This window comes from Hakea prostrata, chromosome 1 (genome assembly GCF_041222555.1).
Source record: "Hakea prostrata isolate BN-2017 chromosome 1, UWA_Hpros_2, whole genome shotgun sequence".
Taxonomy (NCBI): Eukaryota; Viridiplantae; Streptophyta; class Magnoliopsida; order Proteales; family Proteaceae; genus Hakea; species Hakea prostrata.
Window position 1 is genome coordinate 49,240,571 of NC_142600.1, and position 62,647 is coordinate 49,303,217.

Sequence of the window (62,647 nt, forward strand, 5' to 3'; positions counted from 1 at the left end):
GGCAGATTATCTGTGAAGAGATGAGTCCACTACAAGGTGTCGAACCTCTGCTGTATCCTAAAGACTCGGAGCTGGCAAAGGTGTAATAGACGTCCTAGCTCGATCTGGCAGTAGCTAAAGTAGGCCTCATACAGGAACTCAGCCTGTGGAGTGTCGAAGCGCTCTGGCCTTCGGACATACTGTCTAGGCTCTGAAGGAACCTGACCTCTACCTCTGAGTGCCCCTACTATGCGACCTCTACCTTGTCCACGTACTCCTCTCGGCATAGTGAATATATGTGGAAGAGACAATGACATTGTTGGTTAAGTACTATTTCAAGATTTAAGCCAAAAGGGTATTTTCGTAATTTTTCGGAAATTTTCAAATTTGGGGGAAATTTGATTTGAAGATACTAGCATGTGCATAATACTTGGAATTGCATGTCTATGAAATTCATTTGATGAAATTCGATCGAAAACTTGATCTAAAGCGAAAAATTCAGCAAGAAGGAATTTGGGGATTTTGCATTCTAGGTCAAAATTGGTTTTTGAAAAGTTGAAATTGGTTAAATCAAACTATATGGACATATCTAAAGTATCATTTTGAGCATGTAGCAATTGATTTCATGCGAAAACTCCAAGCGATTTGTGAGAAATCAAAATTTTTCTAAAGTTAACGATTTCGGTACGAAAACCTTGCGAGAAGTGCAAGAAGGTGTTAGACCTTGTTGTCTATGCATGGCATTGTGTTTAAAACCTAGGGAATATGTTTCTAAATATTCCTAAACATGATTTCTAACAATGGATACAAGTAAAACATGGATTTGATTGAAATGCAAGCATGAGAAGATGAAAGTAAAAGAGAAAATGTTAGTTTTACCTTGTGTTTGATGAATGTGAGTTGTGGTGTTATTGTTGAAGCACTTGAATCACCCAAGGATGCTTGGAAGAACCTTAGAAGAGGTTTCCCCAGAGCTCACTCACTTGTGGAAGATGTTAAAATGAAGTTTGAATGTGAAAATGAAGCTTATAATGCGAATTTTCGTATTCTGTGCGCATTGGTCGACTCATTGGTCGATTGGGTCAATCGACCAATCAACCGACCAATGGACCCAGTAACTCCATTTTTGGTTGAAATGTTGGAAAATGTGATTTTTGTCCTATGAATTGTTGTTGGATGACTAAATGGATGTATTTGAGCATGATTTAAAACTTTCAAATCATTTGGACATGTTGATTGTATTGAAACTTCGAAATTTGGTATTTTGACGTTTCCGGTTCTTGCAGAATGGTTACTCTGAGAAGTGGGCGTGGCGAATCCAGTGGTCATGGAAGCGGTCGTGGTGAGATACCTGAAGGTGGTCATGATCAGCAGACTGGTGACCAAGGTACCCATGACATACCAGGTGCCCCGAATGTCAAATGCTTTCGTGATATTGCCAACATCATGGGCATTTGATGCAACAGCAAGCAGCCCAGTTTAATCAAATGTTGACGAGTTTCATGACACTGCATAATGAGACTCGTGCTGGTGTTAATGTGAATCCTCATGCCGCAGTTCTGAATGCGGGTGGCCTTGCTGGAACTCTTCATACTCGCCTGATGGAGAGTTTTCTGAAGATGCAAGTGCCCAGCTTTACTGGTTTTACCAAGGATCTCTTGTTCCCTAACAAGTGGATTCGTGAGTTGGAAAAGGCTTTTCGTCATCTACAATGCTCCGAAGCTCAAAAGATTTTGTTTGCTGAATCGAAATTGTGGCATGAAGCCGATGCTTGGTGGACTTCCACTCGGCCTATTTTGGAAGGTTTGCATGCAGGTGTTGTAACTTGGGATTTGTTCAAAGAGGCTTTTTGCATGAATTATTTCCCTGAGGCGGTGAAGGATGCGAAGGAAGCTGAGTTCATGGTTTTCGCACAAGGATTCTTGTCTGTGTTAGAGTACCAACAGAAGTTTGAGGAACTTCATTTCTTTGCTCTTGATTCTCTGAAGCCTGATATTGCTAAGGTGAAGAAGTTCTTTAAGGGATTGCGCCCTACCATTAAAGGCTATCTCACTGTCCAGCCTATAGTGAGCTACGCCCAAGTGGTGCAGAACTCGAAGAAGTTGGAAGAAAATGAAAAGGAGAATGCTCGCGTGCAAAGGCCTTGGCAGTCTAGAAACCCTGGTTTGGTGGATCGTAATGATCGGCGCTTTGTGAGACCTACACCCTATCCCACTCCTGCTTTTCAGCCTAGGAGTATAGGTCAAAGCCCTGGTTTTCGACAGCCTGATAAATTTCAGTATGGTGGGAATCAACCACCAGTGAATGCAAGTGCTAGGCCAGTGAATTCGAATCCTAAGCCTTTTGTTCATAAGCCTCCTGTTGCAGCTGCTCCGGTAGGACCGAGCAATTCTGTTTGCTTCTTCTGTAAGCAGTCCGGTCATTTTGCTCGCGATTGTCCAAAGAGGCTTGTCCAACAGCCTATCCCAGTGGTGAAGAGTGCTCCTGCTCCTCCCTCTAGTAGAGTGTTCAGTATCTCTAGGACTGAGTAAGATGGAAGCCATGATGTGATCACAGGTACATTGTCAGTCGCTTCTTTTCCGGCATTTGTTTTATTGATACAGGTGCATCTCATTCGTTCATATCATCTGCATTCATTAAAAAGACTGACCTAATCCCTGAGAAATTGTCTAGTTGTTTATTGATTAGTACAGCTATTGGTCCTATTGTGAAACTAGATAAAGGATTAGTTAAATGTCCTGTGTTGGTTGGTAAGATGAACTTGGAAGCTAATTTTGTACTTCTTGATATGAAAGACTTCGATGTTATTTTGGGAATTGACTGGTTAACAGCCCACAAAGCTGTATTTCTTTGCTCCTCGAGAAAGATTCAGTTCCATACTTGCGTAGGTTCAGTTTTTGAATTTTAAGGTGAGAAAAGAAGGGTTTGTAAAAAGATATTGTCCGCACTGATGCAAATCTATACCATAGTAGATGATGCTTCTTCTGAAGGCAAGAGAAAAGTGGAGAAAAGAGTTGACGAAGTAGGGATGTTGAGTTTTCTATTGATCTCGTCCCTGGTGCTGCTCCAATATCTAAGGCTCCGTATAGGATGGCTCCTACTGAGTTAAAAGAGTTGCAAAACCAATTAAATGAGCTCATTGAAAGAGGTTTCATACAACCTAGTGTGTCACCTTGCGGAGCTCCGGTCTTGTTCGTCAAGAAGAAGGATGGTAGTATGCGTCTGTGCATTGATTACCGTGAGTTGAATAAGCTGAATATCAAGAATAGATACCCGCTGCCCCGGATTGACGATCTCTTTGATCAATTGAAGGGTGCAGCTGTGTTCTCAAAGATCGACTTAAGGTCTGGATATCACCAGTTGAAAGTGAAGTCAAGTGATATCTTCAAGACAGCTTTCCGAACAAGGTACGACCATTATGAATTCCGAGTCATGCCTTTTGGATTGACTAATGCTCCTGCTGTGTTCATGGACCTCATGGACCTCATGAACCGAGTCTTTCATGATGTGCTCGATAAGTTTGTGATTGTCTTCATTGATGATATTATGATTTATTCGAAAAGTGTTGAAGAGCATGAAAGGCATCTAGATTTCACTTTGCAAAGACTACGTGAAAAGAAACTTTATGCTAAGTTCAGCAAGTGTGATTTCTGGCTCAAGAGTGTAGTATTCCTCGGCCATGTGGTTTCTGCTGAAGGTATTCGTGTTGATCCTGAGAAAGTCCAAGCGATTCTTGATCGGGAAAGATCGAAGACTGTAACGGAAATAAGAAGTTTCCTTGGTCTGGCAGGTTACTACAGAAGGTTTATTGAGAATTATTCTCGGTTAGCTACTCCTATGACTAAGTTAACCCGTAAAGAAGAGAAGTTTGTTTGGTCTGACGCTTGTGAGAAGAATTTCCAAGAATTGAAGGATAGACTGACAAGTGCCCCAGTTTTGACTATACCTGATAGTTCTGGCAGTATGACAGTCTATACTGATGCATCGAAGATTGGTTTGGGTTGTGTACTGATGCAGCACAGTAAGGTTGTAGCCTATGCCTCTCGGCAATTGAAGGATTATGAGCGGAATTACCCCACTCATGATTTAGAGCTTGCCGCTGTTGTTTTTGCTTTGAAGATTTGGAGACATTACCTCTATGGTGAGAAAATTGCCATATTCATGGATCATAACAGTTTGAAATACTTCTTTACCCAGAAAGAGTTAAACATGAGGCAAAGAAGATGGTTGGAACTAGTCTCTGATTATGATTGTGATATTCAGTATCATCCTGATAAGGCAAACGTTGTTGCTGATGCTCTTAGTAGGAAGATTCAGAAGAAGGCTTTGGATTTGAATGCTTTGAGTCTACCCTTGTTGTCTTATATTGAGAGTTTTGATTTGGAAGTTGTTCCTGAGAATTCTGCTATTGTTCTTTCTGCTATGACGGCAAGGTCTGGTCTTAGAGATAAGATTGTTGCTTTGCAGAGTTCTGATCCAGAACTTAAGTACAAAGTTGAGAAGATTTCTTCGAATCCTGAGTCGGATCCCGACTTTGGTATATCTTTGGATGGTGCTTTATTGTTTAGAGGTAGATTGTGTGTGCCAGCAAATGAAGATCTTAAGAAGGAAATATTGAAGGAAGCACACCAATCAATCTTTACAGTACACCCTGGAAGCACCAAGATGTACAAGGACTTGAAGGAACATTTTTGGTGGATTGGTTTGAAGGCCGATGTTGATGACTTTGTTGCCAAGTGTGAGACTTGCCAGCGTGTGAAAGCCGTTCATCAACCTCCATCTAGATTGCTTCAGCCCCTTCCTGTTCCTAGTTGGAAGTGGGAAGATATCTCTATGGACTTCGTGACTAGCTTGCCTCGGACAAGTAAAGGCAATGACACTGTGTGGGTGATTGTTGATAGGTTGACCAAATCAGCCCATTTCATTCCTATGAAGATCACTCATACCTTGGATAAGCTAGCTAGACTTTATGTGGATAATGTGGTTCGTCTACATGGTGTACCAATGAGTATTGTGTCCGATCGTGATCCTAGGTTCACCTCAAGGTTTTGGAACAGTTTACAGAAGGCCTTGGAACCCAATTGAACTTGAGTACAGCTCATCATCCACAGTCAGATGGACAATCTGAGCGGACAATTCAGACTTTGGAAGACATGCTCAGATCTTGTGTGGTGGATATGGGTGGAAATTGGGATGAACACTTAGCTTTGGTTGAGTTTGCCTATAATAACAGTTATCAAGCAATGATAGGCATGGCTCCATTTAAGGCTTTGTATGATTGCACTTGTAGAACACCATTGTATTGGACTGAGACGGGTGAAAGAAAAGTCTTACGTCCTGAGATGATTGAAGCTACAAGCACAATGGTGGATATGATAAGAGAAAGGATTAAGTCTGCTCAGTCAAGACAGAAATCCTATGCTGACAAGAGAAGGACTGATCTGGAATTTCAAGTTGGAGAGAAAGTTTTCTTAAAGGTTTCACCAATGAAGGGTGTGATGAGATTTAATGTTAAAGGAAAGCTTAGCCCTCGTTTCATTGGACCTTTTGAGATTTTGGAAAAGGTTGGACCCGTTGCTTATCGATTGGCATTACCTCCGGCTATTGCTGCTGTGCATAATGTGTTCCACGTTTCGATGCTCCGAAAATATATTGAAAATCCGGAACATGTCTTACAACAAGCACCTGAAGGACTTAGTGTTGATCTTACCTATGACGAAGAGCCAACTGAAATTTTGGTTAAGAAAGACAAGCAATTGCGGAATCGCACCATCCCTTCGGTAAAGATTCGTTGGAAGGACCATACCTCGGAAGAAGCTTCTTGGGAGAAGGAAGAAGATATGAAGGAGAAGTTTACTCACCTTTTCGGAAGTTCAGGTATACTTTTAATTTCGAGGACGAAATTTCTTTTAAGGAGGGGGGAATGTGAAACCCGGCCCTAACCTTAACCCGGATACTCTTTGATTGTAGGTCCGAAGACCCGAAGTAGAAGTGAAAGTCAACTATGGGCCATATTGGTAGATGATATAGTGTTCGACTCCGAACCTATGGAGATTGAAGATGATGCCCCATACTTGAAGTCAGTGTTGGATATAGAGAAGAGACTGCACCTTGATGAAGAGAAGATTAGTTGATGACCTTAGAGCTTGGTGGGATATGATTTAAAGCCATTTTTCCATGCTAGGTATGTTATAGAATATGTGTTTAAAGTTTCGTTTGATTCTGAGTAGTGGAAGACCCTCAAATCCCTATTTTTGGCTTTGCTATCAGCCTGGGTCAAGTGCTTGGGTCGACTGCCCAATGCTACCCAGCCAATCGACCTAGAGTTGCTGAACTCGAACAGAATTTTCTATTTTGAGAATCTTGCTATATATACCCCATGACTTCGTGATTTTAGTATCCCTAGCCTCCATAACACTTAGAGAACGAAGGGAAACCATCTCCAAGCCTCCAAGAGTGAAGAAGAAGACCTAATCTTGCAATCTTGCAAACTCTCTCTCTTGTTCTTCAATTAAAGGTTAGTAATCTATCTTTTATGTTAATGATTTATTCTGTCCATGATCACTCTCATCTCTGAACTGAGCTTATGATAAAGATGCTGCAACCTTGTAGTCATATCCTTACAATCTCTTTTCATTCTCTTGTACTATGATCATCTCATTCATTCTTAACATGATTCTTATGATTTCTTCTTAAACCATGATAATATTTCCTATTTTGATTCATTCTAGCATTATAGATGCTTCTCTATGATTATTCATACCTTTGATCTACTGTGTTCTTGTACTAGAATGAGATCTAATCATCTCTAGTTCATCTCTTTCATTCATAGCATTTTTTTACCAAAATAGAAACTATGGTTCTAAATTAGGAAGTAATGTTTTAATGGTGGTTTGATGTCTAAATTATGCTTTCTAGGCTTAGACTACTGTGTTAGACAATCCCTCCAAGTTTCGTCGCATTCCGGTTTGTGTAGCATAGGTTTCGGATCAAGATTCTAGTTTTTACTTTCGGATTTGCTCTTGGGCAGACTGCTTGGGTCAACTGGCCAATGCTACCCAGCCAATCAACCCGCAACAGCAGAATCTGTTTTCTTCGTTCGATTTGATTCGATTCATGCTTATTCTTTTAGGACTACTTCCTAATGATTGTGTGATGCTATTCTAGGGATTATTTGCTAACTTTGGATTCATCCTCTTGTCCGTCCGGAATATTCTCGAATCTATTTAAGGTAAGGAAAGTTGTTACCATATTAACATAGATTTGCATAGATTTAGTTTCTAATTTGGGAACTACTTAGATTTGCTATTGTTATGTTAGTTTCTATTATGATATGAATGCTGCAAGTACATTAGGATCTTATTTCCTTATTTACTTTATGTACTTGATTATGTATGGATACTTACTCATGTATGTTTCCTTATTTATTTAATCTTGTCTTATTATACTCTTTCATATGATGTGATATTTGTCGTGGATGATATGACTGAATTATGATTGTGATTGCTTAGGTATGATTTGGGATTGGGGAATGTCCTTTTGACATTTCTGTCCTTCAACCTCATTGGGAGTAGTATGGGATATTTCCAATGTTGCCCTTTGACGCTTTCTCGATTATTGGTTGTCATACCTAGGACTTGTCTAGCAGTGTTTGGCTATGTTATACCCCTGTTATATCAGACCCGAATCGGAAGGGTATTGAGACCGAACGACCCGTGGTAGCAATGGGGATTTATGGGCGCTCAAGACCGGTAACCAACCCGTGAGGGGACATAAATCACATTGTGGGGGCCATTTATGGGTAGAGTTGCATATGGATAGACTTGGGCTCATGGGCGCTTAAGACCAGTAACCAACCCGTGAGAGGACATGAGATCTTCCCGTTTACTATATGTGGATGACCTATAGGGTTGATGAGTCCGTAGTCTGGGACTATGCTGACTCTAGTGTGAAGGATACCGGAAAGGATCGCTGGGGGCGAGGAATGGACGTATCTGGATCTGAGTTGATATGACCAAGTAGAAGACTTGCATTGAGCTAGGCTTTTACCCTGACATGCGCCACTACTTAGACCAAACGGTGATGTGAGAGAGAGATGACTTAACCCCTAACCAAGGAATGTCTAGGAAGGATGCAAGACCCAACTACCACCGGCAGACCCAAGATGCCAAGATGGATGAGGGGGAGTGATTGACCTACCCAAAGAAGTATGGTGCTATGACTTAAAGCATGTCTGCCTATAGAGACCAGCATACATAGAGTTAGACTCATACATACATTGTTGCCTCATATCATATCATCTTATGCTTTGTTTGTGATACTATGTTATTTATGCTATTAGGGAATAACTTGCCTTGCTGAGTTTCTTTGAAACTCACTCCTTTTTGTACAATATCTTTTGTTAGACTATTCTACAGGTTTTGATGGCTATGAAGCGCAATATGAGGAAGCGCAAGATGAAGAAGCGTACCATACGCAAAGTGCTGGCGACTACGAAGATTACTTTGAGGATCCCTCGAGTGGTCTCTCTTGTTACCAGGATTAGCCCTACTGTGGAGTGGGAGCGTGTGAGCATCATCGATGAAGTCTATGTCTGTGAGGACATCCTTTACAAAGTAGAAAAGACTCTAGTTTAGTTAGATTATATCTTTCTTTCTTGTCTTTAGAAATGGTTGTAATCCCATTTGATTATCGAACTACATTCCGCTGTACTCGTGGAGTGAGATTCCGCCTCACTCTACTTTTGATTTATATATCTATTGGTATATTTTCCGCAATCTGATGAATATCTCGTTACTTTACCTTGATTCATTTGAATAATATTGTTAACATTGATTTAATCTTGTTCTTGATTATATTGTTGTGAATGTGGGAGGTTGATTTCTCTAACTACTGGATCTTGTGGACTGTGGATCACACACTCGGGTATGCCAGATAGGGTACCGGCTGGGTGGATGTGACACTTTTGGCTTAGGGAGTATTAGATTCGAGACTTAGGTCAAGATTACTCGAAATTCGGATTGAAAACGAATAATCAAAGGCCTGAGTTTCAGATTGAAACTCACTATTTTTGGGGTGGTCACTAGTGGCGGTTGCTCAACCTAAGTGACCGGCCCAAGCGACCGGCTGGTAAACAGAGACCAAATGGTTTTTGGTTCTGATTCAAATTGATTCATTTAACTTCTATGTTACTGTAACCCTTTGTATAGGTAATGTAAAACCCAGCCCTAACCTTGACCTGGAAACCTTGTTATTTGTAGGTCCAGTGACCCGAAGTAAAGTAAGAAGTCAGCTTTGGGCCATCCCAGTGGAGGACTTGTTGTCTGGCTTTGAATCCATGAGAGTTGATGATGAAGTTCTATTTATGGAAACTGAATCTTGATGAAGATCGGATTAGTTGATGGACTTGGAGTGCTCTCTATCATGGTTTGAAGGCATTTCTACCTATTAGGTAAGTCACTTGATATGTGTGCAAAACCCCTTTAGGAATGGATTTGATCTGGGTCTTCAATTCCCTATTTTGGAATTGTTGTCTGCATTGGTCGACTGATTGGTCGACTGGACCAGTCGACCAATCCACTCGACCAATGGGTGCTATCTTTGGCAATTAGGTCTTGCTTGCTCTATTTAAGTCCAATCTCGAGTCTACTTCGTATTTGCTGCCTCCAAACTCTTTGGAACGAACCAAAGACCTCTGCAAGTCATCTCCCTTGCATCCTTGGTGATTTTCTTGACGGATCTTCGTCAAAACTCTTCCTTTTGCATCAAAGGTATGTCTACACTCTCTTCTTCTCCTCCATCTCTGTTTTTATTTCCTTTTTGAGTTGAGACAGTAGAGGAGATTCTGCATTCTCTGTTGCAAACATCTCTGGACTCGTCTCTCATGATCTTCCTAAGGATTAATGGCTAAAGCAATGATCTTAACCATGATCATTGCAAGCTTTTGAATGAATCATGATCAAATCATGATCTAGTCTTTGTTTATCTTTTGATTTGAATTCTGATCTCCTTGGATCTACTATATTGATCATGTTAGTAGTCAATTGCTGTGTTTTCTTTTCATGATCCATGATCTATCAATCTCTAGTTGTTTCTCTTCTACCATACCATGTTTTCTTCATGAATCATGATAGTTACATATATGGTAGGTTTTGTTTCCTTATATAGATTTATGCTCTTAGGTCTATTTTCTTGAAGATCTAAGTATGCTTTTCATGATACCTTTACCTGAAGCAATGATCCATTCTCCTATTGTTCTTGTCTTTGATTTCTATCTTGAATTCTTCAAGAACCATGATTGATCTAATTATGGTAACTTTTTGTTTCCTAATTTGGATCTTGATGACTTGATTTGATTAGTGTTTTGAGATCCCCTATATGTTAGGATACTACTAATGTAGTTTACCCCTTGATTAGTACCCTTTTGAACCACCAAATTCGGATTTTATATCTCAAAACTCTGATTTTATAGGCTACTATCTGCATTGGTCGACTGATTGGTCGACTGGACCAGTCGACCAATCCACTCGACCAATGAGTACAGCAACTCCAGATTTGGTCTGTTTTGGATGTTTTGATATCTTTTCTGTTAGGGATCTTTCCTAATATGTTGTATACACTTGTTTAGGACGTTCTTCTCAAGTTTGTCAAGATCTTACTTGATTTCTTAGGATTCTTTTGCAAGTTATATAAGGTAAGGATGGTTACTTCTTTAACAACATAAATTGCATATCTTAGTTTCTATATTTGAATCTTGTTAATTTATTTCTTTAATTAGATTCTTATAATGTTATACTACTGTGGTACTGTCTTGATATCAATAGCATTACTTATTTATATTGAATTGATTCAGGTATGATTTACTTACCAGTTATATACAAGTTAATTGTAATTATTGATTTCTTTCCATATATGAAGTTACCATATATGTGATATTATGAATTGATGCTTGCGTATGCTTAAGTATGGTTTGGAAAGGAGAGGTGTCCTTTTGACACTTCTGTCCTTGGACTACTACGGGAATATTATGGGATGTTTCCGGAGATGCCCTCTGGACACCTTCCTAAACTGTTGGATGACATATTTAGGACTGTCTAGTAGTGTTTGGCTAGGATGTCCCGTTATGTCAGACCCTAATCGGAGGGGTATTGAGACCAAACGACCCGTGGTAGCAATGGGGATTCATGGGCGCTCAAGACCGGTAACCAACCCGTGAGAGGACAGGAATCACATTGTGGGGGCCATTTATTGGAGGGTTGCATATGGATAGACTTGGGCTCACGGGCGCTTAAGACCGGTAACCAACCCGTGAGAGGACGTGAGAGCTTCCCGTTTACCATATGTGGATGACCAGTAGGGTTGATGAGTCCGTAGTCAGGGACTATGAGGACTCTAGTGTGAAGGATACCGGAAAGGATCGTCAGGGACGAGGAATGGACGTATCTGGATCTGACTTGATGTAACTAAGTAGAAGACTTGCATTTGGCTAGGCTTTACCCTGACATGCGCCGGTACTTAGACCAATGGTGATGTGAGAGAGTGGTGACCTATACCCCCAACCATGGAATGTCCCGAGGGATGCCGGACCCATTACCAACTGATGATGAGTGATTGAGACCTTCCTAAAGAAGTACGGTGCTATGACTTAAAGCATGTCTGCCAATAGAGACCAGCATACATAGAGTTAGATTCATTCATTCATTGTTTGTCTCATACCATATTGCATTTATGTTTGTTCTGAAATCCTGCCATTTATGTTATTATGGATTTAATCGCCTTATGGAGTTTCTTTGAAACTCATTCCTTTATTGTACAATGTTTGTTAGACTATTCTACAGGTACTGAATATTATGACGGCCCCTATGAAGAAGCGCAAGGAGAAGAGGCATATCTCCAGGAAGGTGATTGCGGTTACAACAATTACACTGAAGATCCCGCGAGTGGTTATGCTCCGTACGATGCTTTGTCCGACCATTGAGTGGAAGCGCCCTTGTGCTGTTTATGAGATTTATACTTATAGGGATGTTGTCTATAAAGTTGAGAACAATTTAGTTACCCATTGTACCTGCTACTGGGATTAGATTCTGTCTTGCTTGTTCTCATTTAGAACTACTTTTCCGCTGGTTGTAGAGTGGGATTTTGCCTCACTTTACTTATCTGTTTTAGACACTCTGACTATATCTAGTACTCTGATTTATACATATGATTCATTTTTTCCTTATTTGGATCTATGGTTTATCTTCCGCACTTTTATTATTATTGTTCATGATTATGTTATTGTTTATGTGGGAGGTTGATTACTCGATACCTGATCTTCGGGCTGTGGATCACACTCTCGGGTATGCCAGATAGGGTACCGGCTGGGAGGATGTGACAGGTAATCACTATTTGAAAGAAAAGTCATATAATAATTATCGGATTTCATTTTACGGACAATCTTACTTATATGCAGGTAAGGACAATTCATCCTATCTCTTGAATAGACTTATAATATGTTAATCTAGTGTATATTTGAAATCATATTTCTTTATATATGCTGCTGTGTATATGTCTTATATAGAAATCATATTACTTTACTGCTGTTTGTCTTACTTATATACATATTGTGTTGATTATGAATGTTATGTATTGAAGGTAGTTGGTATATGGTTCTGATGGATGAGGTATCTATTTTGGGATATCTTAGCTAGGGATATCAGAAAGCTATGGAATGGGACACATGCCTCTGTGATGTCTTCAGCACTGTCTTTACTATTTGATGGCATTATTTAGGTAGAGTCTAGATTTGCATGGTTAGGTACTGTTGCTTGTATCTCAAGATATTACGCAAGTATACGTATCGCAATCAAGTAATAAATGATAAGTAAGTATCGATCCCACGGAGAATTATATCCTTTACTTTTAATGTAAAAGTAAAATTGATTTAAATGAAATTAACAAGGTTGATTGGTGATTAACTAATTAAATAACCAAATGACAGGTAAAGAAAACTAAGGACTAAAATATAGATTAAGCAATGGAAGAAACTTAATGAGCGACAAGTGTGTTAGGAATCAAGTTTCCCTTCCCCTGAATTTTATAACACAAATACTAAGCAATACTACAACCCCAAGATAAATCAAGAACTTGAAATGAATGGCAATATGGTATTTTCCAATACACATAAGCTAGCATCCTAAATCAACATCTGCATATTCCTATGAAGACTTGAATTAATGATGCAATTTAAACCCAATCCAATCAATGGTAATGTGAGGTAATTGGGAATTCCTACCCAACCTACTAATTAACACAACCTAATTAAAGATTATGCTAACTCACACAATTCAACAAACACCTAGACTCCATTAATTTTCCAATTAATGAAATCATAACATTCATTCAAGAAAGATCATTCAAGAACTGAATTTAGTCAATATAACATGCTGAATTCATTAGCAATAAAGTGGATTCCAATAAAACTAAAGAACACATGATTAGTTACATATCAAAATTTAGGTTTAGGTACTACTATCATCCCAACACAGCTAAGATTTAGCCCATAACATAATCAAATGCATAAAACCAAGTATAGTTGACATGAGACTAGAAAGTAAGAAGATAGAGTTATAAAAACAAGAAGAAACTAAGGCTTCAATGCTTCCACATGAGCTCTAGCTTTCTTCTCCAACAAATCAGCAACTCCAGCAGCTCCTTGCTTCCACAAGAGCTCCAGCTTTGGTTCTATCTTCCCTCCTCGCAGCCGAGTCTCTATTCCCCACCTTAGCCGAATGTGGTTCATTCCTCCTTTTGCCTCTCTTCTCTTTCTTCCATAAATGTCTTCAATCATTAGGTTAGATTCTAGCCATAAGATTAGAACTTTTCCTCCTGAGATCAAGGGCTGAGAACCATCATGTATTTACAAGAATTTTGTCCACTTAAGTTAACCCTTTCTGGTCAATTTCATTTGAATTGGATCTGAGAATATTCTGCTCTGTTGTTGTAGCAATGCAACAACAACTCTACAACAAAGTTAGAGGACAGGTTCTTCTATTATGAATCTTCACCTACATTTTCAAGAGAAAGAGAAACATTCAAATTCATTCATAAAAAGAAGGGAAATTCATGTAATGGTGACAATAATGAACTAAACAAAATGCAACATGTAAAGACTAAATAAGACAACACCTAATGAATACTATCACTAAAACAAAGACGAAATACTCCTAAATCAAGCCATCTCAAGTATAAAAGTTATCAATCTTAACTCTATTTCATAGAGTTATCACACCCCCAAACTTAAGACATTGCTTGACCTCGAGCAATAAAGACAATTGAAAACAACAACTAACTACTAATGAAAGCATTAAGAAATCAAAAGAAAAGAAAAGCAAATAACCTGGCTTAATCATGCAATAGGATGAGTGTTAGACAAAAGTTGCCTCTCAATCTTTTTCTAAATTTTTAGATCCAACACGTCTGGCCAATAACACTTAGATGTCATACTTTACTCATCAGGATGCTCTCAAGTGTGTGTGTGTGAAAGTTAAGGATCTTGCCCCAGATCACCCTAGTCTAGCTGAATCATGGTCATCAACATTGATCTAATATGTTGACCAAATGATTACCTCTCCACTAATTAGGAATCCATATCTTTTTACAACCCCAAGAACTTGTTTCATACTCTTTTGAGCATTTGACCCCCAAACTTATTCTTTATGAACCATTTCTCTTTTTTTTTTTTTTGTCATCTTGTCTTTTTACGCGAATATCGCTCATTTGTGATGAAGATACCCGGTTACTCAACAAGATCACAAACAAAGTGCATTGCATGCTCATATTCCGGGCCACTGTTGACGTAAAAAATACACATGGGTTACATGCATATTCCTGGTTACTAGGTTGCCCAAAACAGCGGAACATTATTCTCTTTTTCTTTCATTCTCTGTCTCTTTTTTTTTATTATTTTTTTTTTTATTTTTCATGCTCATATTTCAGGCCACTGTTGACGTCAAAAATACACATGGGTTACATGCATATTCCTGGTTACTAGGCAACCCAAATTAGCGGAGCATTATTCTTTTGTGGAAGGGAAGGGGTCAAACCTCAATCAGTATTCACAATGCACAAAGTTCTTGGAAACAGCCAAATGGAGATCCCTAGTGTGTAAGTCTTGAAGTTCTCATTTAACCAATTCTAAAATCCTAAAACTCTCACATTGATCCAGCTTTCCCCAGGTTCTGTAGAGCTTGAAACATCACTTGGTGCATCAATAATATGGCATCACAGGAATGAGTAAATGTAGACATCAGATCATTATAGCAAACTTGTGCTAAGATTTCCAACAAAATCAGATTAAGAAGCACTGGCATTCACATTCATTAACAACCATCCAAATTTCATGAAAAGCCAGATTAACTACACAAAACATTTACCCAAAACATCTACTCTAAAACTAGAAAGCAACTTTAAAATCTAAAACTATACAGCCACAAAAGAAAGCTGAAGAAAATTAAGTAACTGGTGACATCCATAACATGAAGATAACATATGCAATTATTGGAACATTGCAAAACTTACCCCCAAACTAAAGATGAGCAGTGTCCTCACAGCGAAAGAAAGAAAAAAAAAATAGGGAAACAAAGAAAAAGAGAGTAAAGGAAGAGAACAGAACAGAACTTCCCTGAACAACTTAGGCTGCAGCATCATCAGCATCCTCATCTTCATGCAAAATTGTTCCCAATGATGCCCAGCTATGATGGATGGGATGAATGGAAATGCTTGTGCCTCAGTGGGTGTTAATTTAAACCCCTTCTCCTGAAGAAAATTCTTGTTGAAGATGGATGTGAAGCAAGCCTCAGCCATGGGAGAATAAAAATAAGGGGTGACCATTGAAGCACTAGAACTAGGGTCTGTTCGCTCTTCTTCTTGAGGGGCCATTTCGAAGGGAATGCACAAGGTTGGCCCCTAACAACCAAAATTGACTTCAATCAAAAACACTATCAAACTAAACATTCAAAAAAAATAGAAACAGTAGAAGATAAAAAACAACGAATCAAACAAACACTAAAACATACCATATCTAACAAAAACAGAAACACCATAAAAGTAGAAAACAAAAAACAAACAATTAACTGCATAAAACAGAACAAATAGCAAGAACCAGAAGTTCTGTGTTGGTGTGTGCAAGTGATTGTAGCTCCAAAATAGCACCTAAAACAAATAATAAAAGTTGCATATACCCTAACGAAAACAAACACTAAGACAGTATAAGAACAAACACTTAAACCACAAACCACAAATTGAACATTCAACAAAAACACAGCGAAATCGAAATTTCAAAAATATAGAAGGAAAGAAAAGAAATGGGAAGAACACTTAGCTGATGTGGTGTAGGGAAGATGGAAGGTCGAAACACCATAAAAACATGCCCGAAACCCAGTACAGCATCGGTATTCCTTTGAGAAGTGATTCGATTGTAGAATGGGGGAGAAGTTAGGTTTTTTTTTTTTTTTTTTTGAGAGATGGATTATCGGTGAAGAAGAATGTTGCGTTGATGGGTGAATGTAGGCAAATGAAGGTGTGAAAGTCTTTGAAAAGCAAAAAATGGAAGAAGAAAGGAGGATGAATCGCAGTGGAGAAGATGATGGTGCTGGTTAGGTGCGAAGAAGTGAGCTTCGAGTGTTTTGGGATTTCAGTTTGAAATGAGAAGTTTAATGGGTTGGGGTGGGTATTGGTTCAGAATGGTTTAAAAAAAATAAATGGGTTAGATTCAGTATGGGTTCAGGATGGTTTAATAGAAGTTTTCAAGTGTATTTTTGATGGGTTGGTTGGGTTTAAGGTTAAACCGGGCCAGGTGAGTGGTTTTATCGTTGTTGTGGTGTTGCTGTGGCATTGCTACCGCAACGAACACAGAATGTAATTTTCAACAGAGAATGTAATGTGTCAATATAACATGTAAGACCCGTAGCTGAGGATCAAAACTTTGTAGTAGCATTGTGGCCACATCGCTACAACAAAGATAGTGAAATTTGCTGGATAATGAAACATGCTCTGTTCAGCAGTTTGACTTAATGATAAGTTTGGCAAAACACCCAATCACTCTCTTTTTGTTCCCCACACTCCCTGCACATCAAAGATATATGTTAGCAAATTATCTGTCAGTTTTTACATCACAAATTGTGAACTACCCATGACTTTATTAAACACCTAATGAACTAATAACAATTAAACTAAAAATAATGAAATTTGAGTGACCTCCCTTCTTGAAGGATGATTGAAGGATGACCTCCCTTCTTTTTAAGCATCTTGAAGGATGATTGAAAATAATGATCCACTGAATGCTCTAGTTCCCAAGGCCATTTAATGATTTCTTCTTGTGCACCTTCCATAATTGGACTCAAACTCCTTTGCTGCTTCACATACCTATTGCAACATTTCTCCAACCAAATTTTAAGCTTGTACACCGAAGGATTGATCCCGTTGATCTCTACTATACTCCATCCTATTGATCTTCTGCACTTCTTCAGCACTTCAAGTAGCATATCTTCCTGCTCCTTTGTTAGTAGTGCTGAAACAAAAACATGGAGTGTTTTGGCTGCATCCAAATGGGCATATTGAGAGTGTTTTGAAAGAGGTGTGAACTCTAACATAGGTGTCTCTTCAATTGATGGTTTAGGGGCTTTAGTTTCAAGCTTAGATAATACAAGAGACTCAAATCTACTCCCACTCAATGCCTTAGCTGGTCTTGCCTCTAACCAATCCATATATCTACTTGCTTCATCATCCACTTGTTTAATTTCTATTGCCAATGAAAGCTCTAGTGGGTTTTTAATACACTCTTTTTCCAACTCTTCTGAAACCAGCTCTTCAATGACATCCACAACAAAGCACTCTTCTATTACTGAATTAGTTTGTTCCTTCTGTACAGTAGCAAGATCTTCCTTCTCCCCTTCTTCTTGGATAGAAATAGGTCCCTTCTGTTGGCTAGGCTTTGAATGAGGTGGCTCTAGAAGTTTTCCACTCCTTAATGCAATAACATTACTGTAATACCCCCCATATTTCTAACCTGAGATCCGTATTCCAAGTCCGAGAACCCGAAGGTCTAGTCGGATTAAATTGTGGAGTATCCGGATTGAAGCCCATGATCCATACCCAGGACCCATGGATCTGGATCCTTTATCTGAAGAGCTTGTCTTGGCTGGAGCTGGGAATTCTGGAAGTCAGGTGTTGTTCAGAGATGTCCGGGATGAAGGTAAGATCTCCCCCATTTCTTATTTAGGGCTAGGTTGGCCTTGGCTATCAAGCCCCTAGTAAAAGCACCCTTGTATGGCAAACTACATGGGGGCGGTTACTAGTGGCGATCGCTTAACCTAAGCGACCGGCCCAAGCGACCGCCCCGGTCTTTTTCGGGGATTTTGCCCTATTTTGCCCCCTGACTTCTATAAAAGGCAACCTCCGTCTAATTAACGAATACTTTATTCGTGGTTGCTTATTTGGGAGGTTAGACGGCTGTGGGAAAGATCCGAAAGAGTCTCTGGAGTATTGACAGTGACTTGGAAGATCAGTTCTTTTCTTCTCTGGCTCTCTGGCATGAGGTATTGAATTAACCCTTCGTTCTTTACTTTCTTTTCTCCGTTAGATTGGTTTTACCCTTTTTCCCTCGTCTTTGTGATTACCCCCTTGGATATTTTTACTCTCTTTTTTAATCTACTTGAGATGGAATAACCTTAAACGGAACCCTGCTTCCGTGAGATGGTTAATCCAATCAAGGAGAGGGTTATGGGTAATCTATTGATGGTAATGGTTCATTTTCTCTCACCCTTTTGGCTTAGGGAGTGTTTAATTCGAGACTTAGGTCAAGATTACTCGAAATCCGGATTGAAATTGAGTAATCAGAAGCCTGAGTTCCGGATTGAAACTCACTGTTTTTCGGGCGGTCACTAGTGGCGGTCGCTTAACCTAAGCAACCGGCACAAGCGACCGGCTGGTAAACAGTGACCAATTGGATTTCGGATCTGATTCAAATTGATTCATGTGACTTATATATTCTAATAACCCTGTGTTTAGGTGATTACTGTTTAAAAGAAAAGTCTACTAATAGTTACTGGATTCCATTTTACGGACGTTTCAGTTATATGCAAGTAAGGACGGTCTATCTTATCTATCTACATATACTTGAACATGTTAATCTGATAGTTGTTAGTCTTAATTTCTATAGTTATATGCTGCTGTAGTTGTATTTAATTCTAATATACTATTGTTGTTTGCCTTGATTTCATAATTGTAATATCCAGCCCTATTCTAACCTTGACCCTGACCCGGATCCACTGTTGTATTCAGGTCCGAAGACCCGAAGCGGTGGAAGAAGAGATTTATGCACCATTCTGATTGATGATCATGATTCGGAGACCGAGCCCATGGACATTGACAATGATACCCCTTGCTTAAATGCATTGTCAGTGTTTAAGGAAAGTCTGCGCATCAGAGAAGATTAATATGGTTGATGTACCAAATGACCTCCTGTGCACAATCCAAAGGTATTCCCCAAAACTAGACTTCTTGATTGAATTGTGAAAGAAAACCTCACTCAATTTGACCTTGTATAGCCTTTCAAATCCCTACTTGAAGTTGCTGTTCTAAACCTGAGTTTTCTGCTGAAAATATTTTGGTCGATCCTTTTGGTCGATACCATCGACCAAAATATCCCAGTCTGCCAAGTTAATGATTCCATGAAATATTCCTTTTCTATTTAATGTGACCTCGAGCCTTGAGCCTTTTGCAATCATTTTTCTCACCTGGGAACGTGGGGAGAGCTTCCCAAAGCAGCTCCTTGGTTAGTGTGAAGGGTATCTCATCAAAGACACTTAGATTATCATTGATTCTTGTCTTCATCTTCCACACTAAGGTATGACTCCTCATTCCACTCTCTACCCTACCATTTTCTACTCTTTTCTATTGTCATCTTGCTGATGAGACATTTGGAATGGTGCTGCAACCTTGCAACCACCACTCCAAGTGCCTACTCATGCTCAATCCATGATTCCCTTAGCCATTCATTGATGCTATGCTTATATCTCATGCCTAGCATATGTATTCCATGATTTACCTATTAACATCATACCATTTGATATCAAACTGAGCTATAGAGTGTATTATGTTCATGTTTAACATTGCCATATGATTCCAATCGAATTTCTATTAGTTCCTCTAACTATTGCATGCTATTCCTCATCAATGCAATCAATTCCAACTCATGCCATGATGTTTATCACTTGAACTTGATAGCTCAAATTGGGGCTTTTTAATTAGACCATTGGATTGGGTTAATTCCTTGATTTATAGTGTCCTACTACTGTTGTTAAGTATGCCTCCAAGTTTCAGATTGATCCGAACACCGGAAGACTCATTTCGGACCAAAATCCCCAAAATCCATTATTCTGCCCCGAGGACAATTTTGGTCGATCCTTTTGGTCGATACCATCGACCAAGACCATCGACCAAAGTTGTTGCTGACAGCAACCTTGGTCAGTTTTGACTCAAATGACATCCGATCTTCCCAACTTCTTTTCTAACTTATTATTGATGTTTGTTTAGGGCCTTAACAATTCTATTGGACTATTCATGGTATTCTCAATTCATCATCAACTCATCCAAGGTAAGGATGGTTATATCCATAAACATATAAGTCATTAAATATTGAACTGTGCTTTATTTAAAGAATGAAATCCCTAAACTTCCTTTCAATCATTATGAGACTGTTACATATGTGTTAGAACAGTAGCATTTAAATCTTTATACTTTTGTTGTGTTACTTTATCATTTTGACTTGCTTATGATTATAATGATTCGTTTCAATATCATGATTTGATTACTATTGTGATTATGCATTGGATGCATGAGAAATGATGAGATTTGATGTGTGATTGCTTATGTATGACTTGGGAATTGGGGGTGTCCTACTGACACTTCTGTCCTTGGGCATCGGAGGGAATAGTATGGGATGTTCTCCGATGGTGCCTATCGACACTCTCCCGAGTTATTGGATGACATACATAGGATTGTCTAGTTGTGTGGCTAGGTTCATCCTTGTTGTGTCAGACCCGAATCGGAAGGGCATTGAGATCGAACAACCTGTGGTAGTGTATGGTTGGATGGGCGCTCTAGGCCGGTAGCCAATCCGGTAGGGGACATAAACCATGCTACGGATACCTGAAAGGGGCCATTTATTGGTAGAGTTGCATATGGATAGACTTGGGCTCACGGGCGCTTAAGACTGGTAACCAATCCGTGAGAGGACGTGAGAGCTTCCCGTTTACTATATGTGGATGACCAATAGGGTTGATGAGTCCGAAATCCGGGATTTCGCTGACTCTAGTGTGAAGGATACCGGAAAGGATCGCCGGGGGTGAAGAATGGACACATCTGAATCTGACTTGACCGATTGAGTAGATGACTTGCATTGGGCTAGGCTTTACTGTGACATGCGCCAGTACTTGACCAAATGGTGATGTGAGAGAGCGGTGACTGATCCCTTTACCATGGCTTTTTGATGACTTTACCGATCTTCCCTGGGCAGTCCCAAGATATGGAAATGGGAGAGTGACTGATGACCCAGAGAAGTACGGTGCTATGACTTAAAGCATGTCTACCCTAGAGACTAGCATTCAAAGAGTTAGACTCATATCTGCATCATATGTTCCATATCACATTGCATTATTATACATTCTGAATGTGTATGATTTCTAATTATGGAATAACTTCCTTGCTGAGTTCTTCGAACTCATTCCTTTTTGTGCAAATGTTTTAGATTACATTCCAGGTACCGAAGATTACGATGGCACCTCCTATGAGGCAGACTATGATTCCACATACTACCCTCCGGGTAGTGGAGTCAGTGAGGATCCGTATATTGGAGCCGAGGAGGATTACTATCCACACCAGGGTTAGCCCCACAGTTGTGCGGGAGCGGCAACGTTGGGTTTACTTCATCCGTACTGTTGAGGAGACTACCATTAGTATAGAAGAAACCCTAGCATAGTGCCCCATTCCCCTGGTGTATTTGTGGAACCTTGGATATTGTAATTAACTTGTCTTTGAATTATTCTGGTGACATTCGGATATGTAACTAACTTGATTTACTTCTTTTCCGCTGCTCTGAGAGGGTGGCTACCACACCTTTTCACCCTTTATGATTTTGATCACACTTTATTATTATCTATATTCCGCACTCTGATTTAGTTAATCTTATCTTATTCATGATACTTAGTATTAGCTGTTTTTACCATTGATTATTACTGTTCATGATTGTGTTACCGTGTATGTGGGAGGCATGGACCTCAGATCATTGATCCTTGGACTGTGGATCACATCCCGGGTATTCCAAATGGGGTACCGGGTGGGTGGATGTGACAGATTGGTATCAGAGCCAGGTTCCTATCCCCAGGAAACTCGTTCCGATCAATCATGACATTTTGCATGATGTATGCTAAATCGATTTGTACTCCAGTATACATACTATAAATGATCAGTGCCTCCATCGCCGACACTTTGCTATGATGCCCTGCCTTCGGAAGGGTGTTTCACCCAACGATGCGAGCGATAACTCTAGCTGAAGGACGCATTGCGGTACCACACCGAGGCATATAACAGTCAATGTCATCCCATAGAGTCATGCACACCTCGTATACTTCATAAGGAAGAAGCACCTCTGTGATATCTGTACCAGCGGGAATCCACCAACGGGAATCTCGTACGATCGGTACATCTAAGATGCGAGCCAGTGTCCTCGTAGTGAAACTGATCTCTCTACCTCCGACCATGGAATCTATGACAATCCTAGAACCATCCCTCGGATCATCCTCTATACGGTAAGTCAGATTACTATAGAAGTATCTGATAAGATCTGAGTAGACTGGTTGTGCCGTAGTGTATAAGTGAAGCCAATCCATAGCCTCTAATCTCTCTCGGATGCGAAATACCTCTAAATCATCCACATCCACCAATCGTCCGTGCTCGATCGGTATATCATGGAAATAATGCTCATATAGAAACTCCGCCATAGGAGTAGTGAAATGCTCCTCGTCTATGACCTCAGCCCGGGGAACAAGTCCTGTACCCTTGTCCACTCGTCTCCCTCCTCTAGGCATGGTGTATCTGTTGAAACAAGGAAAGAAACTCATTTGGATTAGTCTCAGTGTGTGATTGTAGATGAAGGGCATTTTCGTAAATTTTCAGAAAATTCAATTTTGGTGAAATTTTGATTTGATCATTCTAACATATGCATAAAACCTATACAAGCATGCTGGAATACTTTATTTGGTGAAAATCCATCTTTTTGGCTTATTCAAAGTGAAAATTCAGCAAGTAAGAGAGAAAAATCCCTCTTTTGGCTTGCATTTGTGATTTTTGAAAAATTGGAATTTGACCGAATGGAGAGTGGGAACACTTTTCCCCTAGTAGGTCAGTGTTGTAGAAATTGTTTCATGTCAAAATTCCTTTTGGCTTGGAAATGAGACAAGTGCTTGTAAAGTTGAGTTTTTGTGAAATGAATAGTGTTTTGGTAACCAAAATAGATGCAATCTTGTGTTTGGAACTTAATCTTACTTGAAAAGTTATGAAAACATGTTTCCAATCATTTATATGTATGATTCTAAACATTAGCTACAAGTATTACTCAGTTTTATTGAAGAACACAACAATGGTGAATGAAGTTTACAAGAAAAGAGAAAAAGAAAGAGAACTTACTTATTTAGATGATCAAGTGAGATTATCAAGAATGATTGAAGCCTTGAATCAAGTCCTAGCACTTTTGAAAACCCTAGAAAATCGCTTCCTCCAGAGCTAAACTCGAAATGGTTGAGTGAGAAATGAAAATGATATGAGAAGTGGGCCCCTTTAAATCTGATTTTCGCGCAGAATTTATTTTGGTCGATCCTTTTGGTCAATACCATCGACCAAGAAGCATCGACCAAAATCCTTCATTTTTTTGCATTGGGTTATTTTGAGAATTTTTAATTCTTTGACTCATTTCCTTTGGATTTTGATCAATGCTGATTTATTTTACTGTTATAATGATAATTCTAACCATGATTTGGTTATCCTATTCGTTGGCCAAGTTGTCTTTGTCAAATTTGAAATTTTGGTATCCTTATCTTTGATCCTTGCAGAATGGTCTTACTTAGAAATCGTTTCGTCGGATCCGGAAGCAACGGAAACGAAGAAACCCCTGCTGGGGGCTCTGATCAGCAGACACAGGACGATAGCCACACCACAAATGGCATTCCTAGTGCCCCCGATATCGGAAGCTTTAGAGATATCGCCAGCGTCATGACCAACATGATGCAACAGTAGGCTGCCCAATTTAATCAAATGATGACTGGTTTTGCTACCCTTCGCAATGAGAACCGTGCCAGAATCGGAACTTCTGGAGCCGCAGCCCCTCTTATGGAAAGATTCACCGGGACACCTCACACCCGTTTGATGGAAAGTTTCCTAAAGTTACAAGTGCCTTCCTTTACTGGTGTAACAAAGGACACCCTCTTTCCGAACAAGTGGCTTCGTGAGTTGGAGAAGGCCTTCAGACATTTGCAATGTTCTGATGCTCAGAAAGTGTTGTTTGCCGAGCAGAAGCTTCAGCAAGAAGCTGATGCATGGTGGGCTTCCACTAGGCCTATCCTTGAGACCTTGAATGGTGGTGTTGTTACCTAGGAGAAGTTTAAGGAAGCTTTTTGCAAGAACTACTTTCCGGAAGCTGTAAAGGACGCAAAGGAGGCCGAGTTCATGGCCTTAGTACAAGGTACTTTGTCTGTGCTTGAGTATCAGCAGAAATTTGAAGAACTTTTCTTCTTCGCCCTCGAGTCTATTAAGTCTGAAGAAGCCAAGGCGAAAAAGTTTTTCAAAGGTTTGCGACCTTCTATTAAGGCATACCTCACTGTGTCACACCCCACCCATCGGTCTCGGTTACCCGCCCGACAACCCGTGGGTGGGATCCGTCACAAGATCCAAGGTTTTAGTCTATCAACAATATTTAAGACAAATACAGATAATCATGAGCAAAGAATATTCAATAACTGAATTAAATGAATTACAGGAGCCCAAGATGCTCCAATATCAAAGGAAAGAAATAAAGAATAAAGGATAAAACAAAAAATGAGGGCAGCGGAATAATTCAACAGTATTTATATCAGTTTCTTTCCAGTTTGTTTCTCTAAGTCAATGAACTTAGACTCCAGTTTAATAAGGTGAGGGGTTCTCCTATTCTTCTCCAATCTCAGTGGGAACTGCCTGACCACCTTTCGCCTCTGACCATCAACCGGTGCGATAAGCGCACTCCATGCACCCGCAGGAACTGCCGCACATGCTATTTCCATCTCTCACTGACGGTGCCACATCTTCTTCAAACGGGATGGTTCCTTCATAGGGAACCAGCCCATCTTCAGATACAAATCCTTCTTCTGTATAGGCTAAAAACATACAAAGAGTAAAGGAATGAGTTCTAAAGAACTCAGTAAGAAACAATCATATATCTCATCCATCATCCAACAATGCCATGATACAATAGTAATATGAATGAATGCCAAACATGAATGATGCTATGATTTCTAACTATGCAAGTCTCTAATAGCTGACATGCTTTAAGATAAACACCAGCCCTCCTCTGGGTAAGTCTCATCACTCTGATCCGGCAAGGACTGGTTACCTCTATAGGGATCCAGGGAAAAAGGGAAAGTCCACACTTGGCTCACAAACCATGGTTAGGGGTTAAGTCCACACTCTCTCACCACGACCATTGGTAATGAGTACTGGCGCATGTCGGGGTTTCTAATCCAATGCAAGGTCATAATGGTTACATGTCTACATGAAGTCCAGATACATCCCCTATGGCACCAACCAACTCGGTTCAGTATCCTTCGCAACCTAGGAGTAAGAATCCTCACGAACTGGCTACCTCTGTTGGACTCTACTCCTTAACCCTATGGTCATCCACATATTATTGGGGCGGATGCTCTCATGATTCCTCACGACACCCGGTCCGGTCCTTGGACATCCATGAGCCCAACCCTAACATATGCAACCCTACCATTTATATGACTAACAGTGGACCACCAAGTCACATCACTGTCATCACGGGTCACCCGGTTTCAATTCCCCTACCGAAAGGGTAGTAGCATGTGGGGTACCTAGCCATGCAATCTAGACTCATCCTAACAATGTCATCAATTAATCATGATAGTGCTGAAGGTATCAACGAGGCATGTGTCCCATTCCACAGCCTTCTGATATCATCAGCCAAGATATCCCAAAAGGAACACCCAAACTATCATAACCATATATCAATTACCATAATCATATAACATTCACAATTCACTAGATAATTATGAAATCAAAGCAAACAGCAGTAGTATATTAGAAATAAATACAACTACAGCAGCATATAACAATAGAAATTATGACTAACAACTATCAGATTAACATGTTCAAGTATATGTAGATAGATAAGATAGACTGTCCTTACTTGCATATAACTGAAACGTCCATAAAATGGAATCCAGTAACTATTAGTAGACTTTTCTTTTAAACAGTAATCACCTAAACACAGGGTTATTAGAATATATAAGTCACATAAATCAATTTGAATCAGAACCGAAATCCAATTGGTCATCATTTACCAGCCTGATCGCTTGTGCCGGTCGCTTAGGTTAAGCGACCGCCACTAGTGACCGCCCCAAAAACAGTGAGTTTCAATCCAAAACTCAGGCTTCTGATTACTCGATTTCAATCCAGTTTTTGAGTAATCTCATCCTAAGTCTCGAATTAAACACTCCCTATGCCAAAAGGGTGAGAGAAAATGATCCACTATCATCAATTGATTACCCATAACCCTCTCCTTGATTGGATTAACCATCTCACGGAAGTAGGGTTCCGTTTACGGTTATTCCATCTCAAGTAGATTAAAAAAGAGGTTAAAAATATCCAAGGGGTAATCACAGAGACGAGGGAAAAAGGGTAAAACCAATCTAACGGAGAAAAGAGAGTAAAGAACGAAGGGTTAGTTCAACACCTCACACCAGAAAGCCAGAGAAGAAGAGAACTGATCTTCCAAGTCACTGTCAGTACTTCAGAGACTCTTTCGGATCTTCCCCGCAGCCGTCTAAACTCCCAAATAAGCAACCACGAATAAAGTAATCGTTAATGAGACGGAGGTTGCCTTTTATAGAAGTCTGGGGGCAAAATAGGGCAAAATCCCCGAAAACAGACCGGGCGGTCACTTGGGCCGGTTGCTTAGGTTGAGCGACCGCCACTAGTAACCGCCCCCATGTAATTTGCCATACAAGGGTGCTTTTACTAGGGGCTTGATACCCAAGGCCAACCTAGCCCTAAATAAGAGATGGGGGAGATCTTACCTTTATTCCGGACATCTCTGAACAACATTTGACTTCCAGAATTTCCAACTCCCGCCAAGGTAGGCTCTTCAAATAAAGGATTAATATCCATGGGTTCTGGGTATGGATTATGGGCTTCAATCCGGATACTCCACAAGTTCACCCAACTAGACCTTCGGGTTCTCGGACCTGGAATACGGATCTCGGGCGGGTAACCGAGACCGACAGGTGGGGTGTGAAAGTTACAATGCTCCTTGCCTTCACTCCTAGGATTTTCTTGGTTACTTGGCAATGATCCTTGAGGTTGATTGCTTAAAGCATTAGCTATCTGTCCAACTTGATTCTCCAAATTTCTCAATGAAGATGCTTGACTCTGAATCATTGCATCATTCTTTGCCATATATTCCTTCAATAGAAGCTCTATTGTTGAAGAGGATTCCATAGGCTGAATTTTCATTTGCTGTTGAGCACTCGGAAGCTGAGGAGGTCGAGGTGGGATGGAAGATGGGCCTACATGCTGTCCTTAAGCATTCAAAGGGTAGTTAGGGTGCTGCCTCCAACCCGAATTATAGGTGTTGGAATATGGGTTATTGGCATTGCTGAAATTACCAACATAGTAAGCAAATTCTGGGTTAGATGGACAGCTATCAAAGACATGCTCCCCACTACAATATGTACACGAGACTACTGTATGTTGTTGAGTTTGTACAGCTGTAGGCAAGTTTACGGATTTCAACACACTAGTTAGGTATGACACTTGTGAAGTTAAAGCTGTCATTGCATCTAACTCATAAGTCCCTGCCACTCTCTTATTTGCAGCACCTCTCTCAGCTGGCCATTGGTAGTTGTTGTTGGCCATTCTCTCCAAGATTTCATAAGCTTCATTGTAAGACTTTGCCAATATAGCCCCATTTGCTGATGCATCCACTATGGATCGAGTTTGTCCACTTAAACCATAGTAGAAAGTCTCCATTTGAATCCAATGAGGAATACCATGGTGAGGACATTTGCGCAAGAGCTCCTTAACTCTTTCCCATGCCTCATACAAAGATTCACCATCCAACTGTTGAAAACCAGTGATATCATTTCTGAACTTGGCATTCTTTGATGCAGGGAAGTACTTCATCAAGAACTTCTCTACTAAATCATTCCATGTGGCTACTGATTGTGGAGGTAAGGAGTTCAACCATGTTCTTGCTCTATCCCGCAATGAGTAAGGGAATAGCTTCAATCTCAAAGCTTCTTCAGTTGCTCCGGCTATCTTGAAAGAGTCACTTACTTCAATGAAGAGTCTAAGATGGAGATGAGGATCTTCTATTGACAGCCCACTGAATTGTCCCACAGTTTGAAGCATTTGGAACATCACCGGCTTAAGTTCAAAATGTAAGGCTTGAATATCTGGCCGTACTATGCTTGGATTCAGCTCATGCAACATGGGGATAGCATATGCTCTGATGGCCCTATCTCTATCATCACCCTCAACTACCATATTATTCTCATTATTATTCAATCCATTTCTCACTGCTTCAGCCATTGTTTGACCTACTGCTAAACCTCGTTGCTCCCTTCTTCTAGCTCGAAATGTCCTTTCGATTTCAAAATCAAAGCGTATCAACTGTTGATCATGCAGAGGATTCATACAAGGGTAAAAGCACCTGGAAATAAAAGAAAACTAATATCAAAAGTAAAGAAATTTCAGTAGATAAAACAAAAACTTACTTCTACACTAATTATCAAAGACAAAATTCCCTGGCAACGGCGCCAAAAACTTGTTGCTTGTATCTCAAGATATTACGCAAGTATACGTATCGCAATCAAGTAATAAATGATAAGTAAGTATCGATCCCACGAAGAATTATATCCTTAACTTTTAATGTAAAAGTAAAATTGATTTAAATGAAATTAACAAGGTTGATTGGTGATTTTCTAACTAAATAACCAAATGACAGGTAAAGAAAACTAAGGAACTAAAATGTAGATTAAGCATGGAAGAAACTTAATGAGTGACAAGTGTGTTAAGAATCAAGTTTCCCTTCCCCTGAATTTTATAACACAAATACTAAGCAATACTACAACCCCAAGATAAATCAAGAACTTGGAATGAATGGCAATATGGTATTTTCCAATACACATAAGCTAGCATCCTAAATCAACATCTGCATATTCCTATGATGACTTGAATTAAGGATGCAATTTAAACCCAATCCAATCAATGGTAATGTGAGGTAATTGGGTATTCCTACCCAACCTACTAATTAACACAACCTAATTAAAGATTATGCTAACTCACACAATTCAACAAACACCTAGACTCCATTAATTTTCCAATTAATGAAATCATAACATTCATTCAAGAAAGATCATTCAAGAACTGAATTTAGTCAATATAACATGCTGAATTCATTAACAATAAAGTGGATTGCAATAAAACTAAAGAACACATGATTAGTTACATATCAAAATTCAGGTTTAGGTACTACTATCATCCCAACACAGCTAAGATTTAGCCCATAACAGAATTCAAATGCATAAAACCAAGTATAGTTGACATGAGACTAGAAAGTAAGAAGATAGAGTTATAAAAACAAGAAGAAACTAAGGCTTCAATGCTTCCACATGAGCTTCAGCTTTCTTCTCCAGGAAATCAGCAACTCCAGCAGCTCCTTGCTTCCACAAGAGCTCCATCTTTGGTTCTATCTTCCCTCCTCTCAGCCGAGTCTCTATTCCCCACCTTAGCCGAATGTGGTTCATTCCTCCTTTTGCCTCTCTTCTCTTTCTTCCATAAATGTCTTCAATCATTAGGTTAGATTTTGGCCATAAGATTAGAACTTTTCCTCCTGAGATCAAGGGCTGAGAACCATCATGTATTTACAAGAATTTTGTCCACTTAAGTTAGCCCTTTCTGGTCAATTCCATTTGAATTGGATCTGAGAATATTCTGCTCCGTTGTTGTAGCAATGCAACAACAACTCTACAACAAAGTTAGAGGACAGGTTCTTCTATTATGAATCTTCACCTACATTTTCAAGAGAAAGAGAAACAGTCAAATTCATCCATAAAAAGAAGGGAAATTCATGTAATGGTGACAATAATGAACTAAACAAAATGCAACATGTTAAGACTAAATAAGACAACACCTAATGAATACTATCACTAAAACAAAGACGAAATACTCCTAAATCAAGCCATCTCAAGTATAAAAGTTATCAATCTTAACTCTATTTCATCGAGTTATCAGGTACCCCAAATGCTATTACCCTTTCGGTAGGGGGATTGAAACCGAGTGACCCGTGATGACAGTGATGTGACATTGTGGTCCACTGTTAGTCATATAAATGGTAGGGTTGCATATGTTAGGGTTGGGCTCATAGATGTCCAACGATCGGACCGGGTGTCATGAGGAATCATGAGAGCATCCAACAATATGTGGATGACCATAGGGTTAAGGAGTGGAGTTCAACAGCGGTAGCCAGTCCATGAGGATTCTCTCTCCTAGGTTGCGAAGGATACTGAACCGAGTTGGTTGGTGCCATAGGGGATGTATCTGGACTTCATGTAGACATGTAATGTGAAACCCAGCCCTAACCCTGACCTTGAAACCCTGTTGTTTGTAGGTCCAGTAACCCGAAGTAAGGCAAGAAGTCATCTTTGGGCCAATTCAGTTGAAGACTTGATGGCTGGATTGGAATCCTTGAGTGTGGATGTCAGTGTTCCATTTATGGAAACTGCACCCTGATGAAAATTGGATTAGTTGATGGACTTGGAGTGCTCTCTGTATTTGTTCGAAGGCATTTCTACCTACTAGGTATGTCACTTTAGGTGTGTGCAAAACCCCTTGATGTTTGGACTTGATCTGAGCCTTCAATTCCCTGTTTTGAAGTTGCTGTTCTGATTGGTCAACTGGACTAGTCGACCAATCAATCGACCAATTGAGTCTGTTTTTGAAATTTAGGTTGTGGCTACTCTACTTAAGTTCAGTCTAGGAATACTCCGCCTCATCTGCCTCCTAAGCCTCTGGAACGAGTTAGAACCCTATTTTAATCGATTCCCTTGCATCCTTGGTTGATATCTCGGAAGAACTCAAGTAATCTTCATCCTCCTGCATCAAAGGTATGTTTATGATCTCTTTCCTCTCTATCTCTGATTTTCTTTCCTTTAATATGTTCTTGATTGAGGTCAGGAAGATGATGCTGCACTACCATCTATTCCATGATCTCATCATGTTCTTTGAGATCTATGATCATCATCATGATCTCAACCCTTGCCAGTTGAATCCTAGAAACCCTAACCTTGTGTGGTCATCAGGAGAACCTTTTGGTAACCCCCCATGTGAGGGAAACCTCATGGGTAAATTGTTAGGTTGATCTAAATTTAATATTCTATAATTCTTCTTGTTGTAATTGGCCTATCATTAATTCCCTCCCTCCTATGATCTCAACCTTTTTCGTGGGAGCCAAAAAGGGTGAAACCCTAATTTCTTGGATATATGTTATTGACCCTGTTAACATCCAATCAATGTGTTTTCTTTACTAGAATCATAACCTATCATCCTCTAGTTCATTATCCTTGATCCATACTATATTCCCTTCATGATCTATGTTTAACCTAATTAGGTTAACCTTCTGGTTCCTAAGTTGTAACCTGGAAACTTGATTTGACTAAAGGTTTGTTGTCCTCGATAGACTTAAATGCTTCCATTAGAGTTTCCCCCTTATTTTGTACCCTTTTAAACCACCAAATTCGGATTCATATTCTAAAATTTCTGATTTTTGAAGGCTACTGTCTCGGTTGGTCGACTCATTGGTCAACTGGGGCAGTAGACCAATCAGTCGACCAATGGGTACAGTAACCCCATTCTTAGTCTGTTTTGATTGAATTGTGATCTTTCCTTCTATGTATCTTTCCTAACTTATTTTATGTTAATGATTAGATCATGACTTTATATTCTCTTTGGTATATGATGAACTGTTGATTGTGTATGTCATGACTGATCTAAGATTGTATCTGATTAGGTATGATTTGGGATTGAGAGGTGTCCTTTTGACACTTCTGTCCTTGGACATTGTCGGAAATAGTATGGGATGTTTCTGGGGTTGTCCATCGACGCTTTCCCGAGTTATTGATTGTCATACCTAGGACTGTCTATCAGTGTTTGGCTAGGATGTCCCTGTTATATCAGACCCGATTCGGAAGGGTATTGAGACCGAACAACCCGTGGCAGCAATGGGGATTCACGGGCGTTCAAGACCGGTAACCAACCCGTGAGAGGACAGGAATCACATTGTGGGGGCCATGTATTGGAGGGTTGCATATGGTTAGACTTGGGCTCATGGGTGCTTAAGACGGTGAGTTATATCCGTGAGAGGACATGAGAGTTTCCCATTTACCATATGTGGATAACCAATAGGGTTGATGAGTCCGTAGTTCGGGACTATTAGGACTCTAGTGGAAAGGATACCGGAAAGGATCGCCCGAGGCGAAGAATGGAAGTATCTGAACCTGAGTTGATGTAACTGAGTAGCTGACTTGCATTAGGCTAGGCTTTACCCTGACATGCGCCAGTACTTATGCCAAATGGTTGTGAGAGAGAGTGTTGACTTAACCCCCTGCCATGGTTTGTCCTGAGGGATGCCGGACCCACTACCAACATGAGCCGTGTCACATCCTCCCAGCCGGTACCCTATCTGGCATACCCGAGAGTGTGATCCATAACCCGAAGATCAGGTATCGAGTAATCAACCTCCCACATAAACAATAACATAATCATGAACAATAATAATAAAAGTGCGGAAGATAAACCATAGATCCAAATAAGGAAAGAATGAATCATATATAAATCAGAGTACTAGATATAGTCAGTGTCTAAGACAGATAAGTAAAGTGAGGCAAAATCCCACTCTACAACCAGCGGAAAAGTAGTTCTAAAAGAGAATAAGCAAGACAGAATCTAATCCCAGTAGCAGGTACAATGGGTAACTAAATTGTTCTCAACTTTATAGACAACATCCCTATAAGTATAAGTCTCATAAACAGCACAAGGGCGCTTCCACTCAATGGTCGGACTAAGCATCGTACGGAGCATAACCACTCGCGGGATTTTCAGTGTAATTGTTGTAACCGCAATCACCTTCCTGGAGATATGCCTCTTCTCCTTGCGCTTCTTCATAGGGGCCGTCATAATATTCAGTACCTGTAGAATAGTCTAACAAATATTGTACAATAAAGGAATGAGTTTCAAAGAAACTCAGTAAGGCAATTAAATCCATAATAACATAAATGGCAGGATTTCAGAACAAACATAAATGCAATATGGTATGAGACAAACAATGAATGAATGAATCTAACTCTATGTATGCTGGTCTCTATTGGCAGACATGCTTTAAGTCATAGCACCGTACTTCTTTAGGAAGGTCTCAATCACTCATCATCAGTTGGTAATGGGTCCGGCATCCCTCGGGACATTCCATGGCTGGGGGTATAGGTCACCACTCTCTCACATCACCATTGGTCTAAGTACCGGCGCATGTCAGGGTAAAGCCTAGCCAAATGCAAGTCTTCTACTTAGATACATCAAGTCAGATCCAGATACGTCCATTCCTCGTCCCTGACGATCCTTTCCGGTATCCTTCACACTAGAGTCCTCATAGTCCCTGACTACGGACTCATCAAACCTACTGGTCATCCACATATGGTAAACGGGAAGCTCTCACGTCCTCTCACGGGTTGGTTACCGGTCTTAAGCGCCCGTGAGCCCAAGTCTATCCATATGCAACCCTACCAATAAATGGCCCCCACAATGTGATTTCTGTCCTCTCACGGGTTGGTTACCGGTCTTGAGCGCCCATGAATCCCCATTGCTACCACGGGTCATTCGGTCTCAATACCCCACCGATTAGGGTCTGACATAACGGGACATCCTAGCCAAACACTACTAGACAATCCTAGATATGTCATCCAACAGTTTAGGAAGGTGTCCAGAGGGCATCTCCGGAAACATCCCATAATATTCCCGTAGTAGTCCAAGGACAGAAGTGTCAAAAGGACACCTCTCCTTTCCAAACCATACTTAAGCATACACATGCATCAATTCATATCATCACATATATGGTAACTTCATATATGGAAAGAAATCAATAATTACAATCAACTTGTATATAATTGGTAAGTAAATCATACATGAATCAATTAATCATAAACAAGTAATGCTACTGTAATCAAGGTTATGCAACAGTAGTATATCATTGTAAGAATCTGATTAAGGAAACAAATCAATGATATTCAAATATAGAAACTAGATTCATGCTATCTATGTAATTAAGGAAATAACCATCCTTACCTTTTATAACTCGCAAAGGAATCCTAAGAAATCAAGTAAGATCTTGACAAACTTGAGAAGAAGGTCCTAAACAAGTGTATACAACATATTAGGAAAGATCCCTAACAGAAAAGATACCAAAACATCCAACACAGACCAATTCTGGAGTTGCTGTACTCATTGGTCGAGTGGATTGGTCGACTGGTCCAGTCAACCAATCAGTCGACCAATGCAGACAGTAGCCTAAAAAAAACAGAGTTTTAAGATATAAAATCCGAATTTGGTGGTTCAAAAGGGTACAAATCAAGGGGTAAACTACATTAGTAGTATCCTAATATATAGGGGGTCTCAAAACACTAATCAAATCAAATCATCAAGATCCAAATTAGGAAACAAAAAGCTACCATAATTAGATCAATCATGGATCTTGAAGAATTCAAGATAGAAATCAAAGACAAGAACAATAGGAGAATGGATCATTGCTTCAGGTAAAGGTATCATGAAAAGCATACTTAGATCTTCTAGAAAATAGACCTAAGAGCATAAATCTAAATAAGGAAACAAAACCTACCATATATGTAACTATCATGATTCATGAAGAAAACATGGTATGGTAGAAGAGAAACAACTAGAGATTGATAGATCATGGACCATGAAAAGAAAACACAGCAATTGACTACTAACATGATCAATATAGAAGATCCAAGGAGATCAGAATTCAAATCAATAGTTAAACAAAGACTAGATCATGGTTTGATCATGATTCCTTCAAAAGCTTGCAATGATCATGGTTAAGATCATTGTTTTAGCCATTAATCCTTAGGAAGATCATGAGAGACAAGTCCAGAGATGTTTGCAACAGAGAATGCAGCATCTCCTCTACTGTCTCAACTCAAAAAGGAAAGAAAAACAGAGATGGAGGAGAAGAAGAGAGTGTAGACATACCTTTGATGCAAAAGGAAGAGTTTTGACGAAGATCCGTCAAGAAAATCACCAAGGATGCAAGGGAGATGACTTGCAGAGGTTTTTGGTTCGTTCCAAAGAGTTTGGAGGCAGCAAATACGAAGTAGACTCGAGATTGAACTTAAATAGAGCAAGCAAGACCTAATTGCCAAAGACAGCACCCATTGGTCGAGTGGATTGGTCGACTGGTCCAGTCTACCAATCAGTCGACCAATGCAGACAGCAATTCCAAAACAGGGAATTGAAGGCCCAGATCAGATCCAATCCTAAAGGGGTTTTGCACACATATCAAGTAACTTACCTAATAGGTAGAAATGCCTTCAAACCATGATAGAGAGCACTCCAAGTCCATCAACTAATCTGATCTTCATCAAGATTCAGTTTCCATAAATAGAACTTCATCATCAACTCTCATGGATTCAAAGCCAGACAACAAGTCCTCCACTGGGATGGCCCAAAGCTGACTTCTTACTTTACTTCGGGTCACTGGACCTACAAATAACAAGGTTTCCGGGTCAAGGTTAGGGCTGGGTTTTACAAGCCGTATGCGTGACCTACCCAAGGAAGTACGGTGCTATGTCTTAAAGCATGTCTGCCATAGAGACCAGCATACATAGAGTTTAGATGCATACATACATTATTTGTTTCATATTGCATTGCATCTTTTTATGGATTGCTTTCATGTTATTTGTGTTGCTATGGATTAACTACCTTACTGAGTTTCTTCGAAACTCATTCCTTTTGTACATTGTTTTGTTAGACTATTCTACAGCTATTGATTACTATGGCGAACAGTACGATGAAGCGCAAGCTGATGAAGCGTACTACACACAAGGTGTTGGCAACAATCAAGATTACTCTGATGATCCCTCCGTTGATCAAGTTGCGTACTACGATTAAAGACAACATATATGTGGAACGTCTCAAATGGATTGATGAAGTCCATTATTTTGAAGACGTCATCTATAGAATAGAAAACTCTTATGTTTAGTTATCTTTCTTAGTTCCTTTGATTTAGTTGTTATTTCTTTTAGACTTACATACTGCGTTCTGTTGTATTTTGTGGAGTGAGTTTCCGCCTCACTTTACTTCTTTTGATATCTACAGATATCTGGTATCATTTTCCGCACTCTGATTTTATTATTTATTCATTTCTTGTTTTGAACCTTGTTTATAATATTAAACCTTGATTATTTCCTTTTTATGATTATGTTATTGTATATGTGGGAGGATGATTTCCTCAATACTTGATCTTCGGGGCTGTGGATCACACTCTCGGGTATGCCAGTTAGGGTACCGGCTGGGAGGACGGGACTTTCCCCTTTTTCCCAAGATCCCTACAGAGGTAGCAAGTCCTTGCAGGATCAGAGTGATGAGACTTACCCAGAGGAGGGCTGGTGTATAACTTAAAGCATGTCAACTATTAGAGACCTGCATAGTTAGAAATCATAGTATCATTCATATTTTGCATTCATTCATATTATTTATGTATCTTGGCATTGTTAGATAATTGATGGGATTGTGATTGTTTCTTACTGAGTTCTCTAGAACTCATGTCTTTATTTTGTATTGTTTATTAGCCTGCACAGAAGAAGGAGTTATACAGGAGGATGGACTGGTTTCCTATGAAGGAACCATCCCGTATGAAGAAGATGTGGCACCGTCAGTGGGAGATGGAAATAGCATGTGCGGGAGCTCTTGCAGCTACATGGAGTGCGCTTATCGCACCTATTGATGATAAGAGACGGAAGGTGGTTAGGAAGTTTGCTCGGCGAATAGAGTTGAATTGGAGAACACCTTACCTTGAGATCCATAGAGTTAGAAGAGACTTTGGCCAACCTTAGAAGGCAAAGAACCATGGCAAACTATGAGCCTCCAATGAGGCCCTTGAGTGAGCATTTCATTCCTACGACATATACTCCGGTTTCTTGTATTAAGTTGCCTAACATAGAAGCGGCTCAATATGAGATCAAATCTAGTGTGATTCAAATGCTACCATCTTTTTATGGACTTGCCAATGAAGAGCCTTATAAGCACTTAGATGAGTTTTTAGAGGTGCCCTCCACGATTAAAATTCAAAACCTCTCAGTTGATGCTTTAAGGTTACTTCTTTTCCCATTCTCCCTTAAAGATAAAGCTGAGCATTGGCTTCATTTTTTGGACAATGTTAAAATTTCCACTTGGGTAGAAATGCAACAGGAGTTCCTTAAAAAGTTCTTCCCCATTGGCCGTACCAATAGCATTAGGAGAGCGATAACGAGTTTCTCCCAACAAGAAGGAGAACAATTTCATGAGGCTTAGGAAAGACTAAAAGAATTACCTAGAAAGTGCCCCCACCATGCTATTCCTAAATGGCAATTGGTTCAATGCTTTTATGATGGCCTTAGAGACCGACATAGTTGATTCTTCTTGTGGTGGGACTTTCATGCACAAGAATGAGAATGAGGCATGGGAAGTTTTTGAGACCCTTAGTGAAAACACCCAACACCATGCTTCAACAGCTAGGACTGAGATTCCATCCATTGGGCAACCAAAGAGGAGCGGTCTCTATGAGATCAATCCTACCATTGAGATGAGCACTAAGGTTGACTTGCTATCAAAGAAATTGGACCATCTCTTGTCATTAGGACAACAAACCCCATCTCCACTTCCTACAAGTTTCTCTCCACCTAATCAGATTGAAGCATGTGCTTTATGTTCTAGCCTATCCCATCATGTCACTGATTGTTGTTTGGCTACACAATACCCTGAGTTTGTTAAGGAGCATGCACATTTGGTCCAAGGAGTCTCTAAATTGGGCAATAATCCACATTCCAATACCTACAACCCAGGATGGCGAAACCACCCCAATTTTTCATGGCGAAACTCAATGCCCAATCCCTCTAATCAAATACCTTATAGGCCACCTCCATTTAATATGCAACAACATGCCTATAGGAATGAGCTACCATCATCTCCACAACCCTCACATAATTCATCATTTGAGGATAAGGTGCTAAAGGCGCTTAGTGGACTAGAGCAAAACACTCAATTGTTACATTCTCATTCTCAGTCCATTAACAAATTGGAAACTCAACTTGGTCAACTAGCTGATGCCATCAGTAGGAGGGAGGTTGGTCAGTTACCTAGTCAACCAATAGGTGACCCTAATCATCAAATTGGGTCTAGGAAAGAACAAGTCCAAGCAATCTCGGTTGTGACACGCAGTAGGAAGGAATATTATGCACCTTAGCCTACTCCTAAGCCATTGCCCATTGATCTTGAGAGTCGAGAAGAGGTTGATTTGACCCATGAGACTGGCAATGATGCACACAAACCTAGTAAAGAAACACCACCTGTGAGTATTTCGCATCAATTTCCTTGTAAGGGGTTGCACATTCCGATTGTAAAGGGTCCTATTCCTAAATCTTACACTCCCAAAGTCCCCTTCCCTGAAGCTCTTGAGTCCTCAATTCCAGATTCTAGAAAGAATGAATCATTAAGCCCAAATAGAGGTGAAGAGTGCTTTGCAATTAACTTTATTGATGAGGTAGTGGTTGATTATATTCCAATCATGCTTATTGATGATCCCCTACAACATTCTTGTCATTTGGGGAATCTAACCTAAATATTGAGGAAGTCAACACATTGTTGGACTCTTCCACTTCTTTGAAGCAGTCACCATTCACATCTAGATTTGAGCTTCCACCTCCATTGGCTGCTTCTTACTGAGTCTGGCTGAAGACTCTAAACTTAGCGCTTTATGGGAGGTAACCCATATGTTTAGATATTATTTCTTGTTCTTTTTCCTTTATTTTCTTTGTTTGTTGTTAGGTTTTACTGTTGCGTGCTCTATCATGAGTTCAAACATCGTCGGGTACACTCTTTCCTCTATTTGCTTCTATTATTTTGTTTGCATGCACTGAGGTCATTGCATAATTTAAGTGTGGGGGGGGGGCTTTCAACTCGAGTAAGACTTGTTGATAGGTCGTAGAGCATTGTCACAAAGATAAAAAGTGCCCAATTTTTTTTTGGCTTTGGTAAGTGATACGGAGAGACTATGATCAGACCGGGTTCATACCTGGTCTGACCCTCGACCCCGGTCGAGACGGAGAAAACCAACTCGCTCCCGAGCGAACCGGATCCAGAAGATGGCTTGCTGAAGAAGAAAGCTTATTCGGCTGCAAGCGCGCCCTAATCCTACTTATGGATTAGGGTAATCACCCTAATGATGGCAGACTCGAATTGACGGCTGCGGATAATCATTATCGAAGGGATAATCATCACATAACCGAAAGGTTATCTCAGGAGTCCTCTACTAGTCCAAACTAGTAGAAGTCTATTGCTCAATGGATCTAACTGTTAAGATCCAACGACTACCCGAAGAAGGCTCTAGTGCATCCAACGAAGGAGATTCGAAGGTACACTCTATATAAACCTCACTACCATACAAGGTGAGGGGATCAAAAAGAATACTATCTGAGACTCAGGTTCAGATACATACTGATAGACCTAAACTATCAGCAATCTGCTATCTAGATCACCTTTCCCAGTTCTTCATTCCTTAGCTCTACACTTCTAGCAGAGCCGTTTGTGGTTAAGTTCATCAACTGACTTAGCCTTCGGAGGTGGACTCCCGACCTCAGCGGTCGGGCCACATCTGACGCTTTCGTTTTGCAGGACATCACGAGGAGATCTAAGGGCTGAGCAGATTTTGGACACATCAATTTGGTGCCGTCTGTGGGAAACAACTTGAAAAGCCATGGTGACTAGATCAGCAGCCGCAGCACAACCCAATTCCAGTGTTCAGATCCCTGGAGTGAATAATCTAGATATTTCCCAGGAAAGCCAAAATCCTATCGAGGTAGATGGTGGCCAGGGAGGACGTAATCCTCCTCCTGATACACTCCAAGATCAATTGGATCAGGTAAAGATTCAACTCTTGGAGGTGAGCCAAGCACTCCACATGCTCACCAGACGAGTGGTTTTTGTGAAACCCAGCCCTAACCTTGACCCGGAAACCTTGTTATTTGTAGGTCCGATGACCCGAAGTAAAGTAAGAAGTCAGCTTTGGGCCATCCCAGTAGAGGACTTGGTGTCTGGCTTTGAATCCATGAAGGTTGATGATGAGGTTCTATTTATGGAAACAGAATCCTGATGAAGATCTAATTAGTTGATGGACTTGGAGTGCTCTCTATCTTGGTTTGAAGGCATTTCTACCTACTAGGTAAGTCACTTGACTTGTGTGCAAAACCCCTTTAGGATTGGATTTGATCTGGACCTTCAATTCCCTGTTTTTGGCCTTCTTTGTCGACATTGGTCGACCGATTGGTCGGCTCGGGCCAGTCGACCAATCCACTCGACCAATGGGTGCTTGTCTTTGGCAATTAGGTTGATTCTTGCTCTATTTAAGTCTAACCTCGAGTCCACTTCGTATTTGCTGCCTCCAAACCCTCTCGGGAACGAACCAAAGACCTCTCGCAAGTCATCTCTCTTGCATCCTTGGAGTTTTCTTGGCGGATCTTCGTCGGAACTCTTCTTTTTGCATCAAAAGGTATGTCTACTCTCTCTTCTTCTCCTCCATCTTTGTTTTTCTTTCCTTTTTGAGTTGAGACAGTAGAAGAGATGCTGCATTCTCTGTTGCAAACATCTCTGAACATGTTCTCATGATCATCCTAAGGATTTAAGGCTAGAACAATGATCTTAACCATGATCATTGCAAGCTTTTGAAGGATTCATGATCTAACCATGATTTAATCTCTGTTAATCTTCTAATCTGAATTCCGATCTCTTTGGATCTTCTTTCATTGATCATGTTAGTGGTTAATGGTTGTGTTTTCTTTCCATGATTCATAATCCATAGAATTCTAGTTGTTCTCTTCTACCTTACTATGTGTTCTTCATGATGCATGATAATTACATATATGGTAGGTTTTATTTCCTTATTTAGATTTATGCTTCTAAGCCTTATTCCATGAAGACCTATGCATGTTTTCATGTTTTCATTACCGAAAGCAATGATCCATCCTCCTATAGTTCTTGTCCTTGTTTTCTATTTCAAAATCCATCAAGATCCATGTTTGATTTATTTATGGTAACTTTTTGTTTCCTAATTTGGATCTTGATACCTTGATTTGATTAGTGTTTTGAGGTCCCCTTTATGTTAGGATACTACTGATATAGTCTACCCCTTGATTAGTACCCTTTTGAACCACCAAATTCGGATTTCATATCTTAAAACTCTGATTTTATAAGCTCATCATCTGCATTGGTCGACTGATTGGTCGACTGGACCACTCGACCAATCCACTCGACCAATGAGTACAGCAACTCCAGAATTGGTCTGTTTCGGATATTTTGATATATATTCTGCTAGGGATCTTTCCTAATATGTTGTATATACTTGTTTAGGACCTTCTTCTCAAGTTTGCCAAGATCTTACTTGATTTCTTAGGATTCTTTGCGAGTTATAAAAGGTAAGGATGGTTATTTCCTTAATTACATAGATAGCATGAATCTAGTTTCTATATTTGAATATCATTATTATGTTTCCTAAATTAGATTCTTACAATGATATACTACTGTTGCATAACTTTGATTTCAGTAGCATTACTTATTCATATTGAATTGATTCATGAATGATTTACTTACCAATGTTATACAAGTGATTGTAAATATTGATTTCTTTCCATATATGGAGTTACCATACATGTGATGTTATGAATTGATGCATGTGTATGCTTACGTATGGTTTGGAAAGGAGAGGTGTCCTTTTGACACTTCTGTCCTTGGACTACTACGGGAATATTATGGGATGTTTCCGGAGATGCCCTCTGGACACCTTCCTAAACTGTTGGATGACATATATAGGATTGTCTAGTAGTGTTTGGCTAGGATGTCCTGTTATGTCAGACCCTAATCAGAGGGGTATTGAGACCGAACGACCCGTGGTAGCAATGGGGATTCATGGGCGCTCAAGACCGGTAACCAACCCGTGAGAGGACAGGAATCACATTGTGGGGGCCATTTATTGGTAGGGTTGCATATGGTTAGACTTGGGCTCTCGGGCGCTTAAGACCGGTAACCAACCCGTGAGAGGACGTGAGAGCTTCCCGTTTACCATATGTGGATGATCAATAGGGTTGATGAGTCCGTAGTCCGAGTTGGTCGGTGCCATAGGATACGCTGACTCTAGTGTGAAGGATACCGGAAAGGATCGTCAGGGACGACGAATGGAAGTATCTGGATCCGACTTGATGTAACCAAGTAGAAGACTTGCATTTGGCTAGGTTTTACCCCGACATGCGCCGATACTTATACCAAATGGTTGTGAGAGAGTGTGTTGACTTAACCCCCGCCAAGGTTTGTCCCGAGGGATGAAGGACCCATTACCAATCGGCTGCTCAAGACCGGTGAAATGATCCGTGAGAGAATCCAAGATATCTTAAATGGTTGAGGATGTGAGTGGACTTTCCTAAAGAAGTACGGTGCTATGACTTAAAGCATGTCTGCCAATAGAGACCAGCATCCTAGATTCATTCATTCATTGTTTGTCTCATATCATATTGCATTTATGTTTGTTCGGAATTCTGCCATTTATGTTATTATGGATTTTAAGCGCCTTCTTGGGTTTCTTTGAAACTCATTCCTTTATCGTACAATGTTGTTAGACTATCCTGCAGTGCTTGAGTATTATGACGGTCCCTATGAAGAAGCGCAAGGCGAAGAGACATATCTCCGGGAAGGTGATTGCGGTTACCACAATTACTCTGAAGATCCCGCGAGTGGTTATGCTCCGTACGATGCTTAGTCCGACCATTGAGTGGAAGCGTCCTTGTGCTATTTATGAGATCTATACATACAAGGATGTCGTCTATAAAGTGGAGAATAATTTAGTTACCCAATGTACTTGCTACTGGGATTAGATTTTGTCTAGTTTATTCTTTAGAGCTACTTTTCCGCTGGATGTAAAGTGGGATTTTTGCTTCACTTTACTTATCTGTTTGATACTCTGATTATATCTATTATTCTGATTCGTTTATGATTCATTCTTTCGTTATTGGATCTATGATTTATCTTCCGCACTCTTGTTATGATTGTTCATGATTATGTTATTGTTTATGTGGGAGGTTGATCACTCGATACCTGATCTTCGGGCTGTGGATCACACTCTCGGGTATGCCAGATAGGGTACCGGCTGGGAGGGCGTGACAACTTCAATTCTAAATCCCATTCCCTTTGCGATGTGGGGAATTGATATCATGGGCAAATTCACCAAGGCATCAGGCAGACGGGAATATCTGATAGTAGCAATTGATTACTTCACAAAATGGGTAGAAGCCAGTGCACTGGCAGCAATTACTGAGAAAAAAGTGGAGAAATTTGTGCTTGAATCAATCATATATCGCTTTGGGACTCCAAAGATTATTGTCACTGACCATGGTACTCAGTTCGACTGTCCACAATTTGAGCAATTCTGTGGAACATATATGATCGAGCATCGTATGTCCTCAGTGGCATACCCCCAAAGCAATGGACAGGTAGGGGTTACTAACCGAACGCTACTGGATGGAATAAAGAGAAGACTCGAAGCTGACAAAGCTTCTTGGGTCGAAGAACTTCATAATGTACTGTGGGCTTATAGAACTACGGTTCGAACACCCACAGGAGAAACTCCATTCAGGTTGGCATATGGATCCGAAGCATTGGCACCAGTGGAGATAATGGCGGGGACATTACGGGATCGTGAGTTCGAGGAAAAAGCAAATGAACAAGGACTGCTTGATAGTCTTGATTTGTTGGACGAAGTTCGGGCAAAGGCAATAGCACGAACTCAACATTATCAAAGAAGGATAGCGTCTCATTATAATACTCGAGTGAAGAATCGTCGGTACTTAGCCGGAGATTTGGTGTTGAGAAACACCCTAGCTTCCGACCCGCGTCACCAAAGAAAATTGGACCCTTCCTGGGAAGGACCTTATATGGTTGTGAAACCGGTAGGTTCAGGAGCTTACAGGCTGAAGAACATCAACACCCAGAAAGAATTGGATCGTTCGTGGAATGCTAGGCATCTCAAAAAGTTTTATCCTTGACGATGATTTCAATTTTGTTCGTGATGTAATCATTTTCAACTCAATCAATGCAATTTTTGGCTTTCAACAAACTATCTTTTGATTGGGGGGCATCATACACCACATTCAAGAACAAGATCCAACTATAAGGCATCGGATGAAAATTCGTGGGGTCCTTCAACACTTATGGAAATTTTTCGGACTTTCTTAAGTCGAGGCATCGGATGAAAATCCGAGTGAGTTCCTTTTGCAAGGCGTCGGTTTGAAACCCGAGTAAGTTTCTTCAAGACTTATTGAATTTTTGAATTATCCTTAAGTAAAGGCATCGGTTTAAAACCCGAGTGAGTTCCTTCTCAAACTTATTGTATTTCTCCAGAAATCCTTAAGTAAAGGCATCGGTTTAAAACCCGAGTGAGTTCCTTCTCAGACTTACTGTATTTCTCCGGAAATCCTTAAGTAAAGGCATTGTTTCAAACAACTAAGACCTAATGCAACAGCGATTCAAGTGGCTAGCAAAGTTCAAGATAAAGTTAATTTCTTGTTTCTTCAAAAGATCCAAAGAGGCCAGTATCAAAACAATTACAAGAGCTGGATACAATCTTCGGTCAAAAAAGAAAGTCATCATAGGTGACTGTTAAGAAGTTATACAAGATCGATGCGACTTTGCTAGAACAAACATATGAGTCAACCATTGGTGGGGATTCAAGGAAAAGAAGAGAAGAAGTGAGGATTACAAAAAATATTTCCGTATGCATAAAATCCTCCGTAATTTCATACTCTTTGTCCAGCTTGTCCAGGAGAAGCATGGTCCTCGACCAAACTCGCATTTAGGACAAGCTCGTCATAATTGACTTCTTCCAGGGGAGAATAAACAGGAGAATCTTCTAGATAATGCATAATATCTGGATCGGAAGGTGGAGGATCAATCTTATCCTTGGTCCAGTTGGGAGGAAGAATACCCAGGTCGGTAAATACTTCAGGGATGGCAAACAAGACTTTGTAGGGAGTCGTATCAAAATGAGGATCCTTCCTTAATATTGATTCCCATACTTCGTTCTCACCATCCCGAGTGCGCCTTGCAAGTTATAAGCATTCAGCATATCAACAAAAGGCTTACTTGTGTAAATACTTGAAGACGCAGGCTCTGCGAACATCGGTTGGAAGGGATTCGGGCAAAGGAACGACAGCTTGCCTTTCAGGTAACGTTTCAGATCCTTTGGCTCCTGACTTTCCAACTGTTCGCTCCAGTCGCCGGATCTTCTCCCTGGCATCATCCAAGTCCGACCGAAGACGACCAATCATTGAATTTTTTTCTCCTGCCACCTCCCAAGCTAGATTCCGAAGGCGAGCAATCTCAACATCTTTAGTTTCGGAGATTTTCCGAAGCCTAGAAACTTCATTGCTCAACCTACTGAGCCTAGTAACTGCTTCCACTTGGTTGTGGAAGTTACCAGCAAGACTCCTGCATACAACTTCCGAGTTAACGAGGAGCAGAAAAGTAATTTTTCAGAATCAGAGGATAATGAAGAAAGACTTACATCACCAGTGACTTCGTAAAGACTTCATCTAGAAGTTTGGAAAGAATTGCGCTCTCTGAAGTCATTCGAGCAGCAGTACACCATTCCAACGCTCTGTCAAACTCGTTTGACACTAATTCAGGCGAAGGATGAGAAGGATGAGCTGCATCACTTGTCAACCGACGGCGCTTCCTAGTGGCAAAATCCTCGAACTAGGAAGGAGAGGAGGAGGATGCCAAAGAAGCATTAGAATGGGAAATAGGAGCAGCACTTGCTGGCACCACGCCTTCATCAGACGCCAACATAGTTGCCTCAGATGCCCGAAGAGTCTCTTTCAGGGGTGCACCAACAGTCTCACCAGCAGGGGCGTCGGCAGCACCATCGGGCAAAGGAGGCGCAGGGACGGCTTCAATAGAAACTGTGGGAATCTGACTTGAAGATTCACCGGCAGCAATCGCCTTACGCTTGGAGGATTCACTAGCTGAAACCACCTCACTGGCCCCAACCACCACCGACGGAACGATTTTCTTGCAAGATTTTGCTCTGATAATGTTCGGGTTGATCTTGGGAGCCACTATACAAACAAACAAGCCGTATTAGTATAGAAATAAAACGACAACAACAAGAGGGAAAACCCTAGTTTTTTATCACTTCCGACAAAACCAAATAACTAAACCCCAAGTGTAATTACTGTGCAGTTTACTCAGGGGGGAAGTGGGGAAAGAGATGAGTAATCAAGAAACTCACTTGTTCAAAAGTTGATAGAGCTATTGTTGGAGTACGAGGAATACGAAGCCAGGCCGAAGGATGAAAGGTCGCTTTAACACTTTAGCAAATCTAACTTGTAGAAGGCAAGATAGATGGAGAGTACCCACGAAGGCTTTAAATAGCCTCACGTATTAAGACGACGGTTGAAGGCTAAGGACAACCGACGACCTAGATCGAAATGATGCTTCGAAATCCGCAGAAAGCAAGATCAACGATCGGAGGGATGCCACATGGAAACATGTGGAAGCGAGCACCTGATGCAGAGATACCTCCAATCGTCGCACCGCCATTAAAATAATGGATGTATTTCCGATTCATTGGAAACAGTGAATGGTATACAAAAGCAAGAAAACGTTTGAAGTTCGTAGAAGGGAAACGTGCGGACTTTGCAATAAATGAAGTAGTGGAGAAGATTAATGCATCTTCCCGAAACGCATCTTCACAATATTTCTACAAGATTATTATTCGGCGAGGAATGTAAAGTTAAGTGATGAGTTTTATCATTAATACTTTGATATTCAAGGCAAGATTTCAGCAGGAGACGGGGAAATATAAAGGCCAACATGAAAAAGAAATGTCTATTCATTAAATAGAGGGTAAATCTTAACAAAAAGATAACTCCCTAAGCCTTTTCTTCATTGTTGCCTGAGGGACCCTGGTCGGGAGGACTTTTCTCAGGATCATGAGAAGAGCCTTCCTCAAGAATGGCATCGGCTTGAGACTCGGCTTGTGATTTCTCCTCTGGAAGTGTCGGCTCGTCAGCTAGGTATGCCTCATATTGAGGGTCAGCTAGAAAAGGATCATCTTCTTCCTGAGCCCAGTCCGGTAGATCCATACCAACTTTCCCGAAGACCTCTTTGTGGCACACCTCATGAAAGGGAGCAGTGTCGAAGGCAGGGAATGATCCGAGAATTCGTTCCCAAACGTCGTTCTGCCCCAAATGATAAGCTTGAAGGTTGTAGATACCTAGCAGCTCGGAGAAAGGTACGCTGTTCAGGTATTTCCGAACACACTCCTTCCGAAGCTCTGGCTTTATATGCTCGGGCTTGCTAGGGATCGCCAACTTCAGATGTTCTTCAAGCTCCCTACTTTTGAATTCAAGCATGTCACCAAACAACGTGGCAACTGCTTTTTGCTTCCTGGCCTCGCGCTCGACAGCAGCGGCACGAATCTTTGAAGCTTCGAGGGCCTCCTTGAGGGAGATCACTTCTTCCTCATGCTTTTTCTGCAGCTCCACGGCAGCTGCAGTCAGCTGGTCTATTTCAGAATTGCCTTTGGCCAAATTCTCTTCATAGGTTTGCAGCAAGGAGCTGGTGCGACCAACCCGGCTCAATGCTTCCATGTGTTGATAAAAGCTCAACACAGCATTCCTGGGAAGGCGGAAAATATCAGAAGAATTCATAAGAAATTATGAAAAAAATAAGCAAGAAGACCGGTACCTTGTAGATTGACTAACAAGGGAGGTGTCATCCAGGGCTTCAAATTCCTGGCGATCAGAAGGAGCAAGACTGAGGGAGCTCCATTCTGCAGCTTTCTCAGGGTCCCGAGTCACCCTGTCGGTCAGCTTCAGGGTCCACTGGGGGGTGAAGACCTCCTCACTATCCGTTGAAGCTTTGGATTTTTTATTGGAGGGAGCATCAATTGTGTCATGCCTCCTCTTGGTTCGGGCGGAGGAAGAGACATTAGACCTCTCCACCATCGGTTTCTTCCCTTTACCCGAAGCATCAGCCACGGGCCTGATATTCCTGATACCCCTATAAGAGGGGTCGGGAGAGGGAATAGAAGCCTTTTGATCTAAGGTCAAGGCTCTGGGCGATCGTTGCTCGGCTGTCACAATGGCCCTAGCGGCCTTCACCCGCAAGCTTTCAGGGTTCATTCTTGGAGGCACTGCAAAGAAGAATGACAAGAGTCAGAATTAAAGACATATCACTTCAGTCAAATTAAAGGATGGTGGTTAGAAGCTGACAATGAGCCAAGCCCCAATACTGAAGGATGGAGTTATACTCCACTTCAAGTCCATGTATCTCTTGATACCATGGAATGGATTTGATCTTCCTGACGGCCGCCTCGTCTTCTCTGGATAAGGGAAGGCCTCGGTTATTCTCGGAAGAAGAAGTACACCTCCTCCAGGTGGTTGGGAAGTTAAGATCTGATGGAGGTGCTCGACAGAAAAAGTATCGTTCGCGCCATCTTTTGTGGTTAGAAGGGCAAGTTCCTTTGACAAGGATGCTGCCCCTCCAATCAAGTTCAGCCTTATTACATTTGGACAGGAAAACCCATCCGGGAGGATGGGAGATAGAAAGAACATGAAAATGTACAAAGAGAGAAAGAGATGGCGTAATGCCAAGTTCAAAACGCAAACCCAAGAAGCCGACGATGAGACGCCAGCTATTGGGGAGGAGCATTCCGGGACAAATTTTCCAATGATTCGAAACTGCGGAGAACAAAGGATTAAAAAAGGGAAAGCGAACCCCGCTTTCCAGTGCATCTATATACAGAGAAAATTCACCCGAAAGGGATGAATCAACCCTCTCATCAGGGTGGGGAGCCCTAACCTGATAAGAGGAAGGAAAATCAAAATCTTGGACAGCTGAAAGAAGGGTTTCCTCATTGTAAATGGAGGGAACAGAGCCAGGTCCACCATCGGACCCGGAAGTTTGAGGCTGCCTAGAAGACTCGACAATCTTGGAAGATCCAGACTCGAGAAGGACAGGAGAAGTCTCGGTTTTTCTTTCTAAACCTTTCTAAGAAACTTCAGCGAACTCGCGCCAGAGGACAGTTAGGGTTTTGTTATCACTATCCGACTGTTCGGGAGCAGGAGAAGCAAAAGCCTCACTGCTATTACCAACATTGGGTACCAGAGAAGCCCTATCGTCCGCCATTACTTCTTTCAGTAAACTACAAAAAGAAAAAGACCAGTAAACTTACTGATTCAATGAGGCGGAAGCTTGAGAGCAAGAAGGCGCGAAGCAGACAACAAAGGTTCAAATTCCAAACAAGAAGAATGAAACCTACGAAGACAACGAACCGCTTTTAAAACTCCCGCACGAGTGTTCGGGAATCTGAACGATCGAGATTGATTCAAAATCAGCGATCAAGATTGAAAGACGTTTTGAAAGTTTGAACTCACGAATCCGAAATAGGCGTTCAGAAACCGTCGCTTGGATGACGTGAGCCACGACAGATCAACTGCAAGGAGATATGTGGCCTTACACTCACAACGCTCGAGGAAAAGTGACCACCGCATTAAATGTGATATGACATTTAATGAAGCACGCAGAGATTATCACCTGACGATGAACCCAGTTAAAAACCAAGCCCTCGGGATCGACCGAACGCTTGGTCTGGGGGGCTCGTGATACGGAGAGATTATGATCAAACCGGGTTCATACCTGGTCCGACCCTCGACCCCGGTCGAGACGGAGAAAACCGACTCGCTCCCGAGCGAACCGGATCCAGAAGATGGCTTGGTGAAGAAGAAAGCTTATTCGGCTGCAACCGCGCCCTAATCCTATTTATGGATTAGGGTAATCACCCTAATGATGGCAGACTCGAATTGACGGCTGCGGATAATCATTATCGAAGGGATAATCATCACATAACCGAAAGGTTATCTCAGGAGTCCTCTACTAGTCCAAACTAGTAGAAGTCTATTGCTCAACGGATCTAACTGTTAAGATCCAACGACTACCCGAAGAAGGCTCAAGTGCATCCAACGAAGGAGATTCGAAGGTACACTCTATATAAACCTCACTACCATACAAGATGAGGGGATCAAAAAGAATACTATCTGAGACTCAGGTTCAGATACATACTGATAGACCTAAACTATCAGCGATCTGCTATCTAGATCACCTTTCCCAGTTCTTCATTCCTTAGCTCTGCGCTTCTCGCAGAGCCGTTTGTGATTAAGTTCATCAACTGACTTAGCCTTCAGAGGTGGACTCCCGACCCCAGCGGTCGGGCCACATCTAACGCTTTCGTTTTGCAGGACATCACGAGGAGATCTAAGGGCTGAGCAGATTTTGGACGCATCAGTAAGATAAATGTTTTAATTCCTTGCTTAGATACAAAATGAGAGTTTAAGTGTTTTAGAAATCCCATCTGATGTAGTGAACACCCTCTTGAGAGAATAGTAATGGGTTTTACATTTTGAGACCGAGGTTGAATAGGAAAATAGGAACTCCAGGTAGTCCAAAAGGTTTGACCATCTAGTTATCTTGTATTGCCTTGTGCTTATGGTGACAAGTTGAGACCGATTTTAGACTATTTAAATGTGAAGTGAATTGAAGTATAATGTGAAAAAAGAAAAAGAAAAAGAAAAATATGTTGAAGTTTAAAGGTTAGACCTCCTTCTTAGTAACCGGGTCTCAGTGTCACCAACATCGTGCCTCGCGTCAAACAGTTGGGGTGTCTTTGGTTCAGTCTTGGCCTGTAGCCTAGTTGACTTGAGTAAGTAAGTTCGAGGGGTATTCTACACCTAGTCCCTTAAGGCCATCTGGCTTGAGAGCGGCTGACCCAACACTCGTTACATAGGCCATCTAGAAAGCTTAAGAGGTAAGACATTGCATGGACTAGAACTATGACCATTAAAGAAAGAAGTGAATTAATGTGCTTATAAAGGTGAAATGTCTAAGAAGGTCAATTTTGCTTAGATCTTGAGTTCTTGGTATTATTTGGTACCTAGTTTAGTCTTATCTGAGGGTGAACTGGTAGACTAAAGATAAGAGGAGACTTCTCGATTGAATTGTTTGCCTAGAGCTAGACTCAAGAGAGGGTGTAAAGAGCTTAAGTGTGGGGGTGCCTATATTCCCTTCAATCTTTAGTGGAGTGTCTTTGTCTTGGAATCTGTCTTTTTAATCTTACTACTGCCAGAATAATTAGAAGAGCACTTAAGAATTTTGTGTGTATATTCTCTGCAAACACTCACGAGACACAACTCGTCCACTAGGGTAACCTAGGGGTTTAAAGGCTTGTTGCACATGCTAAGTGCAACCGTGATTCCTACGAAAGTGAGTTAGGTTTTTCTTTCTTTGTTTTCTGTATTAGTTTTTTTTTTTTTTTTTGTTTTACTCGAGGACTAGCAAACACTCAAGTGTGGGGGTATTCGATAAGCATGCATTTACCATTATTTATTTGATTTAATTCCTCATACTTATTTAATTAAAGAGAGCTAATTGAGTATTTTTGTGTATTTTTTAGGAATAAGGAGATTTTGGATATTAGAGATAATTTGGAGTAAAGTTGGCAAATATATTAGATATTGGTGGATTTTAAATCATGGCATTCAATCTTGCTGCTCAAGAAATCATGAAAAGTGAGATCTTAGCCAAATTGGAAATAGGTGGAGGTCTAAGGAACAAAATTGGTAATAAATCGGAAAATCGGGTAAACAGACCTACCTTCAGTATTTTGAGCATATCTCTCTCATATAAGCTTTGATTTCGATGATTCAAGATGCTATGGAACGATATTGAAAATATCTACAACTTTCTAGTTTGAATTTTCCAAAATCCGAAAGAATAAAGGTCAAATCGACGGGTAAAGAGAGGGGATTCATTGTGTGCGGGAGACATAAAAGAGAAGCCAACCACAGAGAAGGGAGGAAGACAGCGAATGCGGCTCTCATCTCTCATTGCTGAAGAAGAAGACCACATCTCTCTCTCTCTCTCCCTATATTTCATCTTTATTTTTCTTATGAACTTTGTGATAATGAGTTGCTAGTTCCTTTTCTTTGGGATGTAGATGAACCATGCTTATTTCATTAATTTGATTGTTCTATCTCTTCTAGTTGATCGTGTTTGAGTTTGGCCAAAGATGTTCTATGGCTCAGCGAACTAAGTGTGCCAAGATTTCGCAAAGGACGATAGTCTTGCGAAGATAGGGCATACCTAGGAAGACCATCCCTAATTTGCTTTGAAGTGTAGAATTATATCGGTTACAGAAAAGCATTGGGGATTCGAAATCCCGAAGATCTTCACATATTCATAGTTTAAGTTTTTGCATTAATTAATAGATTTAGTTTAAATTTAGTTTTGTTGAATTCAATCTTAGTGACTTAGCCTTTCAGTTCCCCATAGTTCGACCCCGTACTTTCTGCTTGCTAGATTAGTATAGGATTTTATTTTTGATTGGTTAGCGACACGATTAGATCCATGAAAAACACTTTTTAGATGGGAAGAAATTGATATAACTCTTTTGTTTACTTCCGCTGAACTCTTATCCATTTTATCCATTATTTCTTTCCTTTATTATTGTTATTGGAGTATTTTGGACTCCTGTGATTCATTTACTTTTCAGTTATTGAATAGTCTTTGCTCTTGATTATCTTTATTTTTCTTAAATATTGTTGATAGACTAAAACCTTGGATCTTGTGACGGATCGCACCCACGGGTTGTCGGGCAGGCAACGGAGACCGGCAGGTGGGGTGTGACACAAAGTATGTGCCATCGGCTTCTTCGGTATCTGTGGAGAAGTCTAACAAAACAATTGCACAAAAAGGAATGAATTCAAAGAACTCAGCAAGGTAGTTAATCCATAATAAATAAACCATATCATACAAATCATAACATGATGCAATATGATATGAAACACATGATGCAAGTATGATACTAACTCTATATATGCTAGTCTTTATGGTAGCCATGCTTTAAGTCATAGCCCCATATTTCTATAGGTGGGTCTCAATCACTCAAGCCGGGTAAATGGGTCCTGAAACCTTCCAGACAATCCATGGTTGGGGTTTAAGTCACCACTCTCTCACATCACCATTGGTCTAAGTAGTGGCGCATGTCAAGGTGAAACCTAGCCCAATGCAAGTCTTCTACTTAGTCATATCATGTCAGATCCAAATATGTCCATTCCTCGCCCCGGGCGATCCTTTCCAGTATCCTTCACACTAGAATCAGCATAGTCCCAGACTACGGACTCACCAACCCTATTGATCATCCACAAATAGTAAACGAGAAGCTCTCACGTTCTCTCACTGGTTGGTTACCGGTCTTGAGCGCCCCTGAGCCCAAGTCTAGCTATTTGCAACCCTACCAATGAATGGCCCCTTTCGGGTATCCGTAGTATGATTTCTATCCTCTCACGTAGTGGTTACTGGTCTTGAGCGCCCATCAAACCATACTACTACCATGGGTCTTTCGGTCTCAATGCCCTTCCGATTTAGGCCTAATACAACGGGGATGTCCTAGCCAACACATCTAGACAAATCCTGTGTATGTCACCCAATAATCCGGGAAAGTGTCGATTGGCATCTTTGGAGAACATCCCATACTATTTCCCTCGATGTCCAAGGACAGAAATGTTAAAAGGACATTCCCCAATCCCAAATCATACTTATTCAATCACATTCTCGGTTCATCATATCATACATATATGATATATCATCATATTGAAAGATACGTCATAACATCACATGATTAAGTATATAAGTAAATGACAATAATGAAATAGACATGATAGATAAAGTAATTAAACATGGTGCTACTGTCATAAGGTAACTACAGTAGTCATATGATGTCTAAGTACAACCAATAAGTTGAGCCTACAAAGTTGCCAACATCAGTGTAACAATCACATAGTCTATGTCATATGGGTATAACCGTCCTTAACTTAAACCATGATGATGATAACACAATAATCTCAAAAGGATGATCCAAAAATGGTATTAAGACCCTAAACAAACATAAATGAAAGATTAGAAAAGAAATCAAAAAAATCGGAGGTGGAACAGATCAAATCGGCGAAGCACACAATTCAGCAATTGATTGGCAGACTGGCTTGGTCAACTGACTCAGTCGACCAAGTGAATAGTGCCCGAAGCCAAATAGTGATTTTTGGCTCAAAATCGATCTTCCGGGGCTCAGATCAATCTAAAACTTGGAGGGATTCATTGTAACAATATAAGAACACTACATAACAAGAATTAACCTAATCCAATAGCCCAATTGAAAACCCCCAAATTGAGACCCTATGTTCTAAAGGCAAGAATCATAGCATGGCTTGAAATCAACTGAAATTGCATTGAAATTGATTGAATTAGCTAGGGGAACTGATGGGCAATGGATTAGAATCATATGCTAGCATAGAACATAGACATTGCACACTATAAACCTCAGTTTAGAATAAGAACACATGAAGTTAAGAAGAAAATCAAAGTAATGCATATGCAAAGATTGAAATGAGAGCATAGCATCAATGGAAATAGAGTGAGATCAATGATTAGCTAAGAGTGAACACTTGGAGTGAAGGTTGCAAGGTTGCAGCATCAGCTCCAAGGTTGTAACAGCAAGAAAAGAAAAAGAAAAGAGTAGAATAGAGAGTGAGAGTGATAAATCATACCTTGAATGTGCAAATGGAGACAAGAGACAATGATTGCAATTATTGGGGGCAAGAATCCTTCCCAAACACCGAGAGAGTGCCTCGGGAAGCTCCACTCTCGTTCTCAGTGGCCTAAATGAGTATAATAGAGTTCAAAACACGAGAACCACTTTAATAGAGAGAGGAATATCCAAAGAGTATCTTATTCTCGGATTTGTACAACCATTGGTTGACTGGCCCAGTCGACCAAGCATATACAACAAGCTTGACTCACGGAATTGAAAGGCTATACGGGTCCGAATTGAGTTGGGTTTTCTCCTACAAGTCAATAAGCAAATCTAGAGTAGAGAAATACCTTCAAAACAAGACCGAAAGTGCATCAAACACTTCAACTAACCTTCCCCTCTTCTAGGTGCAGTTTCTCACTAAACACTGACAGCATATCCAAGTAAAGGGCTTCACTGTCAATATCCATGGGCTCTGAATCATACACCTAGTCTTCAACTTTGTGGGCCCACAAGTCTCTTCTTCCACCACTCCAGGTCTTTGGACCTACAAACATCGTGGATCCGGGTCAGGGTCAGGGTTAGGATAGGGCTGGGTTTTACATTCTCCCCCCCTTAAAAGAAATTTCATCCTTGAAATTGAAAGCATACCTGTGCTTCCAAAAAGATGAGGAAACTTCTCCTTCATTTCTTCTTCTTTCTCCCATGAAGCTTCTTCAGGGGTATGGTTCTTCCATCGAATCTTCACCAAAGGGATGGTGCGATTCTGCAACTGTTTGTCCTTTATGTCTAGAATCTTGGTTGGCTCTTCATCGTATGAAAGATCAGCACTGAGTCCTTCGGGTGCTTGTTGTAGTATGTGTTCCAGGTTTTCTATGTACTTTCGGAGCATCGAAACATGAAACACATTATGAACTCCAGCAAGAGATGGGGGCATGGCCAAACAGTATGCAACAGGTCCAACCTTCTCCAGAATCTCAAAGGGTCCAATGAAACGAGGGCTAAGCTTTCCTTTCACAATAAATCTCATCACCCCCTTTATAGGTGATACTTTAAGAAAAAACTTTCTCCCCAATCTGCAATTCTAAATCGGTTCTTCTCTTGTCAGCATAGGATTTCTGTCTAGACTGGGCAGACTTGATTCTTTCTCTAATCATGTCTACCATCGCACAAATAGCTTCAACCATTTCTGGACGCAAAACTCTTCTTTCACCAGTCTCGGTCCAATACAAAGGCTTCCTACAAGTGTTACCATACAAAGCTTTAAATGAAGCCATGCCTATTGTTGCTTGATAACTGTTGTTATAGGCAAACTCAACCAAAGCTAAGTGTTCATCCCAATTTCCACCCATATCCACTACACAAGATCTAAGCATATCTTCCAAGATTTGAATTGTCCACTCAGATTGTCCATCAGACTGTGGATGATGAGCTGTACTAAGATTCAATCGGGTTCCCAAGGCTTTCTGCAAACTGTTCCAAAACCTTAAGGTGAACCTAGGATCACGATAAGAAACAATACTCACGGGAACTCCGTGCAGATGAACTACATTGTCCACATAAAGCCTAGCTAGCTTATCCAAAGTATGAGTGATCTTTATAGGAATGAAATGAGTTGATTTAGTCAACCTATCAACAATCACCCACACAGTGTCATTACCTTTACTTGTCCGAGGCAAACTAGTCACGAAGTCCATAGAAATATCTTCCCACTTCCAACTAGGAATAGGAAGCGGCTGAAGTAATCCTTACGGGGGTTGACAAATGGCTTTCACACGTTGGCAAGTCTCACACTTGGCAACAAAATCTTCAACATCAACTTTCAAACCGCTCCACCAAAAATGTTCCCTTAAGTCCTTGTACATCTTGGTACTTCCAGGGTGAACTGTAAAGATTGACTGGTGTGCTTCCTTCAATATTTCCTTCTTGATTTCATCAACAGCTGGCACACAAAGTCTATCTCTAAACGACAAAGCACCATCGATAGACATACTGAAATTAGGGTCCATTTCGGGATTCAAAGTAATCTTCTCAATCTTCTCTTTCAACTCTAGGTTAGAACCTTGCAAAGCAACAATTCTCTAAGGGTGGATCTCGCTGTCATGGCAGAAAGAACAAAATATGAGCCTTCCGAGACAACTTCCAAACCAAAGTCAGCGATCGAAGACAACAAAGGTTGACTTCAGGCATTCAAGTCCAACACTTTCTTCTGACTTTTCCTGCTAAGCGCATCAGCAACAACATTAGCCTTACCAGGGTGAAACTGGATGTCACAATCATAATCAGAGACCAACTCTAACCATCTTCTTTGTCTCATGTTCAATTCCTTCTGGGTAAAGAAGTACTTCAAAATCTTATGATCTATGAAGATAGAGATCTTCTCACCATACAGGTAATGTCTCCAAATCTTCAAAGCAAAGACAACAGTGGCAAGCTCTAAATCATGAGTGGGATAGTTCCGCTCATAATTCTTCAATTGCCGAGAGGCATAGGCCCCAACTTTACCATGTTGCATCAACACGCAACCCAAACCAATCTTAGAAGCATCAGTGTAGACTGTCAAACCACCGGAACTATCGGGTATAGTCAAAACCGGAGCACTTGTCAATCTAACTTTCAGCTTTTCGAAATTCTTCTCACAAACTTCGGTCCACACAAACTTCTCTTCCTTTCTAGTTAGCTCAGTCATAGGAGCAGCCAACCTAGAAAAGTTCTCAATAAACCTTCTATAGTATCTCGCCAATCCAAGGAAACTTCTAATCTCAGTCACTGTCTTCGGTCTTTCCCATTCAGCAACGGCTTGCACCTTTTCAACATCAACACGAATACCTTTGGCTGAAACTACATGGCCGAGAAATACTACCCTAGAGAGCCAAAAGTCACACTTTCTAAACTTAGCATAGAGCTTCTTTTCTCTCAACCTTTGCAATGTGAAATTTAGGTGTTTCACATGCTCTTCTTCATTCTTCGAATAGATCAAGATGTCATCAATGAAGATGATCACAAACTTATCAAGTACATCATGAAATACTCAGTTCATTACATCGATGAACATAGCAGGAGCATTAGTTAAACCAAAAGGCATAACTCTAAACTCATAATGTCCATATCTTGTTCTAAACGCTATCTTGATGATATCACTTGACTTCACTTTCAACTGATGATATCCATACCTCAAATCAATCTTCGAGAACACAGCTGCACCTTTCAACTAATCGAAAATATCATCAATCTGGGGCAACGGATATCTATTCTTGACGGTCAACTTGTTCAACTCCTGGTAATCAATGCATAGACGCATGCTACCGTGCTTCTTCTTCACGAACAAGACTGGAGCTCCCCAAGGGGATACACTAGGCTGTACAAAACCTCTTTCTAAGAGCTCATTAAGTTGTGTTTGCAACTCTTCTAACTCGGTAGGTGCCATTCTATACGGAGCTTTGGATATCGGAGCGGCTCCAGGAGTTAAGTCAATGGAAAACTCAACTTCTCTATCAGGGGGCAGTCCTGACAGATAATCTGGAAACACATCGGAAAAATCACATACAACTGGAACTTCTTCTTCCCTTCTTTGACCTTGCTTCCAGGTGAAGCACTTTCCACAAATGCACAGACTTGCATCAATGCGGTCAAAGTCTTCTTACTAATCCTTCCCTATTCTCCTTGGAACTCAAAAACATAATTCTCATTCAACCGAAACTGAATTCTCCTTGAAGAACACAAGATCACAGCATTGTGGGATGTCAGCCAGTCAATTCCCAAGATTACATCAAAATCCTTCATATCAAACAACACTAAGTTCGCCTTCAAATTCTTTCCACAAATCAACACAAGGCATCCTTCTAACACTTTATCTAGCTTAACAATAGGACCAACAGGGGTACTAATAGACAAACAAATAGATAAACACTAGGGTGTTAGGTTAGTCTTCAAACCAAAAGTAGTGAGATGAACGAATGAGATGCACCCGTATCAAACAAAACAAATGCTGGAAATGAAGCAACTAGCAATGTACCTGTAACACCATCATGACAGGGATCCTATTCAACACCAAATATGCTGAATACTCTACCAGAGGGAGGGGCAGGGTCAGGAATAGAAGCACTTCTCACAATAGGGGCAAGAGATTGCGTAGGCTTCTTCGGACAAAAACGAGCATAATGACCGGGCTGCTTGCACAAGAAACAAGAAGAGTCCTTCAGTTCAACAGGAGTCGCTACAGTGGGAGGTCTCTGAAATGTAGTTCTAGGATTAGCAATCCCAGGCCGAGAAGGAATAATAACTCCCGCAGGTCTAACTCCAGTAGGATGACTATGCTGGCCCGCATGACTAACAACGGAACTCTGTCGAACACTCCTTGGCTGAAAGGTAGGAGTGGGATACGGAGTAGGTCTCAAAAATCTACGATCAAAGCGGTCAACATAACCAGGGTTCCTTAGCTGCCAAGGCCTCTAGACCCAAAAATTTTCTCTTTCTGCCTCTTCTAACTTCTTAGCATTCTGAACTACCTGGGCATAGCTCTCAAAAGGGAGAATGGTGAGATATGCCTTTATCGATGGCCGCAATCCTTTGAAGAATTTCTCCGCCTTCGCATTGTTAGGTTTAATCGAATCAAGGGCGAAAAAGAATAGCTCTTCAAACTTCTGCTGGTAGTCCAGCACGGATAAGGCACCTTGAAGTAATGCCATAAATTCAGCCTCTTTGACATCCTTCACTGCTTCGGGAAAGTAATTCTTATAGAACGCCTCTTTAAATACTTCCCAAGATACAACGCCCACATGGAGATCTTCAAGGATAAGTCTAGTCGAAATCCACCATGCGTCAGCCTCATGTTGAAGCTTCTGTTCGCAAAAAAGAACTTTCTGTGCATCTGAGCACTGCAAATTCTGAAATGCTTTCTCTAATTTCCTCAGCCATTTTTTAGGGAAAAGAGTATCCTTTGTCACACCAGTGAAAGATGGCACTTGCAGTTTCAGGAAACTCTCCATTAGCCTAGTATGCGGGGTCCCAACTGTAAAATCCAACCCAAACCTAACCAGGACACCCTAATGGCTTTGAGATAAAGAAAGACTTGTTTAATGTTAGACCTTAAAGTTGGACCTTGATTTCAGTGTTATTATCTTTGAAAGCCTTAGGAAGTCATGCCAGACCTTTCCCTTAGGGTAGATCTGTAATATCCGGCCTTATCCTAACTTTGACCCGGCCCGGAATCTGTTATGTTTGTAGGTCCGAAGACCCAAAGTGGGGGGAAAAGATACTTGTGGACCTTTTTGGTTGATGATTTGGTGTCGGAGCCCAAGCCCATGGACATTGACAACGATGCCCCTCACTTGAGAGCATTGTGAGTGTTAGTTTTGAATCTGCGCACCAAAGAGGGGTGAATTAGTTGAAATACCTAATGAACTCATGTGCTCAATCCAAATATATTTCCCGAAACTATACTTCTTGATGGACTTGTAGGAGAAAACCTCAATGACCCCATATAGCCCTCCAAATCCCTGTCCGAAGTTGTTGAACTATATCTGGCAAATCTTGCTTGCGTATCGAAGAAAGTGAGCTTATTTGGTGGACCTAATGAACTCACATGCTTGATCCAAAGGTATTTCTGGAAACTATACTTCTTGATTGACTTGTAGGAGAAAACCTCACTCAATTTGACCTTGTATAGCCCTCCGAATCCACATTCGAAGTTGCTGAACTATTTCTGAAAATTCTGATGAAACTACTTTGGGTCGATACTGTTGGTCGATACCATCAACCCAAGGTATCGACCCAACAAGCCCAGATTCGAGTAAAAAGGTGTTTTTTGGATATTCCTTCTTCCTTTTAAGTGAAACCTCAAACCTAAATCATTATTTCACTCATTTTAACATCTGAGAACGTGGGAAATCTCCTCTAAGCCTCCTCCTTGGCTTCGGTGTTGATCTTCTTCAAGAATCCTTTGTCTCTCTTCTCTAATCTCTTCTACAAGGTATGTGATCTCTCACTCTCTCTCTAATCTACTTCTACCTCACCTTATTCTTGCTGTTGGGGCTATGAAGGAGGTGTTGCAACCTTGCAACCACCTCTTCTAATGCCTCTTGTGATTCCTATAAACCCCCATTCATTCTATCAATGCTATGCATCTCATATCGATTCTTAACCTTGTCTTTCTTATGAAATTTCTCCATAGCAACATTATTTCATCTCCTAAACTGATTCCTATAGTATGCTAAGTCTGATTTTATGTTAATAATCATTCCTAATCTATTGCTTATCGTTCTCTTGATTGAATCCCTGATCTCCCTTGCAATTGCATTGATTTCATTATGAAACTTGATGTTCTTGCTCTCTTACTTTGATTCCTCTTCATGGCAACATGAGTGCATTTTCTTAATCTGATTTTCTTTAGCAATGAGGTCTGATTATATGTTAGTAATTGTCTATATTCTGCTGCTCATCATTCTATTGATTAAATTCCTAAGCTCTCTTGCATTTGCAATTGATTCCATTGAAGACCATGAATTCCAACTCTTGAACTTGATATGTCAATTTGGGGTTTTCTAAATTGACCGTTGGATCATGTTAATTCCTTGATAATTAGTGTCTCTATATTGTGTTTGAATTGTTCCCCAAGTTTCGTATCGATCCGTGACCTGGAAGACCAACTTTGAGCCAAAAACCCAACTTGCTGTCCGAGACCCTTTGGGTTGATACAGTGGGTCAATACCATCGACCCAAGGTATCGACCAACAAGGTTGTTGTTAGAAACTTTTTCCAAGTTTTCATCCATTCGATCTCTGATTGTTTTGATTTCTTCTCTAATCCTTCATGTATGTTTGTTTAGGGCTTTAAGACTATAATTGGACCATTCTCTTGTGACTTCGGATCATCTTCTTCACAATTTGAGGTAAGGACGGTTATTGCCATATAACATAGACTGTATGACTTTTACACTGTTGTTGGTAACTTAGTAGACTTAACTTATTAGTTGATTTTAGACATCATATGACTACTATAGTTACCTTATGACAGTAGCACCATGCTTAATTACTTGGTTTATCATGTTTACTTATTCTTGTCATTTATTTATACACTGTATTAGGAGAAGTTATGACATGTTTTCAATATGATAATGTATTGCTGATATGTAATGGATGGAAATAAGCATGTGATTGCTTAGGTATGATTTGGGATTGGGGAGTGCCCTACTGGTACTTCTGTCCTTTGATATCGGAGGGAATAGTATGGGATGTTCTCCGAAGATGCCCATCGACTCTTTCCTGGGTCATTGGATGATATACATAGGACTTGTCTAGTGGTGTTTGGCTAGGATGTCCCTATCATATCAGACCCGAATCGGAAGGGCATTGAGACCGA

General features: G+C 40.7%; 1 protein-coding gene and 2 non-coding genes across 3 annotated transcripts; 1 reads left to right on the forward strand and 2 right to left on the reverse strand.

Annotated features, from left to right (window-relative positions):
• Positions 1–28,330: 28,330 nt before the first annotated feature.
• On the forward strand, positions 28,331–28,437 carry LOC149029085 (small nucleolar RNA R71). The gene has a single exon (XR_016171279.1). It is a non-coding gene; the product is annotated as a small nucleolar RNA R71 (small nucleolar RNA).
• Positions 28,438–37,857: 9,420 nt separating this feature from the next.
• On the reverse strand, positions 37,858–37,964 carry LOC149029086 (small nucleolar RNA R71). The gene has a single exon (XR_016171323.1). It is a non-coding gene; the product is annotated as a small nucleolar RNA R71 (small nucleolar RNA).
• Positions 37,965–59,328: 21,364 nt separating this feature from the next.
• Positions 59,329–60,276, reverse strand: LOC149029087 (uncharacterized). Its single transcript, XM_089142034.1, has 2 exons — positions 59,797–60,276; positions 59,329–59,649 (listed from the first exon to the last, which is right to left on the reverse strand). The coding sequence occupies exons 1-2, from the start codon at positions 60,274–60,276 to the stop codon at positions 59,329–59,331; spliced, it is 801 nt and encodes a 266-aa protein (XP_088998160.1).
• Between the last annotated feature and the right edge of the window lie 2,371 nt (positions 60,277–62,647).

Coding starts and splice junctions, on each gene's coding strand:
- LOC149029087 (XM_089142034.1), bottom strand. CDS start 60,276: ATGGAGAGTTTCCTGAAACTGCAAGTGCCATCTTTCACTGGTGTGACA. Junction 59,650..59,796: donor CTTTTGAGAGCTATGCCCAG/GTAGTTCAGAAT, acceptor CCTACCTTTCAG/CCAAGGAGTGTTCGACAGAG.